Genomic DNA, 72089 nt, shown 5'->3' with positions numbered 1-72089 from the left:
AATTCAAAGTTTGTAAACCGGTTTTGGTAACTACCTTATCTGGTTCCTTCATCAATGTTTGGTTTCTAACTTGATCCTCCTCCCCTTTATCCTCTCCTAAAGACACGCCCTTTCCTTTTTTCAAAACAATTTTCTTATCTGCATTCCTCATCGGTAGGGTTGTAAATGAACCAGTCTGTTCGATGGCCCGCTCGATACTCGCTCGGTTAAACTAGAATCAAACTCGACTCATGAAAAAAAAGCTCGTTCGTGAAAGTAGATACCCGCTCGATTTGTAAATGACACATATCCGACAAAACTCGACTCGACTCGGCTAGGCTCGTCAAGGCCCGCTCGTTTATGCTCGACTCGACTCGTTAGCTCGACTTGATTAAAACTCATTCATATATCGATAAATATATACATATACCTATGCATATATACATATATATATATATATATATTAGCTAATAATATAAGCATACAACTTTTATAATTAAATATATAATATGTAATCTAATTACTTATGTCTATATAGTGAATATACTCAATAGGTATATTTTATAATTTATATAATAATTAGTCGATAAAATTTAATAATTTCATATACTAGTATGTTGGAACCATATATGAAATAGATATATGCTATCATATTAAGTGTATGCATTAATAATATATGTAGGTATATAATATATTATTATTTTGGATAAATATCAACTAGTTAGATATTAATTATTTATAAATTTTTTAAAATCTTATAATTCAATAGAAGTTTTACTTATTACTTGTATAAATTTAATATTAGATCTTTTATTTATTTATTTTATTTATTAATTATTAAATCTTATTCAAAAAATAAAAAAAATAAACAATTCGAACTCGAGCTTGAGCTCGACTCGACTCAGACTCGTTTGTGGGACGAGCTCGAGTTAAGAGTTTAGCTTATTGAGTCGAGCTCGAACAAAAAATTAAAAAAAAAATCTTGAGCCCAGGCTCGAGTATTTTGAGTCGAGTCGAGCTCGGCAAGCCAAAGACCGGCTCGACTTGGCTCGATTACAGCGCCACAGTCATCAGTTTCGACCCTTGCCTCTCACTACTTTCCCCATCCTATTGACTAAGATGAGCATCCCCTTGACTGATTGGACTGAAGTTTCTCCCTTCCTTCACCACCCTTCGACGTATGACAGATTTTGCCCTTAACCAAGGGCCAAATTGTGTTACTTCCAGACCATACAGAGGACAATTCATCCCTTGATGGACAATTCTCCTGCACTTATAACAGCATCTAGGTAGTTTCTCATATTGGATAGGAATCCAATATTTTGCACCATTAATAGCCACTGTTCTACCTCTAGACAGTGGTTTTTTCAAGTCCAGTAGAATTTTCATATCAAAGAAAGTTGCCCCACCCAACATCATCATCATCCACTTCAACCTCTTCCATTTCTCCTAGAGACCTACCAATCCTCTCCCCACACTCTCAGTTCATTTCCACTAGAGGCAAATTGTGGCATTGAATCCAAAGAGACGCCATATCAAACTTCATTTTACTTGGTTGTATAAAACTATCTAAAGAGTTAATCACAAACATGTTATTGCCGAAGAACCAAGGCCTCCCATCCTCAATTCTTTTCTAGTTTGCATGAGTAGCAAACGTAATTGTAAACATGTTTGATCCCACTTCTTGAAACACTGCATGCTTGCTCAGTCTCCAAACTTTTGCCATGGTAGCTTCAACCACGTTTTTGCTGATATCTTCCCTATCAAACATCTTTCACCCTTTTTTTGCACTTTTGCCATGGCCTTTCCTGCAAGATCAATGACTACATCTTCCTCTTCCGTCAAATTAAGATGGCCCCATGACGCTTCCAAACCTTCAATAGCTCTCGTAGACCAGTCCAGAGACCAAACTTCGCTAACCAAAGACTCGATCACCTTCCTTTCTCACCAAACTATTTCTATCATCCCTATTTTCTCTAGAGAGAAAAAGAGAGGAGACTTCTAAGTTTCATTATTTAATTTTTGAATCCACATTATTAGTGTATATGCACTCATATATATATATATTGATATTCATTTGAACTTTTCTATCTCTTTTTTCAAAACTTAATTGGAAACAAATTCTCAAAATATTTTAATATTTAACACACTCGATGAAAAATGTTTGGATAGATGGAAAATTAAAAGGAAAATAAAATAAATAAAAATTATTTAAATTTCTAACCATCAATAATGATTTCTAACCATGTCAATCAATTAAGATTTATTAAAATTTTATTAAAATATTTTATCTAATTTGAAAAGAGATAGAGATAACACATTATTTAATTTTTGAATCCACATTATTAATATATATACACTCATATATATATATATATTGATATTAATCATTTGAACTTTTCTCTCTCTTTTTTAAAAACTTAATTTGAAACAAATTCTCAAAATATTTTAATATTTAACACACCGATGAAAAGTGTTTGGACAGATGGAAAATAAAAAAAAAAAAAAAATCATTTAAATTCGAGAATAACCAGAACTCCAAAAAATGAGAGAGAGAAACTGATTAGTTTGCATTCTGACTTTTCAGATACCCTTTACAATGGCTTCCCTCCTACTTATATAAGAAAATGACTTGACTCTTAGCACAAATTGTATGCTGGATAGGCCGAGATAATAAGCTCGGCAGACCAATTAGAAAGCCCACAAACCCATCTTACAATTATCAGGCCATAGTCCAACTAAGCATCACATTGACATCAATATCAAGTTATTAGTAGACCTATGGCATTATCCACTCATTCAAAGCACCATTGGTGCAATAAAGTTGTATCTTACAAGAAGTAAATCTCAAAACTGTGAAGGAAGTGAACACTTCCCTCGTATCTTCCAATGGTCAAAAAAGCCAAAATTCATACATGATATACACGTTCTCATCCAAGAAATAAAATCTCGCATATGCATTTTATCGAACATGTTAGGTACAAAAACTCGGACATCTATAATCCTAGCTCTCTATGATCATACAAATCCAATGATAAATTAGCTCTCAAATCGACAATAAAATGTTCCAGAATCAAGATTGGGACAAAATTAGTCATTTCCAACGTTATTACTCTATAGTAAGTAATAGATTGTACACCTTCAAACTGACCTTGGTAATGAAAATGTCCTCGTTCATCCTCCCATACGCATAATTTGTTATTGTACTCCTCCCATGAAACCTCAATAGGTGACCACAATGTTAAATATTTTAATATAAAACATTAATATTTGGATGTTCGATTTTCTATGATCCACGATAATAAATAATAATAGTTAGAAAACGTATCTCCCTCCTTTACAATTTGATGAAAAATTTGACGTGACTATGAGAGAATGGTTATCCTAACAACTTGATCTCCGAATGTTTCCGGATGGTTAGAGACATAATTATGTTATAGGTGAAAACTCTTAACCCTCTCAGTGCTTAAATAGACTTTTGGTCATTATGAAATCTAGAGGTATTTGTGTCCCACTATAAATCTTTAATTTATAAGAGATATATTTGAACTACTATAAACCCATAGGGATATGGGTGCGTGGGACTTTTAATAAAACTCTTAACATTCTTTCACTTAGTCCATACGCCTATAAAACAACATTTTCCACTCATGGGTTTATTACAATAAATTAAATATACTTTGTATGTTCATTTTTAGAAAATTTTCCTAACTCAAAATACATTACACGAGTTCCGTAATATTAATGTCAAATTAGTTACCAATATGAGTCACAACGGTCCTCTGTTATATAATCAACAAAACTCATTTCGTGTACCATAACACCAGTAACTTAATTTAACACAATTTTTAATTGAGATAATTAAGGCTAATACAGTAATGCATTTAGGTTCCAATTCACGTTCATTTCAAACATTATCTTATATATCATCATTCATTTACACCATTCAATGCCACAGAGTGAAAAGACAAGACAACATAAACAACCATAATGGATCTCCCAATGTCCAATAACAAGGTCTCAAACAAGGTTTCATTCACCTTGGTCTCGATCAAGGTTTGCTCATCCTTCAAGAAAATACCATTGTATATGAACTCCTTGCTGCTCCAATGGGTAGATCTCTCTCCCATAAGCATATTCAATACTTAGCTCCACATCAAAAATTGTGTAAGAGGGCTGAATCAGATTTGTAACTCTTTCTCTCCTAGCAAGGACTTCAGAATAAGTACATTTTCTCCTTGGAAACCTAAGAAATTCATTCTTGATGGCAGCATGATAATTGTCAAAAACACAAGTTGCCTTTGGTTTCTTTAGTTGCATTTAACGAGATCTAGACTGTGAATTGATCTTGCAATTTCCTCAATGGGCCGTTGTGTGGGTTGATATTGGGCTTACAAATACTGACCCAGTACTCTAGTCGGCCTTTATCGAGAAATATGGATGATTCGATACTCCTATCCTAGAATTTTCAGCATCAAGAATGTTAGAAGGGTGGGTTGGCACAGATCAGTCTAGAGCCAATTTTTTAAGCCCAATATAGTTACATTTTAAGCCCACTAAGTATCTCATACTTTATATAATTACATTTTGCATATTAATTAAACTTTGACAATTCATATTTTAATTATTATTAAGTAGAGTAATTCTACATACAACTGTGAAGTGCATAAACATCGCGTAATCGCTTTGAAGAAAAAGAATAGGGTCCACTATTATAAAATTAATTTTTTTCATGTAGATCCTATGTTTTATGCATTTTTTTCAAAACGATTACGCAGCAGTTGAAAATATTTTTTCTCTATTAAGTATATTATTAATCTTAAATATAAATGCGGTCAGATTATTACATCATTATTGTTTTATAATATGTATAAAATATAAGCAAAGCATTGAAAAAAATATGTAAAATATATTATATAAAAAACTCACATTTATAAGTAGGACGTGGGACAACTTATTTTCATATATTAGCTGTTTGATAATGGGAGAACATCAAAGGCTACAAGTCGTCGAGGGTTCAAAAGTACTACTGCAGCGTGACACAACCAATCAGACATTTTAAAGGCAAAGAAAGATGCACATAGGCATAATATATAAAAAGAGCTGCCTGCACTCTGCAGTACTGCTCTTTTAAGCAAAGATCTCCTCAATAGGCTTGGCCTCCAACTTGGCTTTCTCTGAATCCTGCAATTGCTGCTGCTGCTCCTTGGCTAGCTTCTTTAGCCTGGCTAGCTCAAGGTCCTTGCTCATCTTCCTCCTGTACATTTCTGCAAAAGTCATGGGCTCCAGAACTGGCTTCTCTCCTTCTCTGATCTTCAGAGGGTAAACTGTTGCATCTGGTGCTGGGTTCTGGAATGTGGCTATGGACAATCGACTGTAGTTTGAGTTCACCACTGCTTGGTGATCAGCGTTCTTGAACCTCCCGTTACTCAGATACTGCTCATAAAAAATACAAGTGAAATTCAATCAATTTCTTATATGGAAAAATTTTAGGAGAAAATCTATATGCATGCACTTCCATAGCAGCCACAAGATCAAGTACTTCATATCCTTCCAGTTTTTTTTTTTTTTTTTCCCACATATATTAAGGGTGAATATAATATCACTGCAATGGAGAATGCATATGGACTTATTTCATCCATTGAAGGCAGGGCCAATCAATATATATCAAAGCTTTAACAAGGTTTACTGGTAGGTGGCTCATGAAAGGAGTTTACTGGTAGGTGCTTGGGACTATCTCCCAGTTTCTTCGTTTCTTGAATGTTGCATTAATGAACAAAAACAGTAAAATTCAATGGCATGATTGGTTTGAAACAATTCATTATTGCTGTTTATAATTATTTAATATAATACATTTTTTTCTCCTAATTATATTGCACACTAAATATCTCAATTAAGCATCATAAATTAGCAGCAACAATGCAGTTGCATAGTTTCTAAGCATAATCTCAACAAAATTTGTATTCCTCTATTATAATCAAGCAAGATTTTGTTCTTTTTCCTTTAATTTTCTTAAGATTTCTTCACATGGACTTTTAGTTTCTCGCACTAATCCTTTTGCAATCGACTTTTATCTAGTAATGATATATATATATATATATATATATATAATTCTTTCATCACTTACATGACCATGGTCTCCAAGATTGACGACGAAAGCTCCTTCAACGGGCTGAACAGTGATCCAGGTCTTGCCGCCATCCCTGGTGGCCTGAAGCCCACCCACCTGGTCCTGCAGCAACAGAGTGATGGTGCCCGGATCTGTGTGGCGCTTTAGCCCCAATGTGAGGTCTGGCTGTGGACATTTTGGATAGTAATTAACCACAACCTTTTGGTCCATATCCACGCAAGCCTTGGTCAATGCTTCCTTCTCTAATCCCATCGCCTCCGATAGAACTTCCAACAGCTTGCATGCCAGTCCCATCAATTTGTCACTGTACTCCTCCGTCACTTTTCTCCACCCTTCTGGCTTGTCCGGCCACCTCGAATAGTCTCTGGTCCTAATTGGGTATGAGAAATATGTCACAATTTCACGCCAATCTTGCACTGCTTCTCCCTGCAACAGAAGATCAAGTTTAGAGCGTCTCGAAGTTTTTGGTTGCACAGACATATAAATATATATTTACATTCAATTTAGAGGCCAAAGAAGGGTTTTAGAGCTTTACTTGCAGATGGCTGGAGACAATGAAACCGCCCTTCTTGCCGCCGGACATGTCGAAACGAAGCTTTTCCTCGGGAGGCATGGCGAAGAAGTCACGGGCAAGACGTGTCATGTCGGAGATGAGACTGGCATCGACGCCATGATCGACCACCTGGAAAATACCCCAGTCCTCACAGGCCTCGACGATTTTCTGGCAAATCTCAGTCCTCCGGCCATGGACTTCGTCTATCCCGGCAAGAGAGATGATGGGGATTTCAGTGCTGAATTGATTGTAAGCAACTTTCGGACGCTCATCTTCGTCACGAACAAAGCTTGCCTGAAGGGTCTTCTCCCCCGCTAGAGCCGTGAGAGTAGTTGGGGCCATTTTTGAGTATATGGCTATGCAGGAACTGAATTTGAGTTTGCGGTCTCTCTCTCTCTCACACACACACTATTTTTCTTGGTTAATTGCGTGGGGGGTGGGTTTTGGGTTGAATGAATGCGTTCTGAATATGTGTAGCTTTAGATCATATGAATGGCGGATGGTTGCATGCTTTCTTGGGGAATAGATAGGCTTTATATATATGTACTGAAAAATGGGGGCATAAAGAAGAAGAGTGGAGGGTGTCAACTCGTGCCAGGCAGCTCAACTACCACCATATGCTCGTGACTGACTACTCTTTCGCATGTACATACATATATAACTACCAAACCTAATTCTTTTGTGTTCTAGAAGTACCTCCTCGTCTACTTGTAATTCATGGCACCATATGTCTTCTCCTTTTATATATATATATATAGTGTTTTGCCCTTTTTTCAGAAACATGAAAAAAGGCTTTATATATATATATATATTATATATATATATATATAGTTGATTCTCACTTAAAAATATGATTTCCGCACTCAAATATTTTGAAAAAAATAAAAATAAAAATATGTTATTTTTTAAGAGAGTAACTTTATAATCTAATTTATCATATTAAATCATGTCACTTTATAAATTTATTTTTATAAAATTTATTTGTGATACTATCACCCATATAATTAGTTGAATTAATATAGATAATTAATGTTTGTCGTTTTAAAAAGTTTTAGGTGGTAGAGTATTCCAAAAACTAATATTAAAGAGATTTTTTTAATATTGCCGCAACTCAAGGCTGTTGTATTTTTAAGGGACGCCTCTACAGCCCCCGCTGGCTGTCCCGCTCCCGGTCTCTTTCAGTCTAAAATGTAGTATTTTTTTATTTTATTTTTTTAATATTATAAAATATTTTTTAAAAAAATAAAAAAATTATAATATTATTAAAAAATATTTACTTAATTATTAAATAAAAAAAATATATTAAAAAATATTAAAAACAATATAACGAGATCGGGGCGGGACCAAGAATGGTGAGATTAGCATTATTCATTTTGAAGAACTTGAAATTTATAAAATATGCAACGTGTCAACTTTCTCTCCACAAAACCTAACTAACTCCAAATATCACCATTTTGATTGCCAGGTAGCAATCCCCACTGTTAACATCGTCGAGGCTAATTTTCTCTTCAGAAAGAAAGTCCTAGATCTTTTTATCAGAATTATAGACATTTTCTCTATTAAGTCTTAACTCTTTTATCTATATTATTATTATAAAAAATATTATTCTTAAATTATTATACATAATAATAATAAGTGATGTTGATGGTACGTTCTACATACCGATTTGATAATAGAATAATTATATTATTATTATTCTTATTGTTGTTGTTGTTGTTGTTGTTATTGTTATAGCATCAACAAGATTAAAATTCTACTAATTTTGAAATGCTTATATTTTCTTGAACTCAAATATAGAGTTGGATATTTAAAAGAAGTAAGGTATTTATTTATCAAATTTCTGTAAAAAAAAAACCCAGACGGAAATGGGACATTATATTAGCTCTTGAGGTCCCATCAAAATGGGTAGATCAGCATGGACAAGGGTATATTTGATTATCTCCTTACAATATCCAATGACAGAACATCAAGATAGAGGGTTTTATTTTTATTTTTATTTTTAAATTTTCGATCTTGAGGGTTTTAATTTTCAAATTTCAAGATTCCTTACAATATAGAGGTCAAATGATTATTCTTTACAACATCACACATTCCAAATCAGAATATATAGATGCATTATTATTTTTTTCTTAAATATTTTGGGGCAAAACAATTATTAGAAATATATTATATATATATATATATATATATTTATTGGTAACTTGAAAAGAGAAATCCAGCCCTCCATTTTTTAAGGGAAATAGACAATTAACAAAGGAAAAATTTGCAGTGGCCATAACAAGGGTGACATGAAAGAGGGAAACCTAATCCTCCATGAGATCGAGAGTGTAAAATTTCAAACATATATAGTGAATTTTGCCCCAAATGATCCGTAGATGTAGGCTTTTATATTGGATTATGTAAATCTCTGTGTCGACAATAGTGTCGGGCTCCAATTATGCCGAAAAAATACATCAACAACCATGAATGATTGATAAGTGTTAGGTCACACACGAAGTTTACACAATGAAATTTACACATTCATGTGGCGTAATGTAATATATATTAGATCTGTTTTACAATTTAATAGATCAGATTAAACCACGTTAGTGTATAAACGTTTTGTATGAGATTTATATATATGTAGATCAAACATTGCTCTTAATAGATTAAACGCACTTTATAACTCTCTATTTTTGTTTCCAAGTAACCTGCAAGCAGTCTTCCCTCAAAATATCAAGCGGTAGACCATGCAGATATAGTACTACATTTAAGATGAGAAATTGATATTTCATCAATGGAGAGAGTTGTCCCTCATTATCGCTCTTAATTTATATTTCTTTACCAGATTAGTACTGTTATTGATTACTTTTGTTTTCCAGTTACTTAAAACTCAAATACGGCCGTAATTAGCCTGTGGGGCCACCTCTGTTTTAGCTTAAGGAAGTGCATTATATTAAGTAGAATAACTTTTTATTTCTTTACTCTTATCTATTTAAAAAAAAAACATAAACCCATAAATAATGTCAAATTCCAACATTTTAAATATAATAAAAATTAAATACTCCATCAATATATATATATATATACTTGTAAATAATGTAAATCCCAACATTTTAAATATAATAAAATTTACATACTGCATGCATCTATCTCTCTTTGTACTGTAAATAATAATTATTTGAGCACAAAGTTGTTCAAAAAATTGCTACGGATAAACATTTAATTCAATGATATTTAGGTTGATTAAACTTGCGTTTGTATGTTGAGCTGAGTTGAACTGAGTTGAGTTCTTTATGAATAGGAGTAAGTTGAGATGGTAGAATGAGTTCTGTGAGACCCACCTAAGATGAGTTTAGATGTATTTAGATGTTAAGATAAATTTAAATATTTTTATGAGAAGTTAAAAAATATTATGAATCTCATGTATAAATAGGTATTGAGTTGAAAATATTATAAGTCTTACGTATAAAAAAGATTTGAGTTGAAATGAATTTATAAGTAATTTAAGAGTTGAATATTTAGATATTATAAGAGATTTAAATCTGAACCGAATTTAACTGAGCTGAATACAGTCAAAGAACCAAATGAGTCAGATACATTTTTGGGGTAAAATATGATATAATTTATAGTTTTTTATTCTTTGTTTTGACTGTGCGATATAATCCAATGTAGCATATATGCATGCATCTGCACGTGGTATTCACCTAACTGTTATCAGCTGAGTTTAGATTAGAGAGATGCATGTGACCACCGACCCTTTTTTTACAAGCTGCTTTGAAGATGACTTTTGTAATCGGATAATTATTATTTTTTTAATTATATCTTTAATCAACTAAGTAATGAATCAAAGTAGTTGGGGTTCATATTTCAACTAATTAACAATTAAATATTTCTGACACGTTAATGACTATTACTCAAGTAGTTGAATATTATGTGTGGCTCGCTATTAAGATTAGTTTGGATTCTAAAAATATTTTAATATATTTATAAATAATAATAAAATAATTTGAGTTAGAATATTTTATTAAATTTAAAAAAAAATTATAAAGTTTAAAAAAGTAGGTTTGAAGATTATCCTCAAATATGACATATAATAAAAGAGTTTGACTTTTCGGCGTTTAGCCCTCTTTCTTGCCCATAAAAACACTTCAATGAGTTTGTATGAAATAATTTTATTTCTAAGTTTATTTATTGCACCGTCAAGATAAATTAATTCAGATGGCATAAAATAATATATGTTGAAATCTTTTATTAGTGTCATATAACGTCTGCTAATAAATATATTTTATCCACCATAGCCAAATATTTGTACCAATAGAAATGATATATACATGTTCTAAATGTACAAATTTCAGGTAAATTCTTTATAAAATAGTAGACTCTATTATAAAAAAGTGTAAAAAAAATTCAATTTTTCTTGATAGGGCTCATAGTTTTACAAAGAAAAATCCAACTCATCGGCGAATCACACACTATATATTATTTTTTATTTTTTCTTACCGAATGTGTGGTGTATGAATAATAAGTAGAAGAACTCAATTAGTTTAAAAAGAATAAAACAAAAACAAAATTAAAAAATATTTTGGTGTGTGGAAATTATGAGTTGTAAAGCTCTTTTTCATTGGAGTGTGTTACACATAGACTGTAGATTTATATATCGAGTTGTAAAATATAAAGATTTGGTATATACGAAAGAAAATTATGTATGAAACTATATATAATGTATATGGAATGTTTGTAAGGATGAAAGAGAATGTAGACGTCACTACAAGAAATCAGATATTTTCCAGCAATTTTTAGATCGCTGCAAAAAAAAATCACCGCAAATAGTCATTTTTTGCGGCGATTATTAATTCGCCGCTGAGTTTCAACTTAATTTATAAGACATTTCGAAGTGGAATTCACGGTTCATTTATTGCGGCAATTTTTTGAACTATTGCGACGACTTTTTTTGTTGCAAAATATTTTTACTGTAGCAGCGAATTAAAAATCGCTGTAAAATTCGTGAGTCTTGTACCGAATTTAATAGGATATTTGCGGCGAAGTTTAGTCGCTGCAAATAAGAATTTTGCATCCGGTTTTCTTAATCGCCGCATGAGCTTCACATCTTGGCGGCGAAAGTTTATTTTCTGTGGCGATAATAACTCGCCGCAATACAAACCCTAAAATTTAATTCGCCCGCCTTTTGCCATTGTTCATTTCCCTCCATCTGCTCCTCCCTCTCTCCCCAATCCGTCTTCGTCTCTTGCACGGTGCGCAAAAAATCTACAGGTATTTCTCTCCATCTCTCTCTCTCTCTTCATAGTAGACCCTGTCTCTCCCTCTTCTCTACAGATTTTTCGTGGGTTTGCTACTGCGCATTTGTGTTCATTGTTGGAGTTCTGAGTTGTCGATCGGTAGTAAGGCCCTTCTCCTTCACTGCTTCTCACGAATACACCCACATTCACTTCAAGTTAATTTCCACTCCCATGAAATTTCTGTGAAATGAATTTTAAACCGTGCGTGTCCGTAGGTTTTAGGGATTTTTCCTACATTTTGTATGGGGTATCCTTTATCTTGATTTCTTCCCATGTTAAATGGCTAGGTACATACGGAGGGGAAAACCAGAATTTGGTTTTGTTCTGTTTGAGTCCGAGTCTCTGAAATGGCCCGAGTTTGATGATGTTAATGGAAATGTGCTAACCTACTCTACACAAGACAGGTACTTTGTCGTTGTTTAATTAATTAACTTACGGTGCCAAATGCTGGTAATGATTTTGTGGATTCTAACAAGCCCTTAAAATGAATATTGTCAGTATATACAAGCTGAGAATTTGGGTTTTGAGAACTTTTGGTTGAAATTGATTTGAACTTTATAATTCTTTTTGTTATTTGTTTTGCTTGTTGTTTTTTATGCTATGTCTACCCATAAATTATGCTTATTACTTTGTTGTGTTGTTCAATGTTTTATTTTTAGCAAGCAGTAAATGAAATATGGTTCCAAGAAGTGGATGTGGAACATGGAAAATTGAGTCTTTTACCTGGAATAGGTGAAATAATGAGGATTAGATAAGTGGTAGTTCCAATCGTTTTTCACCTAATAAGTGCATCTGAAAATGGTGCCCCCACCCCCAACCCTCCCCTCTCTCCTTTCCCTTTGGCTGCATGTTTCTAATTGACTCAGATGAATTATTTGGGAAAGTAGAAATGAAAAATGTAACGTGATTTCTAGTTTGCAAGTGCCATTCCCTTTTTTAAATGCTAACTTTGTTACAAGTTTATATATGGTGTATTTAAAACTATATATTTTATATTTTGAAAGAGGGTGAGTTTGTTTTGTTATATGTATTTGCTATGATCATACAGGAAATTGGCTCAACCTTGAGTTTTTATTTGTTTGATATACAATGGAATTATCAGAGTTAATACCTGTGGTGCGTTTAAATTTTATATTTATGATTAAAGGGAGAAGATAATTTGTGTATCATTCTTATGCCTTTTTTTTTTTTCATTCTCTTACTTCTTTGTGATCTAAGGAAAGAAAGGGAGGGTTTTTTTTTTTATTTGGAAAGAGGCGGAACAGATATTGTGGCAGAGAGACATTGAGCTTTGACTCTTCAGCTATGTTTCTTCATGCATTTGGCAAGTCTACCTGCAATTCACGTGTGTTTTTCATGAAAGCTCTTTCCTCCGCCCTCTTCTGGGCTTATGCTACTGTGCATTAAGATAGGATTTAGGCGGGAGTATTGCTGGGAGAGGTTACCAAATAAAGACATCTATGGGTTCCATGATGCAGCTGTCTATTACATTTCTTCCCATATTAATGTAGCTCACGAAACTTTGATCTCATCTATAATTTTACACACGAAAGAACGTTTTATCCTTTGAAACCCTAGCAGCTAGCACCGATATTGAACTTGGTTGAGAAAAAAATCATCTGAGTTTGACTCTATCCCACTTAATGAGCCTTTTCCCTCTAGACTACTCCTGACACCTAATTCTTTGATATTTTCATGCAAACTTTCCAGTAGGCATAACTGTTACCATCAAAACAGGGTCTTGATGCGAGAGATTGAGTTTATCCATATGAAGTGATGATCTTAAGCCTAGCTAGGGTCACTTAGAAAATTAATCCAAAGTGAATGAATCCCACCTAGCTTGATACTAATTATTGAAAAGTACCATAACATCGCCTTTGATACCTATTGAAAACTCTAGGATAGACCAGGTATATAAACCTAGAAGGGTTCAATATATATTAATTTTATGCTAATTATGACCAATTTAATAAATTATCTCAATCACAATGTTGCCATTTTGACTTTTCAATCCAATTATCAAATAGATTATACAAAAAGCAAAACCAAAATCTATGTGAAAACTGTAAAATAATTAATAATATTTTTACAAACTCTATAGATAATGAAAAAATACAAAATTTTGTAGAGATGAAACTCTAAGAGTATAGACGAAAAATCTCAAGTTCATAAGCTACACATACAACATACCTTAAATTTGTTCATGGGATAAGTACGTGCGTAGTAGGTCTATACAGAAATTTTATACAAGAAACTCATATACAAATTAACATTAGTTTGTAAATAAGTCATTAACCATTTTTCTTCCTTTTTCCCGGCCCCTTTTTCTCTCTTATGGATGTATATAAAGGCTTCTTACATGCATGGTTATACGAATCAAGCATGCACATGATTTTCTCACTAGCTATTTGGTCATATATATATATCTCTAGGGAGATTTTGAAAAGGCTTTAAACTGCGAATGCTTGAAGCACGAGGAGATTTCTGATGCTCGACGTCCACTGTTCAAGGTAAGGAGCTCTGATCTTTTGCCTTCTTGACAACCAAAAATCATGCATGCATTTAAATCGCAACTAGGCAATTAGGATCAGTTGTTAGTTTCACTGAAGATCACCCGGCCAGCTTATTATGCATGAGATGATTTAATATCCATGCATGTAATTAATTACGGAGTTGCATGGGGAAAAGATTTATATATTGATCTATATCCAACTCATGAGTTGATCACATGCTCGCATATTAACACACCTGCATGGGGAAAAGGTGTTTGCTCTTTGTTTAAGTAATTACCCCATATAACTTGAAGATGACAAGTGTGTTATATTAACCTTAGGTTTTTTAACAGATCGATATGCTTTGTTCATTTCTTGTTTGTTGTTTTTGTAAGTTTGTCATTTATATTTATTTGTTTGTTGTTTCCTGTTTCAAGTTTGATGTGAGAAACAGAGTAAATTTGTGAGTCTGTGTTGAAGTTGAAGTTGGTGTCATGATTGGTATCAATGCATATGCTCAATTAAAGTTCATGAAAGGATTCAGTGTAGATGCAAAGGTCTGCTCTAAAACTAATCATCTCCTTTTTATCTCTTTTTGTTTTGGTGACTACAAAGATGAAAGGATTCAGTGCAGATGCAAAGCATTTCCCTTTCTTAAATCAATTTTTTGTATACAATTGAGATTTTAAATAAATAAATAAAACTCTTGAGTATATATATATATATATAATTATATATCTGATTTTTCATCACTCTTTAAGTATATTATTTGGAAAGTTGATCCCTCAAAATCTCAATTGTATGGTTGAAGATGATGTATGTGGAAGCAAGCCAAGTTGCCAATGATGCAGTTGGGAGTATAAGAACTGTTGCTTCTTTCTGTGCTGAAGAGAAGGTGATGAATCTATACAGAAGCAAATGTGAAGGCCCAAGGAAGGTAGGGATAAAGCAAGGCTTGATCACTGGAACAGGATATGGGACATCTTTTGGCTTGTTGTTTCTTGCCTATGCTACCTTTTTCTATGCAGGAGCTCAACTGGTTGAGGCAGGGAAAGCAACATCCTCAGATGTTTTCCAAGTATGAATTCCTTCTCTGCTTTTAACAGGCTTTCCAACGATTTGAACAGTAATACAAGAAATCAAACAAGGGCATGAACTCTTGAGACCTTGTTAAGTAAAATAATGGTGGATGCTTTGTTTTCAGGTTTTCTTTGCTTTGACCATGGCAGCCACGGGAGTTTCTCAAACAAGTTCCATGGGTTCGGATACTGGCAAAGCCAAGAATGCTGTTTCTTCCATATTTGCAATAATAGACCAGCAATCGAAGATAGATGCAAGTGATGAGTCTGGTATAACTTTAGACAATTTCAAAGGAGGAATTGAGTTTCGTCATGTAAGCTTTAAGTATCCATGCAGGCCAGATGTTCAGATTTTCCATGACCTCAGCTTGACTATCCATTCTAACAAGGTTCGTATGGCTCAGTACTTTTGGTGTTTTCAACAACTAGCACAAAAAACTCGAACAAGTTGTTCACATTGGTACTAATTTTTTTTTTTTTCTCAGACAGTTGCCTTGGTTGGAGAAAGTGGGAGTGGGAAATCCACAGTCATCTCATTGCTGCAAAGGTTTTATGAACCTGATTCTGGTCATATTAAACTTGATGGAATTGAAATTCAGAAGTTTCAAGTGAAGTGGCTGAGGCAGCAAATGGGTCTCGTGAGTCAAGAACCAGTTTTAAAACTGGGCTAGTTTCAATTAGTTTTTGCTCCTGTCATTTAATGAGTTCCTGTGTTCATTTAATTTGGGGATTTTTTTTTTTATTTTGTGAAATATCTTTTCCGGCGATTAAACTTCGCCAGAAATAATTTTTGACACTAAACTTATTATTTCCGGCGACTATATATCGCAGGAAATAACTTTTACCGGCCTTTTAGAGTACTTGCGGCGAATATTACAAGTTTTCCCACCGATTTTATTAAGCGGCAATTTATTTTATTTTTCGCGACGACTGCAATTTGCCGGTATAGATTAATACCAGCGATGTAATGATCGCTGCAACTGAGTTCACAAAATCAATAACTCAATTGCAACATTTTAAAAATCGCTGGTATTGATGTATACCGGCAAATTTTTATCGCCGCAATTGTTATTTCAAAACCATTTAGTCTATTGCAGCGATTTGAAAAATCGCTGGCAAATGGTATTGCCGGCGATTTTTCATCTTTTAGCGACAATATTAAATCGCTGGAATTGAACTTTCCCAACGATTAACAACTGAATTGAACCTTGCAAGTGCGACGATAAATTGTACTATTTGCAGCGAATTTTATTTGCCGGTAAAGAAAATATTTCCTGGCGATTCTTGGCTTCCGTTGGACTAGATCTAAAGTGGGGCGTTAATACCGGCGATCTTCCAGCGACTTAAAAATCGTTGGGCTAGATGTATGCCAGCGATTTTGTGGGTATAGCCAGCGATACATAATTGCTGGTAAAAGTGTTGAACCTTGTAGTTCGTGGTAAAAGCTTTTGTAATGTTTCTGTTGTCACAACACCCCCAATTTCAGATAAAAATTACAATTTATATATTTATTAAAATCTAATCATAAGATATATAAAATGCAAGAAATTTTGGCCCAACAGTCCTTATTTTCTGGGCTACTTAGATTTAGAACCTATGTGATGTTTCTTTATTACAAAATATAAATGATTTGGTATTGAATTAAATACAAATATAGTTTTTTTTTAAGATAAATGTTTTATTTATAAAAAAAAAAATTCATAAAAATAAACTCTCAAATTGATATAGTTTGATGTGGTACGTTAAATTAAAAAATTATTATTACTAACAAATTAAATATGATACATCTCATCAAATCACGTAAATTTATAAATTTATTTTCGAGATATCATCACTTATCGTATGTTAAATTTTTACTTCTATCAGTGTTAACAAAAAAAAACTTGACTGTTTCATATATGAGAGACCGTAAAAATAGATGTGGATATATTGATGATTACGTCCTCCTTAAGTACAGTGAACACTCTCTCTTATCAGTTTCTTTGCCCCTTTATCGTAAAAGAAAAATGATTTTCACAAATTTTAAATAGATAAATTGATAAATTTTGTGCACGTTTAAAAAATGAATTCTACTTTAAAAAGAATGTAAAAAAATATATATATCTTTTTTAATAAATGCTACCTTTTTAATTGCAATTTACGCGAAACTTGTAGCAGGTATCTGGAAAAGAAACACAGAGTATGGCAGATGGATTGACTAGCTTATGAGAAAATTTCAACCTAACAAATACAGAGAAGGAAGAGGTAGAATTTACAGAGGATGAAACAAAACGTGATGAACTGAGAGCACAAAGATGACTTTTGTTGTTTATCTTGATGGACAAAAATCTGAGCCAAGAAGCTTTTAAAGCTACTATGACCAAAATTTGAAATCCTGAATGTATTATTATTTTCAATGAAGTGGGGTGTCATAGATATTTAGTTGAATTTCAAAAAACTGTGGATATAGCACGGATTCAGCCACATGGTATGCCCTTGGCAACAATGACAGTAGAAGGTGGAGAAAGAATATGTTCTTCAATAGGGGAAGTATTAACAGTTTATGTGGATGAGGAAGGAGTTGGCTGGGGAAAATATCTCAAGAATAGGGTGAACATGGACATAACAAAGCCTCTTCCTTGAGGAAAGCTGATTCAGATAGAAGGAAAAAAAGTTGGATTGACTTCAAATACGAGAGACTACCTCTTTTCTGTTTTCAATGTGTAGTAATTCAACATGTAGATACGGTCTGTAATGTGGAAAAAGGCAATCTAATTACTAAAGGTGCTGCAACCTCACAATATGGACATTGGTTAAGGGTTACAGCCTTTAACTCAATGGGAAATGGAGATAAAAGAGTAGGAAGGAGGGGTAATAAACAACAATTTGTTCAAAAAGGTTATGAAGAAGGCTTTTTTAATATGGGCTTAATCACTCAACAAATTGATCAAATACCTCATAAAGAGGTGCCTCTTGATTCTTTTATCAAGCCCCAACTTGAGACAATTTTTCTAACAACAAATGTAGGAGAGAAGAGGAAACAAAGTCTGGAAAGGGAACCTACATCAAAAGCAGATAGCGAAAAAACTTAGAGGAAGAAAATACAAGAGGAGGGGCACAAATAAAAGAGTATTCAAGCAAATCAGTGTTCAAGTACCTCGTTAGCAAGCAACACAGGAGTTTCAAATAATACTCTTTTGGAGAAAGTGGATCCAACACCTAAACCAATGGGATGGATGGAAAAGCAGTTAACTTGGCAAGAGCAAATGAGATGGATTATGTTGATTACAACATAGGGGAATCTGGTGGGAAAAAGAGAGAGATTAGAATAGAAGGCAATGAAGACTATCAAAGGTTTATTAAAAAATTAAAGGAGGGACTCAATCCTGTAAGGAGTATAACTCGGGAAAATGAGGTGGAAGCTGTTGTGCAGCCCCACCAGCAAATATGAGATGCATTAGATGGAACTGTAGAGGACTTGGAAACCCTCGAATAGTTAGAGAGCTTCATTTTATGGTGAAACAAAAGTGCCCACAAATTCTCTTCCTAATTGAAACAAAAAGCTCGAGGGAGAGGATTGAGAGAGTAAGAAACAAATTAGGTTTTGATAGAAGTTTTACTGTAAATAGTAAAGGAAGCAGTGGGGGGTTGGCAATGATGTGGAACTCTAGGTTTGGTATAGAAGTTGAAACATATACTAGTTTTCACATCTCAGTCAACATTTTTGGTTCACAATTTGGGAAACCTTGGATTTTAACAGGATTTTATGGGAATCTAGTGATTGCAAAAAGAGAAGGAAGCTGGCAGTTTCTGAGGGCTTTACAACCTCAGGACAAAAAACCATGGTTGTGCATTTGAGACTTCAATTAAATAATCAATCAACATGAGAAATATGAGGGACAACATCGACCAAATGCTCAGATGGAGGGTTTTAGACAATCTTTACAAGATAGTAACTTAAATGATATGGGCTACATTGATAACAAATACACTTGGTCAAATAACAGAGAAAGAAATGAATTTACCAAGGAAATGTTAGATAGGGTGTTTGCAAATACCCAATGTACAAATCTGTTCCAAGCCATTTCAATCTCCAATTTAGCAGCATGTTCATCAGATCACAACCCTCTTTTTATTAATCTGAGTACTCAATTACAACCTGTAAGAAGGAGGCCAAGACTTTTCAGATATGAGTTTAGTTGGGGTCTAAATAATGATTGTAAAGCAATGACTAAAGAAGATTGGAATAGCAATGACAAAGCTGACAGAACTATGGAAACACTCACAAAATCTCAACAGCTGTAAAACTTATTTAGCTAACTGAAACGACAGACAAAAAAGGGAATTCAGAGAAGATATTGAGTATCAGTTAGGCAAAGTCAAACATCTTCAAGTGATGAATACATGGACAACTCAGGAAGAAATTAAACAAATTCAGAAGATTGTTAATCTCAGATTGGAACAAGATGAAATAAAATGGAAACAAAGATAAAAACAAAGATGTCTAAAGGGGTATGAGTACTAAATATTTGTACCAATAGAAATGATATATACAAGTTCTAAATGCACAAGTCTCACGTAAATCTTTTATAAAATAGTAGACTCTACTATGAAAAAGTGTAAAAAAAAACTTACTTTTTCTTGATAGGGCTCACATTTTTACAAAGAAAAATTCAACTCATCATTCCGGCAAATCACAAACATGTATTATTATTATTTTTTTTAACCAAATGTGTGGTGTATGAATGATAAGTAGAATAACTCAATTAGTTTAGGAAGAATAAAACAAAAAAAAAAATTAAAATTAAAAAATAAGTGTAGCTTTTGGTGTGTGAAAATATGAGTTGCAAAGCTCTTTTCCATTGGGGTGTGTTACACATAGACTGTGGATTTACACATCGAGTTGTAAAATATAAAAATTTTGGTATATACGAAAGAAAATTATGTGTGGAACTATATATAATGTATATGGGATGTTTGTAAGGATGAAAGAGAATGAAAGAGAAGGAAGGAAGATGTAGAATTTACAAAGGATGAAACAAAACGTGTTGAACTGAGAGCACATAGATGCCTTTTGTTGTTTATCTTGATGGACAAGAATTTGAACAAAGAAGCTTTTAAAGCTACTATGACCAAAATTTGGAATCCTGAAGGTAGTATTATTTTCAATGGAGTGGAGTATCATAGATATTTAGTTGAATTTCAAAAAATTGTGGATATAGAACAGGGGAAAAATGGAAAACCTTGATCTTTTGACAAGCACTTAATTTGTATACAAGTTGTCGAAAGCAGCATCCCTCCTAGTGAGGTAATCTTTACTCACAAACCCTTTTAGATTCAGCTTCATGGTATGCCCTTGGCAACAATGACAGTAGAAGGTGGAAAAAGAATAGGTTCTTCAATAGGGGAAGTATTAACAGTTTATGTGGATGGGGAATGAGTTGGCTAGAGAAAATATCTCAGGAATAGGGTGAACATGGACATAACAAAGCCTCTTCCTCGAGGAAAACTGATTCGGATAAAAGGAAAACAAAACTGGATTGACTTCAAATATGAGAGACTGCCTCTTTTCTGTTTTTAGTGTGGAGTAATTCAGCATGTAGATACGGTCTGTAATGTGGAAAAAAGGCAATCTAATTACTAGAGGTGCTGCAACCTCACAATATGGACATTGGTTAAGGGCTACAGCCTTTAACTCAATGGGAAATGGAGATAAAAGAGTAGGAGGGATGGGTAATAAACAACAATTTGTTCAAAAAGGTTATGAAGAAGGCTTTTTTAAATAGGGGCTTAATCACTCAACAAATTAATCAAATACCTCATAAGGATGTGCCTCTTGATTCTTTTATCAAGCCCCAACTTGAGACAATATTTCTAACAACAAATGTAGGAGAGAAGGGGAAACAAAGTCTAGAAAGGGAACCTACATCAAAAGCAGATAGCGAAAAAACTTAGAGGAAAAAAATACTAGAGGAGGGGAACAAATAAAGGAGTATTCAAGCAAATCAGTTATCAAGTACCTCTCGTTAGCAGGCAACACAAGAGTTTCAAATAATACTCTTATGGAGAAAGTGGATCCAAGACCTAAACCAATGGGATGGAAAAGCATTTAACTTGGCAAGAGCAAATGAGATGGATTATGTTGATTACAGTAGAGGGGAATCGAGATTAGAATAGAAGGCAATGAAGACTATCAAAGGTTTATTCAAAATTAAAGGAGGGACTCAATCCTATAAGAGCAACAATGAGATGCATTAGCTAGAACTGTAGAAGGCTTGGGAACCCTCGAACAGTTAGAGAGCTTCATTTTATGGTGAAACAAAAGTGCCCACAAATTCTCTTCCTAATTGAAACAAAAAGCTCGAGGGAGAGGATTGAGAGAGTAAGAAACAAATAAGTTTTGATAGAAGTTTTACTGTAAATAGTAGAGGAAGCAGTGGGGGGTTGGCAATAATGTGGACTCTAGTTTTGATATAGAAGTTGAAACATATACTAGTTTTCACATCTCAGTCAACATTTCTGGTTCACAATTTGGGAAGCCTTGGATTTTAACAGGATTTTATGGGAATCAAATGATTGCAAAAAGAGAAGGAAGCAAGCAACTTCTGAGGGCTTTACAACTTCAGGACAAAAAACCATGGTTGTGCATTTGAGACTTCAATGAAATAATCAATCAACATAAGAAATATGAGAAATAATCAATCAACATGAGAAATGCTCAGATGGAGGGTTTTAGACAAGCTTTACAAGATAGTGACTTAAGTGACACGGGCTACATTGGTAACAAATACACTTGTCAAATAACAGAGAAGGAAATGAATTTACCAATGAAAGGTTAGATAGGGTGTTTGCAAATACCCAATGTACAAATCTGTTTCAAGCCATTTCAATCTCCAATTTAGCAGCATGTTCATCAGATCACAACCCTCTTTTTATTAATCTGAGTACTCAATTACGACCTACAAAAAGGAGACCAAGACTTTTCAGATATGAGTTTAGTTGGGTTTTAAATATTGATTGTAAAGCAATGATTAAAGAAGACTGGAATATCATTGACTGAGCTGACAGAACTATGGAAACACTCACAAAATCTCAACAGCTATCAAACTTGTTTAGCTAACTGGAACAACAGACAAGAAAGGGATATCAAAGAAGACATTGAGTATCAGTTAGGCAAAGTCAAACATCTTCAAGAGATGAATACAAGGACAACTCAGGAAGAAATTAAACAGATTCAGAAGATTGTTAATCTCAGATTAGAACAAGAAGAAATAAAATGGAAACAAAGATGTCTAAAAGAGAGGGTAGGAATACTAAATACTTTCCCACCTATGCTTCTCAAAGGAGGAAGACCAATTTTATCAATAGAATAAATGATGGAGAGGGTCATATTCAAACTTTTGTGCAGGTCATAAATCAAACTTTTCATATTTTTTACTGGTTTATATGCTTCTTCAAATCCCTCGGGTCAACAACAATGTGTGGAACCAATGCCATCATTGATTTTAGAAGAGATGAACAACAGCTTGATAAAAGAATTTGTTTCTTCAGAAGTGAAAGAAGCGCAACTCTACAAATGAACCCTATGAGTTCTCCTAGACAAGATGGATTCTCAGCTGGTTTCTTCCAACAGCATTGGGAAACAGTTGGTAAGGATCTCTGCGAAGCAGTTACAAAAGCTTTAAACAAAAACTGTTAGGACGATGACATGAATAAGACTTCTGTAGTCTTAATACCAAAAATAAAAGAAACCAAAAATGTCACTGAATTTCGTTTCATTAGTTTGTGTAATGTTGTATACAAACTAATGGCCAAGGTGCTGGCCAACAGACTGAAAATTTTTTGCCTCTTATTGTATCCCCAACTCAAAGTGCTTTTGTTCCATGGAGACTCATAGCAGAAAATGTTATAGTTGCATTTGAAGGTTTACACACTATGCAGTGTAAAATGAAAGGGATTAATGGATACATGGCTCTTAAGTTGGATATGAGCAAGGCCTATGATAAATTAGAATGGAGTTTTATTGAAGTAGTGATGGAAAGGATGGGTTTTTATAGAAAATGGATTGATCTAATTCTCAAGTGCATAACTTCAATATCATACTCACTGTTAATCAATGGAAGTCCACAACCAAGTTTCATTCCAACTCGAGGCATTAGATAGGGTGACCCACTATCACCCTATCTATTTATTCTATATTTAGAAGCATTAAGTCAGATGCTCAATAAGGTTGAAAGGACAAGGCAGATAACTGGTCTTCCAATGGCACAAGGTCAAATCCATATAAACCACCTGTTTTTTACCTATGATAGCTTGCTATTTTGCAAAGCTTCATCTCTGGAATGGAGTAGGTTGCTCCACCTATTAGGCCAATATGAATTTGCTTCAAAGCAAAGGTTGAACAAAGAGAAATCTTCATTATTTTTTAGCAAGAATACAAAGAGTCAAACAAAGGATAGCATCACTTATGTAGCAGAGTCAAAACAACAAGCTCATGTGAGAAATATCTGGGACTTCCAGCTTTGATAGGCAAATCAAGAAACAAGGATGTTCAAAATATTCTAGACAAAGTTAGAGCCAAAATGAACAATTGGAAGCTGAAAATTTTATCTCAAGTAGGAAGAGAAATCTTGATAAAATCAGTTCTTCAAGTCATTCCAACTTACATTATGGGAATTTTTAAACTACCTAAAGGTTTGTTGGAACAACCGAACAAACTGATGAAAGGCTACTAATGGGGTCAGATAAATCAGAAGAGGAAATTAAATTGGTTGAGTTGGACTCAAATAGGAAAGTCAAAGGAGATAAGGGTTTAGGATTTAGAGATTTTGTGAACTTTAATCTTGCCTTGCTAGCAAAAACATCCAAACTCTCTAGCTTCTAAAGTTTTGCAATCCAAATATTATCCTCATTCAGACTTTTTCAAGGCAAAAATGTGCAACTGACCATCATATATTTGGAGAAGTATATTATCTGCAAGAAATCTACTACAACAAGGAATCATATGGAGAACAGGGAATGACAATTCTATTAGAATTTGGACAGATCCATGGCTACCTCAACCAATTCTGTACAAGCCTCGAAGTGGAACTGATCTATTGGGGAATGATGCAAAAGTAGAGATTCTTATACAAGCTGAAACAAAGGAATGAAACATCCCTCTAATAAAAGCAGTATTCAACAACCAAGAAGCAGATCTTATTCCTCAAATTCCAATTAGTCAAGGCAACCAACATGATCAACTGCTTTGGAGAGGTAATGCAAATGTAGAATTCACAGTGAAAAGTGCTTATCACTTATAAGTGGAGTTGTAGGATAGAAGAAGGCAGAAAAATCTTACAAAACCTATCATCAAGAGGACTGACAAAACTATGGAAACTAGCCATACCACCAACAGCAAATAATTTTTTGTGGAGAGCTTACATGAATATACTACCTATAAAGGTTTTTGTGCAAAAGGAAAATCCTGGAAGATCCAATATGTCCAATGTGCCTTAAAGAGCCAGAGACAACATAACATATCTTGTGGGATTGTGTATCAGCAATTGATGTGTTGGGTGATTGTTCAAGGAAAATTCAAAAGACTCAAGTGCTACAAACAAGTTTAAGCAACTACTGCAACATATGTTTATCAAGTTAGAAAAAAGAAGAAATGATAGAATTATATTTGACTCTGTGGAATTTATAATGGAGGAGGAATGAGTTAGTATTTAGGAACATTCTCATTAATCCTAAGATTGTGGCACACAGGGTGAGTCAAATGAAGAGCGATATAACAGTTTCCAATGTGAGAGAATAAAACCGGCTTTCAGTTACAAATGCAAGAAGGAATACCTAGGAATGTCTACCACAAGAGTTTTGCAAGATCAACTGGGATGTAGCAGTTGATAAAAACCAGTGTAAAATAGGAATAAGAGCTGCTGTTAGAGACATACAAGGTAATTTTTTGGCAACAATGAGGAAGCAACAACCATCACTTCCTAACCCTCTAATAACATAGGCAATGGCTGCACTGAAAGCAGTAATTTTTGGTCTTGAATTGGGCATGGCAAAGGTAATCATGGAAGGAGATTCTCTATTAGTAGTCAATGAGATCCAACAGCACAAGCAAAAGGATAACTATTTTGGGATGATCATATCAGACATTAAACTTCTAATGGCACAATTTCAATCTTGTATCTTTAGGCATGTGTATAGAGACGCCTCATAACTTAGCAAAGAATGATCTTCTTGTAACAAGATGTGCAGTAGATATGGAGGAGACTCCAAATTGTCTTCACTTCTTGTAGTAGAACTATTTTTTCAATGAATGGATATTGTTTATTCAAAAAAAAATTTCTCACAAAATTCTCCCAAAAAGTGCTCTCTCTTGGCAATAAAAATGGCGAAATGAATTAAAGGGATATTGTCAATCTTCTTATGTCCGATCAATGCGTCTCTCAACCTGAGATATTTTTTTTCCTTCTTTTAATATTAAAAAATATTAATTTTTTAATAAATAGTAAATATTTTTTTTAAAAAGAAAAAGAAAAGAAAATGGGACACCCATGAGTTGGCTAAAATCGGTCACAACCACTATGGGTTAGGGCAACGGGGGCCCGCCCCCCGCTACCCCACCCCGCCCCTGCATGGGTGAGCGGGCTACCCTGCACCGCATGAAGGACCCCTAGTGGGGGCGGGGGGTGGGCTGACCCCAGCGGGGCCCCACCCCGCACCCTGCTCTGCACTCTCTCATATTTATAAAAAAAAATATTATTTTTTATATTTATATAAATATATTGTATATAAATATATACAATTTGTTAAAAATTTGAATTCAAGTTAATAGATTGACTTATCCTCGTAGGCCAACCTTTATATAGGAGGCCAATTTAAAAAAAATATATAAATTATATTTTATTATACAAGTCTTATTTAATATTGTTTAAAAACCATTATTTAAAAAAAAAAAGGTTGCAATGTGAAAATCTTTGAAACTACAATGTGTTTTCAGTTAATGTTGACGACAATAAAAAAAAGTTAACAAATGATCATTTTTCTAATTAACTCATAACATAGGGGATTTTTTTAAAAGAACAAAACTGCACAACATCCTAAATAGGCCCCGTTTGGATAGTAAAATTGTTTCATCCCATCTCATTTCAACTCATTTTGTCATTACAAAATTTTTAAATTTTCTTATAAAATATAATAAACAATTCAACTTTTTAAAATTCTAAAACAATACTAATATTATAAAATAATATTATAAAAATATTTTATTTATTTTCAACTTTCATCTAAAATTATCTCATCTAATTTCACTGTCCAAACGTGTAAATATCATGTTGAAACCAAGGTTTCAAGTTTCATATAATTACATATCTACATATGAATTTTGATGATAATAAATGAATTCAAGCATAAAGGAATCTCAAGCTCAAGTTGTCCATACAATGAAGCTAAGCACATCAACAAATCAAGCATGAGCAAGAAAGGGAACAAGCTTACAAATAAAGCTCTTAAAATAATTTTGTAAATCTCTTGATAAAATTCGAGATTGGATTAAGGTTCACAATTAATATTTTCTCATAAAATATCGACTTGCATTTTTCACATGTGCATGACATATTTGACGATTAAAAGTTTGAATTTTGAAACTTTGAAAGATTATTAATTGTCATCTTTCACACGTGCATGTTTTGTTTGAAACTTTTGAAAAATGAATGATGTTGTTTTTGACAATTTCAAGAATGAGAAACTTTGATTTGAATATTATGTTATCTTTAACAATTGCAAAAAATAAAATTTTGATTTTAAAATTTTGAAAAACGAATGATGTCGTCTTTAATAATTTCAATAAAGTAAAACTTTGTTTTGAAAATTTTGAAAAGTGAATGATGTTGTCTTTGATATGTGAATCTTTTTAAATTTGAAAATGAAGTCTCATATGCCTATAAAATAGCTCATTTGAGATCTTCAAATTTAGAACATATTATTGCAAGTTTTACAATATTCATTCAAAGCTTTCAATCTCTCTTCTCTAAGCATTAAGCCTTAAGCCTTAAGCCTTATTCATTTTGAGAGATTTTGCGTTGTATTGTTCTTATTCTACTAATTGATGAGTATTTTCTGATAACCTACCTACTATCAGCTTTTGTATCAATAAAAGGGTATGTATAACCCTTATGTGTGTAGAATGTGTTGTACACAGGGAATAGACGTTGAATCACCACATGTAAGGTGATTGCAAGTGTAGAGGGTGTTCTACAAAAATTCGTTGTAATGGTACTACTCAAAAGGGTAATAAGTTTCTATCTCCACCTGAAGGAGATTGGATAGTGAATTTGAGAATTCTTAAGGAGTAGCTTGAGGCGAGGACGTAGGCAGTGGGGCTGAATTTTGTTAAAATACTGAGTTTGCTTCTCTCTTACCCTTACGCTTTATATTTACTGTTACTTCATATTTTGCTCATATTTTATATTGTACATTTGGTTTATAATTGTAAATTATTAAATACAATTCAATTTACCCCCTCTTATGTTAGTCATCTGGGCAACATATCACATAGGACAAGGAGTACTTAACCAAAACTTATGAGAAAATAAGCAATGTGGTAGGATATAAATAGCTTTGAATCTTAAAGAATGGGTAAACTACAAAATGAATTTTGAAAAAAATTAGACTTTAGGCACCCAATATTCTGCACTCATTGAGATTAATGTTTTATTAACCTTTGAATCTGGATGGACAAAAATAATTAGATTAGTCATTGATCACTTAGGCAGCACTCAACTTTTCAGATTAATGTTATTATCAAATGTTGTATGAGCAGATTCAAATTAAATAGAACTTTATATACGATATTAAAATATTAATAATGTTAGATATAGTTATAGGATGTACAAATTCCGGACAGGACAGTCTCTTTTAAAAAAGAGACTCACTATTAAAAAATGACATGTTAGGGTGCTCACCCAAATGTGCAATCCAAATATGCACACCATTGCAAATGAATTTTTGTGTTTCCTTTTTCTTTTAAACATTTCTTGAACATTTTTAACCATTACGAAAAAATTAAAAAAAAATACAAATTCACTAATAGTTAATTCCTTAACCATTAAGAAAAAAAAATTAAATTATATAAGTATGCATATTTGGGAGTCATACTATCATTTTCTACTCATACCCATACACCACACACCAAATTTTTTTTATTTTTTTTAAATTTTTATAAAGTTTTTTTTGGTTTTATTATTCTTAAAATAATTGAATTATTCTACTCATAATACATATACCACATATTTGGTAAGAGAATAAAATTAAAGAAATCATAAAAAGGATGGTGTGTGGTGTATGAGGCTTAGGAATAGAATTTTTCTTATACCATACTTGTTTTTATTTTTTAATTTTTAATTTTTTTTCTTATAACATGTGTATAGACTATAGTATAGAGATGATGAGTAGAGTTATTTTTAAAATAAGTATATGTTGCTTACACACTTTAATACTTTATGACTATACAAATAATTTTCCTTAAAAGATATAATATATATTGTTCATAAATATAGCATTACTATAATTGGTTCCTTGAGCATCTAAATATTGCTGATAAATCACATTATAGAATTCCTATAATTGGTCATTGAAGAACTAATTCCTGGATTAATTACTTTTAATATATTTTTTTCTCTCTCGATTAATTGTTAATATTCTTTTGCTTTTATCAAATGATATGATATTGCCTAAACGAGAGAACCGTAAAACTGGAAACCGGAGAGGCAATTTGACTACAGTTAAAAAAAAAAAAAAAAATCACAACGGCTAGTTTTTTCGTAATCGCAGATCGAGGCTTCCTTTTGCAGGCTCCAACGGTCATCTTAGCGTTTAAACCCCGTTGCCAAACCTCTTTATAAGCACCCAAATACCTTTTGCTTCAAAGACATCTATTTTTCATCGTTCTTTTGGAATCCAGTTTTCTTCCGTTCTTTCTCTATTCTGTTCCTTTTCCGATCGCTGACCTTTCCGGTCGAATCAGGGCAAAAAATTAGTCAGTTCTCCGGAGATTCTTTTCTTGATACAAATCCAATGGAGACCCCATCATCAACCAGAAGAGTCACAAGGTCCCAGGCTTTGGCTTCTCATGTAAACAACGACAACAATAGCAGCGGCATTCCCATCTCAAGTGAGTGATTCTCTGTTTCTTTTTCTTTTCTTCAAATCTACCGTAGACAGAAAAAGAATGGGTTTGTTCCATTTCTTGAATAGTTAAATGGGTGGTTCTTCAAAGAGAAGTATATTGTTTTTGTATGTTTGTGAATGACCATAGATTGATGCTAACGGGTTTGTAATCTTTCTTGTTTCGATGGTTTTTTCAGGGAAGATTGAAGATTCTGAAATGGGTCTCTCAAAATCGAGGCAAAGAAAAGTGAAACAACAAGAAGATCGGTCCGCGCTGATTGATATAACTAATGACTCTCCGATAGTTGGGCTTGCGATGGGGAGCTTGGAGACCCCATCATCAGCCATAGCCAAGCAAAGGAGAGCCAATAATAAAACGCCTGGGACGGGAGAGGCCTTACTTAGGGGTCAGGTCAAGACCCTCTTGCAGAGGGTGGAAGAAGAGGCTGAGCTTTCGAAGATCTCGCTGGAAAGCCGTCCCTTTCTTCATCTCAAAGGCTTTGTCAACTCACCGGCCGGACTTCTTGCCCCAACCCCGGCGAACACCCCCCAAATCTCAAGTCTCTCTAGCAACAACGGTGATTTGGCTTCTGCTGTGCCGTCTCCTGTCGTCGAAGAACAATTGATTTCTCAGGTTCGTTTGACCTGTGCCTATCAAAATGCACTTATAGATTTGGGAATTTCAAGTGGGTTCTTATTATATCTATATATTATGATTGCATTGGCTTTCGGTTTGTAAAAAGCGGTGATCTTTTTTCTCCACAAATTGAGAAATGTATCCAAACTTTCATCTATATGACCAAAAGTTTCCCGGCAGATCAATAATCTTGAAGATTTTGAAAATAAGAATCTGGAATATTATTTGGGTTCTTTTTGTTATCAGAAAACTCTATGGTTTTTTATTATGATGTTGTTTATATGAAAATCGATATGGCAGGTGATCAGTAATATATTCGACGGAAAGAAGCAAGAGAGTCTTGAAACCGAAAAGATTCTGATAACGAGGTCATTACTGCTGGATTTCTCTGAGAAGTCTGAAAACAACTCTGATTCATCAGAGTGTCCCTCGGGGCTTACTTACCAAGCGGGAGGAGGAGAGAGTTATGACAAAGAGAAGTCATGCGCTGAAGATGATGACGCTTCAGTCTGGTCTATCCAGGTCAATGCAAGTACCCATGATGAAGATGAGGAAGAAGGAGAAGAAGAAAACTACTATGATGAAGAAGAAGACGATGAAATTGATCAGGAAGAAGGAGAAGAAGATGATGGAGGACTGGTGGATGAACTGTGTGAGGGAATTAACAAAATTTTCGTGAATGGTAGTAATGAGAAGAGAATTGCTCCCAAGTTTGAAGGAAAACACACGAGGTTTGTATACGACAGTGAAGATGAGCTTGTTGGAGCAGAAGAGGAGTGTGCGAAAAAGAGTAGTGAGGATTCGCCAAGTAAACTGCGGTTGAAGGGCTTGCCCACACCCAAAGGGAAGCACCTGCGTTTTCCAGTGCAGGAGGAGGAGGGAGGAGAAGATAACTGAAGTGCTTTTTTTTTTTTACGACTATGGCTGGCTGTCTTTCTTGGACCCCTTTTGCCTTTCAACTTTACTTTTTGGTTATAACTTTTTCTTATTGTTTTGGGATTTTGGGGATGTTTTTAAGAAAGTTCACTTCACCAAAGTGAATGACACAACTTCATCGAATGTCACATTAGATTTATGAATTTTAGTTCAACGTCAGACATAGCACTGTAAGTGTGACATACAGTGTGACAATTAATAAAACAAAGGACTTCCCTACACGTAGTATATACGCGTTTTCCCTTTTTTTTTTTTTTTCATTGGATCAACAAAAAATAAAAAAAACTTTTTGATGCGTTAAATTTAATATATTAAATCTATTTTTAACAACATCAAATAGATTTCGGAAAATATCTGCTTTTTCTCTCATTCCATAAAAAAGTAAAAGCTTTGAAAAATAAATTCGCAAAAAAGAAATTAATTTTTTAATGGAGAGAGAGTAATTCTGACGAGGAGAATTGTCCAAGTTGTGTTGCTCTGTGTGCACGGGACCTAAACCTCCAAATCACAACTTAATAATATCCTCCTGCTGCATTAGGGTTTAAACATCTAAATTACCAAAATGATTTGTCATTTTTGTCCTTTTCGATAGGAAAGGCTTTGGAGGAAAGCAACTACTGTGCGCACGTTTGCGTGTGTGGGTGTGGGTGAGAGAGAGAGAGTGAGAAGAATAATAATGCCAAGGATTTTTTAAACATATGATGATGAATTATGAATATGGTGTGCCAAGAGAGATAGAAGATACCAATAGAAAGAGCATAATAATAAGAAAAAGATAAATATTTTTTACAATGTAAAAGATGCCTATATATATATATACACCATCTCCAGTAATCAATAATCACAGGCCATTTAATCAAAACCAGGGATGCCATGTAGGATCCATCATGCACAAGTTCCTTGGGGTCAACGCAGCGTCAACCAGCTCAGTGACACCCCTCTGCACCGACTGGGGTGGGTCCACAGTATTCTCCTCCTGTGTTTGTAGGATGATGATAGTAACAAGTTAACAACACAAAGAGGCTCTAATGAAAGATGAAGAAGCCATGTGTACATTTTTTTTTTTTCCTGGTAATATTCTAAAGTCCCTCACTAATATTAGCATATATCATATATTTCCTCATTTTATCAGGCTAGCAATAATAAAAATAAGGAGTAAAGTGCACAAACCCCCTCAAACTACAACCTAACTCGCAATCACTTTCCTAAACTTATTATTTTTGACAATAATGACAAGAAAATAAAAGCAGTGGACATCATTTTTTTTTTTTTTTGAAACATTTTTTGAGAAGTCAAAAAAGAAAAAAACTGAAAACCAAATTTCAAAATTTTGAAATAACCACATCAAAACATTTTTTTTTTACAAGTCAAAAAAAAAAATGAAAACATATTACAATATGATAACAATAGACATAATTTTTCTACATTAATTATATTGTTTAAAATATTAAAATTTTAAGAGCTATTTTTATTTTTTCAAAAAATAATTTTTAACAAAATATATATATTCTTTTTAATTTAAGAGGGCATTTTGTCTTTTTTGAGAAATTCTAGTGTTAAATTGATCTTTTTCTAATGAGGAAAGGAGTGGACATCAATTTCTTGATAATTTGGGAGATGGATTGTCGAAATTGATAATCTTGGGGTGGTTTTAAATTGGGTAGTAGTTTGAGGGAGATATGTGTATTTTCACTTTAAAAACATAACAAAAAAAAAAAAAAAAAAGGAATATCCCCCCCATCTTTTCTTTTCTTGTCCTTTCCATTCCCTCTTGATTCTCGCTCCCCTCCCTAACAAAATCCAAAACACCGTGAAATTGGAGCCAGGGGCTTACCTCTTCACAGAAATACTGTGGGGATATTCCATTAATCCGGCTAATTACATGCTCGACATTGATTGTGACCTTCTGTTTAAATTCGACGGGGTTAGTACTGCTCCCTCCAGCAATAGGGGCCAAGGGAATGCCAAGTGGTCTTCTCCAAGACCAAGACAGCAGCTCATCCCTGAAAAACATAGCTAATTGATGCCATAGATGCTGACTTTGCTGCAATATGGCAAATATGAGATCAAGTCAATCAAAATGGTTATTAATGATTTAAATTAACTATATCATACTGACAGTTCTGAGTAGAACTCACTTTGGGTGAAACCACAGCCTGCGCCGCACCACACATAGCAGATACTATTAGGCCTTCCACTCCAAAATGGGAGAAGAATGCTTGCATGTTCCTTGTCAGACGGAAAGGCACGGGTTCATTGAACTCGATCATTCCATTTGCATCATATGCAGGATGAAAATCGTTCTGGAATATTTTCCCCGTGTTCTTGGCAAATAATATCTTGTTTGGGGATCTTCCCCCAATTTGTAGCATGAAAGACATGAAACTTGAAAGGGCCAATTGGATGGCAAATTGCTTTTTGAAAGCCCACATATGGTTGCCACTCAGCAGAGTCTTGTACATATATTGGGAGAAAATGTTGTCAGTTACAAGAGTTCTTGTTATGTCAGTATAAGCTTGGAGACGAAGATCTACTACAGCTTCTGGGGAGATTTGGCCAGATATTGCTTGGTTCAATTGCTCCTTGAAATAGGTGATGGGCAGATCTGCCTCTCTGTCATTCCTTGCACAGTGGTTCTCATACACCTCAAGGAAGGTGCTGTACATCAAATCATCTTCTACCATGCGGACCTATTCATGCAGTAATCAGTTAAAACATTAGCTTTAGAAAGCAGCAACTGAATCAAGAAGGGACATGATTCTTGTTGGGACCCTCTGTTGGCAGGTCCCAGTCTGGAGACACAGTAAATTTATTAGTAACTCTTTCGCTACCTTGTCAAAGTTGATCATATTCATGGATTAAAATATATAAAAAAGTAAACAAAACAGATTTTTATACAAGGAAAGCTTATAACCTGTGACCAAACAGGAATAATAATCGGTGTGTGAATGCATATGTGACGGCGTCTTGATTCCTTGTGCTTATCAAACATTTGGTTCATCACCCTGAAAAGCTGCAATATGCGTTCATCACTTCTAGCATTAGGGGTCAGTGATGTCTGGACAATGAAATGACGTTGAGAGCCATCCGAGCCAATTAGAGTCAGACGCCGGAAACTACTTCCATGTCTTCGCACAATCGGTATATCAGCTCCGATCCTGTCTAACTTCACTGTATGATCAGGTGCAATTTCCTGTACAATGCTTTTTTTATAAGAATGGCAGAGAAAGCACTAAAGAACAGTACGAAATAATAGCAGACTTCAGCTTTAATAAAACTTTTTTTTTTTTTTTTTTTGTGAAGGGAAAAATAATATAATATACTCAAAAGATGGCCAGGGAAAAAAGATATATTATTTGCAGCTCCATATATCCAACTACAAACAAATAGTAAAATCCCTCAAATAAACAGGGATCCCTCTGAGAGAACTAAAACATGCATACACCCGTTACATTTACCTGATCGCTAAAATACTGTCCGGGAACCTCAACATCAACAACGTGGAAGTCACGCAGCACCCTGCTTTCCTCTTCCAGCTTCAAGACAGCTGGAAACCTGTCCTCAACATTGCTCTGGAGAACATTTTTCCAATGTTTCAATCGTTCGGTCAGTTCAGAAAGGGTGGCTGGGAAAGTTGTCGTGCTTTCTGGATCAAGATCACGTTCAAATTCCTGCTTGTATTCTCTCACAAAATCGACATGCTTACTCACAGCATCTGCCGAGAAGCAAGCCCTACAAACACCAGACAGCTCTTTCTTGAGAGATTGGGGGACCTCTGCAGTAGTGGCAGTTGGGTACTTGTAACAGCGGTGGAGAAGCGCGTTAACCACTGCCAGAAGTCTCTCCTCTGGCAGAGTTACAAATCTTGAACCAATTTCAGTGAGCAGAATCTGCAAAAGTTGTTTGGTTTGGACCATTTAAGTTTTTATGGTCAAAGCAGTATATTTTCTTTTTTGTAAGTATACTCAAAACTATTTCCACAATGTCTTTCATCAATAACAATGAATAAGCATATGATAAACCGTGGGAAGTAATCAAAATATCCATTTCACTTCTGTCAAAATCTACTTCTCTAAATGAGGGTGGTATTAACATAATGTTTTTTGAAGAAAAATGCATTAGTATTTTGACTAAAAAATTATGAGCCACAAAATAAATAGAAATCAATTGATCAACTGAATAAATCTACAATGGGAATCATCACCTCAAGTTCACTGGCTAAATTTGTGTGCTTGCTTCTAAGAGCCTCCATTATATCCTTTGCAGCATCAAAAGCACTAGCAGCAGAAGCTACCAAAGCACCACTACGTCTTAATGCATTCTGACTACCTTCGTTGATGGTTGAAGTACTTTGTTGCAAAGCTTGGTCATTTCCTGCATGTACACTGCTCTCCACACCTGACTGTTCTGGTTCCTGCCCATGAGAGTTTCCACCATCATGGGATCCAATTCCACCACTAGATTGAGAGCCTTGGTGAACTTGACTGGCTGAGGACACACCATGACCTTGTCCTCTCGCATTTCCATCATTCAAGCCAAGAGAAGCAGCACCAGTGCTCGATACACCTTGCTGCATTCTTTGTTGGGCCAATGCCCTATTTAATTCAGACTTATTTGCAACATCACGCCGTTCAAGCAAATATGTTCTCAGCCAGTAATACAGAGCCTGAGATTTGTGATGAGAGAATCTTAAGATCATTGTCAGAATTGTCAGAATGAAGTAGAGTACAATAACAAATTAAAACATTACCTGTGGATAGACACTGGCAATTTTAAGCAGAACAAGTTTGCAATGAGGAGCCTCTGTCCTCTGCAGGGATAGTAAGAGTTGTGGAATCCAAGAAAGCCAAACCCAGTGGGGTATTTGGTCATAATACTTATCAAATGACTTCCCCACAGGCTCATTGGGAGTATCAAAGCTGAGAAGATACAGAACACGAGCTAGATGACTTCTTGAGTTAGACACGCCAAATTTAATACCTTGAAGAAAGCAGCTGACAGCATATTCTAACCAAATTTCATCATTGGTTTCTTTATAAGCCTACCCACATCAAATATCAGTTCAGTATATAGAAAAAAGTTATTAAATAACACCAATGGCTTTGGAAAAAAAAAAGATGAAGTGTGTACCATGTCACAGTAATTTCCCCAACTTATCCATCCTTTTGGCAAATTCTTGAAAAGGGTGATAGCATTAGAATACTCAAGATTGGCATTTTCAGAGTCATTTAACTTTAGCAAGAAATCCCCCTTTAGGCGGAAAATTTCTGCCTTGTTTTTCACAGGAAAATATTCTAAATTAGTGCTATTGATCAGATTAAGCCCATTGGTAAGCTCCCCCTTCATTTCCAAAAGAGCCTTTGCCTGCTCTCTTATCTTAACAAAGGCCTCCTGCAAACATACAACAGAAAACTGATGAGACAGCTATCTCTACAAGCCCTCCCCAAGAGCAAAAGATGGAAGAGGCGACGGAGAGGCGGTAATGTAAAGTAGAAAACTATCAACAATCTGCTTTATAGTTGCCAAACAGAAATGTAAGCTCAATATAACCACTAGACATATCTAGATATGGTTAAAAGATACCAGAAAATCCACCCAAACGATGAAAAAGAAACAACCCTCTTAATAACTACATTTAGTCGGCATAATAAAAATTCATTATCCCTAGAGAATAGAATCAATTGCAAGTTTTATCTTGAATCCCAAAATTCTACAAACTGGGCCTATTGAAGGACAAATACTTGCACTAGTAGAAAAGATCCCAAGAACGTGACACAGGATACAGTTCTTTGTTTCCCTTTCTTGATCTAAAACTGGTTTTAGTTATTATTACCTGCACTTCCATGGTGGAATGGCCATACATCTTTTCGAGTATTGTCACACAAACATCATAAAGGCCTTGCTTACGAGCAATGTGAGCAAGCCTATTGACGTTCCATGCTTTGTCACGATAACCAAGGTGATGAAGTTGTGAATTTGTGGTGCTAAAGTCTTTGAACGCATCTATGACAGCATTATACATTTCATTTCTCCATTGGAGCAAATCGTACCAAACACACATATTATCCCATTCATTCGGAGTTCTCAGTCTCCAAGTCTCAAGGATGTCTTTGAGATCAGCATAAAGATTTCCATGCACGCCAACAGAACTACCAGAAAGTTTGTTACCATTTGCAATGTCCACAAGGACTTTAGCTGATTCTTGAACTTCAACTAGCTGCTGGAATTGCTGCAAAAGAGGAATCCTCGCATGAACAGACATTTCTGGCAACTGCCACCATTGTTCTAAAGCCAAATCGACACCTTTCCCCACCATGTTTTCAGCATCCACCACACCATTTGTGTTTCTATCATGAAGAGCAAAAAATGCTTGAATCAACCGAAGTTTTGGAGTTTCTTCTACTTGAGCCTTCGGAATTACATGATCCTTCATATATGCCCAATCAGGCAACTTCCAGAGACTGTCAAGTAGTATTTCATAATTCTCAATACTCTTGCCAAAGTCCACCAGTGCATCCCATTGACTAAGTTGACTAGCACAATAAAGCCATTGCTCTTCCCAAAGACACATCTCAGCCTTAGGTACCGTGTTGTTATATGTGCCTTGAGTGGCCTTAACCATGGCTTGGTAGAAGAGACTTTGAGCACGCTGCCAGTAACCATGTTGAACTAAAGAAAGCCCAGCCCTGGTTTCTGCAGTGATTGATCTTTTCTTCCACAACCCACACCTCATATCTTCTTCATTAAGCAAGCGATAAAGCTCAGCCAGAGACTCAGAGCACTTTGTGTCATTCATGAACAACATGACATGACTTTCCAGCAAAGCCAATGCGATGTGCCAGGCATTGTAAGTCTTTCCAATATATTTGATCAGCTCACTGGGCATCCGAGGTTGAGGGTGGCTCAACTGAAGCCCCTCCAGGAGTGCTTGCACAACATTTGGCCTGCTGGCTTGTTGCTTCTTATGATAGTCTTTTGATAGGAGAGTTATCATTGGTTTTGCTAGTGCTACCTGCTCCTCCTTATTTAATGTCACCCAGACAATGGGAAATACCAACACCCACAAATGGTATGCAACATTAGCATCTGTATGAGCAAGCTCTCTCAACGGAATAACAAGATCAGCCACCTTGAGTTTGCTCATCTCGTTCAGAAACTTCGCATGCTTGAAAACAAGAGCTTCAAATGTTAAAGGAGCTTCCTCAGAGCCTTCTGGAATATTAGGGACCTGGTCCTGCATCCCAGAACAATCTGTAAGAGGACCTGCAACCACAAGTGGTGGCACCCTAGCTGAGTTCGGAGCCAGTGTAATAGGTTTATCTTCAACTAAGATTGCAAGAAGCAGATCAAGGCCTTGTTTTAGCCAGAAGACATCACTCAAAGCTTCCCAATCCTGAAGTTGGATGATGTATTGCAGCCTTGTGAACAGTGTCTTTTGAAGAGATTCGTGATAAAGTGAGAAGAATTTCATCCTAATTTCTGGATCTCTTGCCCGTAAACCAAGCATGAATTGCCTTTCCACTTTCAGAAACACATCTTGACGCAGGGACAGGGGTAATCTGGAAGCCAATCAAAATAATTTACTAAAACCAGGATTCAACCATAATGTAAGTTAATTTAGAATATACTTACTTATTTGAATCAGCACATATTCCGTAAAGAAGCTGTAGATATTTCCTATCCCACTCTTCCAAAGCACTTGGGGAGAAGTTTTGCTTATCAACTTGTGAAAGCTTCTGAAGAAACGAAACTATTTCCTTCGGAGTGAGAAATGAACTTGACATGACTGATGTGCCTGGCTTGCTGAAGTCATCTTCAATCCACCCTTTTATCACATCAAGTATGCAAAGAAGCACACTAGAATCAGTGCCTTTCTCCGAGAGCAAGGCATTCAATATCTGAGTTATGGATCGTTTGCACTCTGGAACAAGCATGACCCTCTCACTTATAAGTTTCAAAACAGAGTTTAGATTAGAGATGACTACTCCAATATCGGCACCTTGACGAGAAGAAGTGACTGCAGAATCAGGATCGGTTCGCTGGCCCTGTATATGGATGATAGTTTGCTAAATGTAATTCAACATGCAAGTAAAGTGAATCATACCGAGTAAAAATCACAATGCATGTGATGATATCCAATCAAAAGGTTCTGGTGAATAAGACAATGCATTTAATTTTGAACTTGCACATAAGAAGCCTAATGAACTCACCTATTATGATCTTCACAATGAAAGTCAACTGGTAGACACCATGATTCATGAGAAAATCTACCGGTATTCCCAAATCCCTTTTATCATTATAAAAAATGACAGACAAATGAAACTTTGGAACAAGGAAGATTACACTTTATCCAAGCATGCAACACTGTCTACCATACAAACACGATGAACTACACAGATGATGGAAAAATTGCAGAAAGAGAATCATGGAGAATGGCAGATGGACAGAAATTTAATATTCTGATAAACATTAGTAGTAGCACTGGCAACGTAGGAAATAAAATCATATAAAACAGAACATACGCTAAATACATACTAAAAAGATCCAAGACCTTTCCAATCAGTGGTCATGTCTGATTAACTCAAATGAGCAGTCATGCAAAACAAAAAGAAACTATAAAAATTTATGTCGAGAAAAAGATGCTAACATGAAGAAAAGGAAAAGGGGGGGGTTACAACTAATTTAAATCAGACCTCTCCATTTAAGACGGTTTACAAACAAGAAAACAGGGATGGCATCAGAGAATAAGGGGCATACTTGTCTCAGATGAGAGCCTGCTGATGATCCCATATCTCGTGCCAGGCGTTGAAGGATACGAACAAGGATGTTAGGATCAACAATGTTCTTCTGTACCTCTGTCAAGGTTTTAACGACAAGCAGCACAAAGCTAATTGAATTGGCAGTGTTATCTTCATTCGATGCTTGAGGAGCTGTGACAGAATTAATCTGCTTCTGTATCAGCTCGTCAACCTTCTGGTACAATAGTTTAACATCTGGTGGAGTAGTGGCTGCTTCTAGGGGAAAAGCAACAAAGACCATCTTCAACAAGGAGCACAATGACTTTCCAGCATCTAACATTTTATGCTTGAAACAGGGTTCAAGAATCTGACAAAACATGCACAGAATAGCACCAACCATGAATACAAAAATTTTGGTCGCGAGACCTATAAGGTAAAACACAGAGTGGGGTACATACTTGAGAAATCTGATTGATGTTATTTCTAATGAACAAATGTGGCTGCTTCTCCAAAACCTTGTTCATTACATCTAAGCCCTGTGCAAGAGCTGTGGAAGGGTCCTTTGACTGAGATGGTTGAATACTGCTCAGCAGCTTTTCTAAATAATTGAATTTGACATTGGCATTTGGCCACACTTCTAATGCTTGTGAAAGTAGCTCCAAAGCTTGTTTGTACATTATATTTGCTTCCTTATCCTTAGGCTCAATGACCAAGGCAACCTGTTCTCAAAAAGACAACTAAAACATTAGAAAATAAACATCATGATGACTAAAACATCACAAAACTTAAAGACAGATTAATGGTGGAAATGTGTCAAAATCATGTTAGGCTCTTATTTTTTTTTTAAGATGGAAGACATGGCACTGAAGCACCAAAAGAAAGGTAGCCCCACCACAAGATGGTAAGAAGTCTTTCTATGAACTGCTCTCAACATGGGCAAGCTTTCAGGAATAATACTTCACATACAGTCAGAAGACATGGACCACATGTCTGTCAACATGAATATCATGAGATAGGCGAGGGTTTGTAAAAGATTTTTGTTAGTGGGAGAAGATGGATTTTTTAATTTTCAAACCATAGATTTTAGCATCAAATGAAAAAACTAATCAACTGGAGTTACCTGCAAAGCAATAACTCACACTAAAAGAAACTGAAGAACTCGATGAAGAACAATTATAGGCAAAAACTTAAAATGAGAAAACAGTGCAAAGAAAGTACAACAGTAATGTATATAACTTTTACTTTCATAGAGAAGTTGCAAATAAGCAACACATCAACAGGTATACAGCCTTAAAAATCAAAATCTACTAGTCATTGCAACCAAAAAGCAGAAACTTCAATGAAACTAAAATCATGCATACCAGAACCAGAAGAAAACCTCACCCTGATGAGAAAATTAATAATCAATTCTTCCATGGCAGCATTTGGCTTGAATTCTTCATCAGGTTGGCTAGCTGATCCAGGGGTTTCTATGTTCGTTATTGATGTTGCACCACCTGGGGACATGACACAGAGGGATTGAAGACTAGGCTCAACTTTTACTCGCTTTGTTGAATCTTCGGGGAAAGTAGACCCATCCACTGATCGCTTAGGATCAGCAACAGCAGAACCAGGATTAAATCCATCAATGTGCTGGCTGGCTACATCGCTATCAGTTACTACTTTCATTTCATTTTGCCTTTGCCTTTCCCAACCAACCACCAATCCAGCAAGTTCAATGGCAAGACGCCTGTTTTCGGCTGTGGTGTTATATGGCAATCCAAGGCGACTGAGTGAATTAACCATCTGCGGTACAAATTGTGCTCTGCAGCTGTAGAAGAGATCTGAATGGCGAACAATGAGCTGGAAAATGTGAATCAAATTAGGAATTGAGTGACCTTCCTCAACCAGAATCTTTTTCGTGTACCGTATCCAAATTGGCATACGAGACTCTCCAAGAGGCAGCCTTCTAGGTAGTGCTGGCATTAGTATATCAAGGGCCTGCTTGACTAGCATTTTGTTTTCTGGTTGGCAAGTTCTAAGAAGTGCTACAAAAACCTGAAATATGGGTCAAAATACCATTTAAGTACATCCTTATAAAATATAGAAACATTTGCTTTCTACATTCATTTTGTGTGCATAAGTGTTGATGCATGTAGGCTGCACGTGTTTCATATTACCATAGGAAAAGACAAGAAGGCAGGAAAAACCACAAGCACCGAAAAGGGTAAGTTCTAAATACTCCCGATTCAGGCATCATATAGCATCAGAGACCATAGATTAAGAGTAGAAACCTGGTTCACTATACTTGTTGATGTTGACTTGGGTAATTTAGAAAATGAGAAGAAAATGACTTAGGTAATTCATTATAGTCATTATGATATAATAATCATACGAGCCATCAAAGGAGATATAAAGTCTACACTGCCATACCTGGAGAATAATTTTTTCTGGGGCCTGATAGGCCTCCAGGAAGTGGCAAACATTCACAAATGCCCACTGCTTACTGGCACTATCTTCACGTTTGAGATGATTCCAGCCAAATTTTATCAGCTCTTTCCTATGATGAACAAGGTCATTTTGGAGGTACTTAAGAAGCAAAGTGGCGAGCTGCAAAAGTTCTATTCTCAAAGGCTCATCATACTCAGCAGAAACCTTCAAAAGCAATGCAGAATATTTGGAATACATTAAATATATAAGGAACAATCATTAAATTGTAGGAAATATATCATGAAATAGGTCAACTTTAATTAGTTCTCGATAAAGTCAAGAGAGCACCTCTTCTGGAGGATCAAGAAGTTTGTCGACAATTGTTTTTATTATAGAAGGGTCAACAACCTCCCAACTTTGGTCATTTTGGAAGGCGTGAGCAAGCATTGGGAGAATAAGCATTTGCATTACAACCACCAAATGATCATGAGCAAGTTGCTTTGATTGGAAAAGGTTCAAAAAGTGCAAGAGAAGATCTCTTTTCATGTTAGGCGCATAACCTTCTGCAACCTGAAAGAAAGCATGACAATTGGTGACACTAGTAACAGATCACATGAACAATTAAAATAGGAGATAAATCATAAAATCCTCCCAAAAGAATCTCAGATCCAATGAGTAAAATACCTCAATGATATAGAACTCCTTGAGAAAAGTATAGTCGATGCGACTATGAAACAGGAAGATGGACAGTATATCAAAAAGAACATTCACTTCAGTTTTATCATGCCTTAAATAATTCAGGAAGCATTTGACAAGCCATTTGCTTTCTTTCACCTGCATTACAATGATCATGATAAAAACAAATAAACTAAATGGCAACAAAAAACTTAATGTGGAATATTAAATACGAAAAAAAGGAAAAAGGAAAAAGGAAAAAGGAAAATGAAAATACTTAATCAGGAGCCAAGTTAAGATGAATTGGATATTATTTCAAAGTGGCAAAAGGATAGGGTTCCACATAATACATAGAAGAGGTATCTGAAAACTCAACCACTAACAAAACAACAAAAGAGCAGAAATCCCATCACTCTGTAAAATGAAATAAACTTACTTGCACTAAGTTAAGCTCCTGTTCATTATGCAAACGAGATATTCTTGCAGGTGACTTCCAAACAAGTACCAAGGTATCAAAGACAATACGGTTACTCTGTAACCAGCCAGGTATTAATTTGACCAACGTTTTGATAAGTGCAAGTCCCTGAAAATAAGCATCTGAAGTTGCACCAGATGGGGCAGATACCGGAGTAGAAGTATCAGGTAGTGGAGTAACAAGGCCTTCCTCACCTAATACAGCAGCAGGTGTACTTGAAGTTCCTGGAGTCATAGCAAGATCAGATCTTGGTACAAATTCAGGGAAGGCACTTGCCAGTATCTTCTGTGGTGACTTTGCAAGTTCATCTCTCAAGGGCTGGCCTGCATCTGATTGGATTATATACATACACCTGGATTTAACCATAAATGAAAGAATAAGAACGATGAAGAACAAGTCAATATCTGATTCTACAATGCAATCAGAAGATTAACTTATCCATCACAGTAAACCTTACCGCCTGAAGTATTTTGGTTCACTTAATCGGGCGAGAAAATAATCTACAGCAAGTGTTGCATATCGATTTAAAAATTTAGTGAGTGGAAGACGATATGGACTGTTAATCTCACTGTATACTTGTCCAGGTGGTAGTGCTCCTTCCAATTCAATTGTCAAGGTTACAAGTTCATCAAGAAACTTCGATGCAGCCACAGGAAGCAGGTGAAAAAGCTCAATAATAGCTGACAGAGCAGAAAAATCAACATGATATCATCAGTACAACTGAATGTGAGTTTCTGTAGGTATAAAAGTAGCTCTTCACCATACGTAGATGAAATCTAGATGCATTACCTGCTGCAATTTTTGGTTCTTCACCAGCCTTCCATGACTTCTGACTTTGTGCAAGCTTTTCTGGCTCCAACCATTTCTTAAGGTGTTCTAACAACTTGCCACCCAAGGTAACATTAAACCAATTGGATAAAAGCTCAAGCAGGCGAGCTAGGCCTTGCAGAAGAGGCATGCTGAGATTCTTGGTATGAGCCAAGTTAACTAAAATAGGCCTGAGGCTACTCTGCAACAGATCTTTTGGTATCCTTTGATTAATAACCTAGATGGACATGAATAACAGCATGAGCAAATTCCAAAACATCCCAACAGAAGCATACCCAATATTGAAGAGGAAATGAATGTTTGTTGGCGACGATGACATATGACAGGTCATCTTAATCTTTTGGATTCCAAATCAAGCAACCAAGCACACAAATAAGTCTTAAGGAATTACTGACCAGAATCAAAAGATAGAGGCAATACTCACTCAAATGCATTATGCTGGTCAATAGTTAAAACTATGCATATATCATCAAGCTAATATGGAAAATAAATAAACACCACGCCGGCCCATTAGCTTCTTTTTAATGGAAGGCTAAACGACTCGGGTCAGGTGCTTTGACACCAGGCATGAAAATGGATCACCTCGTAGGCCGGGGGGACTAGAAACCATGGATTTCTGGCACGGAGCACAGGAAGAACTGCTGAAGCACAGAGAAGCTCCAGCTCTAGTGTCTACAGGTGTAGGATGGAGACTCAGGCTAGCCAGTATGGGATGCTTGAAAAAAGGCTGGTGACCTCAGCACCTCGCTCTCCTCCTGCTGAAGCCATTGAATTGCCACAGCAAGGGGATATGGAGGCAGCTGGTCATTTGCACCAGAAGGAGGGACGATGATTTCCTTAGGGCCTGAGCTTCTGCCTTCTAATAAACAGATGAGTGACTCTGGTAAGGAGCGAACTCACAGTGGTGTCAGTATCCAATTCTGATGTAGAGGAACATCCTCGTGAGGAACCCCTAAGTTGCAAGCCATTGGCTTTCTGACCCTAGATAATTTGAATAGACTTATGGTGGTATAATGGTGAAATTGCAAGTCGAATGGGAAGTCTGTGGACCATCTCTTACTTTACCATAAGGTAAGTCTATTTTGGCTCATACGGGTGACGTTTAGATGGGTGGTGGATCTGTTACGCATGCTGGAAGGAGCCATTTGAGAGTCATCACAACAAGACCATATGGAAAATAATCCTGATTTGCTTGATGTGATGCATATGGAAGGAAATAAATTATCCTGTTTTTTTTTTTTTTTTGATAAGTTTGATTTACTTTTTATTCTCTCTAACCATTGGATGGAAGCCCATCTATGTCTTCCCAGTTTTAGCTTTTAGGATTTTCTCAATCTCCTCTCTGATTAGGCTTGTTTGAAGTGTACTCCCTATGGAAGCCATCTATGTCTTCCCAGTTTTAGCTTTTAGGATTTTCTCAATCTCCTCTCTGATTAGGCTTGTTTGAAGTGTACTCCCTATGTACCTCGATAATGTTTTTCTTCTTGTTTTCTTAGATCATTAACAAAACTTATCTTACTTAAAAAAATATGCAAACAGAAATCAAACAATGTGATAGAGCCAAAGAAAACCTGTCGCAAGCCCTCCTTTGCAACAGCAACAATTTCTGGTGTTCGACATGTCAATAACTTAAAAAACATGGAAATAATCTTTGCACGCAATTCAGAATGATTTGGAGTTTTAAAATCTGCCCAAGCCATTGTTGTACAGAGTAGCTCGATGCAGGCTGTTCGAAGTTTATTTAATGATGTGGCCACTTTTGGATTCATGAACTTCACAACCCACACAGTTTCGTCAGCCTCAGCTATTTGCAATGCTTCTTGCAGAAAATTCACTAATTCCTGAGTCAACTTGAGTAGAGGTGGCCTCAAGGCCAGGCAGAAATTCAAAGCTGTAACTGTCCCAACCTGATCACCATCCAATCAGTAAGAGAGGCAAATTTGATAAATTTCTAAATGTAACCATTAGAAACAGAGTGTACCTGCTGATCGATAGTTCTTGTTCGTAGAGGCCGCATTATAAGAGGCTGAAGCAAAGGTTGATATAAAGGTTCAAGCAACTCGGATACCTCACTACCAGTCCTACTAGCCAAAAGCGCCAAACATGACTGCACATTCTTTCGCACAATAACAGAAGCATTGGGGTTGAACAACTCTGAAGCAAGAAATTCAACCACTCCCTGAAAGCTTTGCTTGCGCGGTTCACTGTTTGCTTCATCAACATTATTCACCACACGAAGAACCTGTGTAAGCACTTGACTTGTCTCTTCTTGCTCTTTGCTGGCATAAATAGGAAGCCTTTTAAGAACATATACCAGCCCACGCACAATTTTCACTTGGAAAAGGCATAAAATTTCAACAGTGACCTTTCCAACCAAAGCACCAAGTCCCATAACCCCTCCCATTTGTGCTTGCCATGTACTCCCATAGCAACAGTGCAAAAGACGGGGTAAGAGTTGCTCAAAGACAGGAATTCGAACGCTTGGGGGTGGTGAATATACAGGATTCATAGAGGGACTAGAGACAATCATAGGCGTCCCTGGGCCTCTTGACATCAGTAGATCAGCATGCTTTGAGCGAGCAAGGAACAATAGTGTTTCAGCAAACACATTCAAAGCATTAAGAGCAGCTCTGGCATGGAGCCTGTTTTCATCCGCTAGTACATCAACTAAAGCATCTAAAAATATTAAAGGGTCCAACTCTTTCAGGTTCAAACAAGTGCCATTCTTTGACCTAGAATTAAAATTAACATTTGAGGAAAGTACAGAACCCCCAAGTGCAGAAGTCACAATCGAAGCATTTTCAGAGGAGGTATCTATATGAAATATCATCGCAAAATGGCGGCAAACATTGAAAACAAAATCATCTTTAGGGTCATTAACATCTGGTTCCGCATCAGCCGCAATGATGGTCATTAACAGAATCTTGAAAACAGACTTCTCAGCCAAAAGTTGGGTCTTTGTCTTTACACCTAAGTCAGCCTGCAATAATGCATCATTTACCCACAAGGCCAGTAGATTTTAAAATTTTAAAATAATATAGTGCTACCAATATTTTAGTTGGTAATTTAGAATAATAGATGAAAGAGAAGAACAATATGAACGTATCCTCTATTAGAGCAAAAACAACTAAAAATTGCTTTAAGACAGAATAACGATCAACTAAAAGCAAACAAATCATGCAGACATCATAATCTATTAAATATTGCGAAACTATTTTTTAGCAAGAAAATCTGAACTATGCAGACAACAGATTATTTACTATATAATACTTGCAAACATAAGCAACTAAATGACACGACCATCGCGAAATTTCTCTCTCTTTGCTGTTAGGAAACTTAATGAAATGGGTACTTTTTGAGTAGGAATGTAAGACTTATCAGAAAAGTAGCCCTTCAGTTCCAAAACTAAAACAAAATTTACATTTTCTAAAACCATACTAGCACTTTTCAAGTCAATACACGGAGCATTACAGGGGCCTCAAACAGGTAACAAGTCCACAATCACATCATTACAATACAACTTCCTCAAATTTGAACATCTTTATCACAGCACTAGACTATTAAGATGACTACCATAATTGTACCCAATAACAGGACAGCAAAATGGTATAAAACATTTAAGACCAATTGACACACAAATACCCACAAAGAGACTCCTACAAGTAAAATTACATTGAAAAGAATATGAATCAAACAAAAAACCAATAGCTCAATAAAAATTTGATACTAAAGCATTATAGAGAACTATGAGCATCAGATCGATATCCAATTAACCTTTATGTCTGATGCCTCAGACCTCCGCGAAGATGTATCAACAGCAGAAACTAACAAAGTGGACAATTGCTTGGCTGTATATTCTTCAGCAGTAACATTTCCTGGCAAATTAAGCTGAGATGCTAAGCAAACACGAAGGAACTTTAGAGCCCGATTTCGGTAGAAAGAGTCCATGGAAGCATTTTTATGCACAGCAGCTGCTACAGCAAGATTTATGCATCGATCCAATGGCACCAAAAAAGGTGTTGAAGGCTCAAATGTTAGAATTAAGCGAAGCACATGCTCTGGATTCTCCTTGCACTCAAGGGCGAGGGGCTCTTTAAGAAAGCGTCTGTTACGACCACCTAACTTGCCAAGGAGTTGCAATGCTTTTGCACCCCAAGGATAGGGAGCAGGCCTCAAGTGAGACCATAAAGCCAAAATCACCTCAGACATAACATTGGCCATACTAGGTTCTAGGAAGTCAGGATTTAAACTATCTACCCAAAATTCAAGTGTTCTTAAACCTAAACTCACAAGGTCATCGCTTCCTTTAAGACACAAAACAAGAGGCTTCATAAGACGGGGAAGGTACGGTAACAATGAGCTTAAGCGTGCAGGCAAGGTTAAGCAGAGCTCTAACAAAAGGTCCCTCATATCTTCTCCAGTTGGGCCCTCAAGCATAGTCAATAGCATATTTAGGCAGGGTTGCAACATGGGAATCAAGTCTCGCAGTAGAAGTTCAAATTTGCATCCTGTCAGTGCACGAAACATTGTGCGAAGAAGTTGCATATAACCAAGCGGCCTCTCAACTTCAGTAGCATTTTTCATGCAAACTTCCATTATAACAGGCACATGAGGCTGCAATATACGTTCGAAATCTGAAGGTGCTTTGGCAACAGCACCAAATATAAATCGAAACAGATGCAAAACCAGTTTTGCTGCAGGTGAATCTGGATGCTTCAACACATCAAGTTTGCTGCTTACGAGGAAATTGACCAAAACATCAGCAAATGGTCGGTATACTTTAGGGGCTTGCAAAAGCGTAGAAAATATATGGACAAGTTGAGTGTTGCAAATCATGCACTCAAAAAGCTCTGGCATGCACAATGAGAACATGTCCATAAGATCTCGAGGTTCCATGATAGCTAAAATCTGAGAAAAGAGATGAAGCATTTCCCTCTCCTCATCCTTCTCTTTGAAGAGAGCTAGGCAATGCACACCACTCTTTAAAACACCAGAAGCTTTCCACACCTAGTAGAAAAATTTAAAACAGACCAAGTTAGTCATGCCCAGGAGCCTGTGAAGAAACTCCGCATATCATGTATCGTACCTCATCTTCTCTCAACCCTTTAAATGCTTGAGGTACAGATAAATTGGATGCTGGTGAAACAAGCACCTGTGGATGATTTCCATGTGTGGAAGGAGAAACCTTAATCATCAGAAACATCACATGAGATAACAAATGTCAACCCTACACATGAGGAACTACTAAATTAGAGAATAGAAGTACTTGTGATCGTGGCAAATGTGCATGCGTGATGCTCCATATGATAGTCTTCATTCCTGATAATATATACATCCATGCATAATAGTCTTTAGAAACTTGCATAATCAACAAAGATCCTCAAATGGCATTTTCCCCGTAATACAAGAAAATCAAGAATTCAAAATAGGGAAAAGAATCAACCAGGAGAAAACTAAGAATCAAGGTCCCTGATCCAGAAAGGTTCCTGATTTTCTCGAAATGTTAATTATTAATTACTGCAGCACAAAAGGAAGAAGGAAACTAATGGAAGAGGATCAATTACCCATGACCAACGTCTTTATCAGATTCTTACAATCACTAACTTCCTTTGAATGTTCCACAGGGACCTGCACACTCAAAACTGCCTGCAACCATCTGATATGTCAAATTAAAGGGAGGAATGCAACAAGAGGAATAAGTGGTTAAGATAATAAAGGAGAGTCAACAAAGACATGCATGATGGCTCAATAAAGAAAATGAGAATGAAGGATATCAGTTTCATTCCCATTAAGACAACAGATAAGTCCATTTTCTGCCAAATTAAACAAATACATACATATATAGGTTTGACCCTGCATGGTAACTGATGAAACTTGACGTAATTCATACTTATTAAGCATAAATTCTCAAGATACTATACACCAGTTTCTTGAAGGTTTTAAATATAGCAGAAGATCAAAGTTGAAATAAAGCCTTTTCTTTTTACAAGTAATAAGAAACTTTCTTCCGGAGAATAGGCAAAGCCCAAGTACACGGGACGTACACAAAGGAAAAACCTACATCTTTCTAATAACAAAAGAAACTCTAAAAAAAGTTCTGAAAGTTATCATCTTCCATTACAAGAGTTTTAGCCCACAAACACAAAGTACTCAAGAAAAAGTCCCTAAGTTCTACTGTCAAACGTTCTTTGTCTTCAAAACATCTCTCATTCCTTTCAAGCCATAGACACCACATGAGACATGAAGGGATCATCTTCCAATTATCAGCAGCATACTTTCTTCCCTTTAATCCATACGGTGCTGCCAATAGATCCACCACTTCCTTAGGCATCAACCACAGTAAACCTGTCTGATTAAAAACCTCATTCCACAAAAACATGGCCACTTCACGTTGAAGAAATAGATGATTAACAGATTCTCCAACCTTCTTGCACATGACACACCAATCAGCTATGTACATACCTCTCCTCCTAAGATTATCAGTTGTCAAAACTTTGCCAAAGAAAAAAGCCACCTTGGAAGGAACCTTCACTCTCCAAATATTTTTCCAAGGGAACTCAAAGCTCCTGTGACAGGTTAATATGCTGTAATAAGAAGAAACCGAGAACTTAGAATCTCCAGCATGAACCCACAGCATGCTGTCCTCCCTTCCTAGCATCACCTTTGAACAATAAAGTCTTTACAAAAAAGCAATAACATCATCCACTTCCCAATCATTAACATCACTAAAATAAAGTTAACATTCCACTGAATATTATAATCAATGCATGAGAAAGAATGTTCCACAGCTGCAGTTTGATCCCTTGCAATCCTAAAAAGAGAGGGAAAATCCTACTTAAGCTTAGAATCCCCCAACCAAATGTCATGCCAAAAAAGAATTTTCTTTCCATCTCCCACCTTCAATTTAATATGATTAGAGAAATCCCCCCAACCTTTTCTAATGAACTTCCACAAACTCACCCCATACACACCTCTAATATCTTTTGAGCACCAAGCTCCCCACAAACTTCCATATTTTACATCAATAACATTTTTCCAAAGGCATTTCTTTCCCAGTGTATCTCCAAAGCCATTTCCCAAGTAGTGCTCTATTGAACAATCTCAAGTTTTTTATCCCCAACCCACAAGTAATCGGTTGACAAACCTTTTTCCAACTAGCCAAATGGAACTTTTTTTCTTCTCCTTTACCACCCCACACAAAAATTCCGATATAAACTCTCAATTCTTCTTTCTACCCTTGCCGGCAACGGGAAAAGAGATCAAATAACTAAAATAAATAAGTAGGAAGATTAGACAAAATACTTTTTATCAATTTAATCTTCCCCCTTTAGACAAGTAAATCAATTTCCAACCAGCTAACCTCTTTTCAATTTTCTCAATCACCCCATCCCAAATAGTAACTGATTTATGTGAAGCCCCCAATGGAAGACCGAGATATCGCATAGGAAGTGAAGAAATTCTGCAACCCAATATATTGGCCAAGTATGAAATATTCTGAATGGTACCAACAGGAACAATTTCAGATTTGGATTAATTAACTCTTAGCCCCAGGACAACTTCAAAACACAGCAGCAGTGCCCTTAAAGACGAAGATGATCAGAATTGGCCTGACTAAATATCAATGTATCATCAGCAAATAATAAGTGAGAAACTTTTAAACTATTCCGGGCCTCATCACCCACCACAAAGCTCAACAAAATATTACCATCCACCGCCTTCTCAATCATTCTACTCAAAGCATCCATAATCATAACAAAAAGGAAGGAGAAATGGGATTGCCTCAAACCACACGAGCTATTAAAGAATCCAACCGGAGAACCATTCACCAAAATAGAAAATCTCGGCATCGAAACACAATAGAAATTAAGCCCTTTTGCTAATGAATTTCTCTATCTTCTTTTATTTGATGAGTAATAATGAATTTTATTAAATAGAAATAGAAAGAAACTTCATGTACATAGGGAACATACAAAAGGTTACTAAATAATTACAACCTGAAGTTCATATCATGTCAAAGGAAAAAGAAAAATGGAATATGCCCCATATCCACTCTATCACAAACGGATATAAAAAAACGAACTGAAGGTCCTTTATACAGCACTCCACACCATTAAACATCTGATTATTCTTTTTCCTTTTCCTTCAATGATCAGGTGATCAACTAAACAATGACTTATATTTAATCGGTCGACAATAGTCTTTAAACAGTAAACACAAAAAGTTGTTTTTCTCTTTTTGATTCTACTCTCCCTTTTATTACATCATAAAACATGTCAAATTGATAATCCCCCAAATTATTGTTGAAGAGGATTAACGCATACTTTGAAAGACACGTAGACATTGAAGAAAAAGACTCTCAAGTTGTTTGCCAAACTCAATTTATCATATAGTAAAAGGGATGCAAAGGGGAACTGCTCTAGTGAGGGTAGTCCATCTCTCCCTCATGTTGTTGAATAGGAGGGAAGACAAGTGAAAGGAAGGTGAAAATGAAAATACAACTGTAATGATCCAAGGAATGTGCCAGTCACAACTAATTGGGAAACAACATGAGACTTGACACTCAATGCACATTTATCATATCATTTTTTTATAAGTCACATTTATCATATCATTCAAGATAAACACCATTACACCAAGCATCTAGTTACTGCCATTATAGCATGGAAGCACCATGCATAGACAGGTCAATTACCATTAACAATAAAACTACAAACCAACAAACGTTTGCAATAAGTTTGATAAAGATTAGGTGTAACACTCTTGAAACTTTTACCATATGAAAGGATGTACAGAATACATATAAATTTTGTTTTTCTTGTACATAAGAATACAAAGAAAATTCAACATAAACAATAAAATTTATAAAATCAGTTCCTTGAATGCAGAGGATGAAGTGAAAGTGAGAAATTAGGCAACTAACTTAAGCAACTCCAAACATTAAAACAAACTAGTCTTAAAACCGAAAAATTCTAAATGAAAGTTGTTAAACAACCTGCACGGGGAGTTCAAGCTTTGACCTCAAGGTAGCCCGATCCTTTCCCTCCTCACCCTCCTCCAACAGCTTTCAAGAAAAAAGGAAGCATAACAGCATTCACAAGTAAGCAAAAAACATCAAGTGAGAAACCAGAAGAAATAGACATTTGAACAGGACAGGGTTGAAAAATATGATCATTCATGGAATTTTTTTGTTTTTTTTATAAGTAAGAGATCAATATTATATATATGAGATCATTCATGGAATATAACCTGGTACAGCTTTAAAGTAGCCTACCAACATCAAGGCACGGTAATGGTTGAAGAATTTGTGGTTGACTTTTACAGACTCATGTAAAAGCTGACAATCTGACAAGTTTTCCCCTCCCCACTCAAAAAAATCAAAAGAAAACAATATACAAAAAGAAAACAACAACACAAAAACACATAATTATGCATAGGGAATTGATTGGCGCACAGGCCAAAACAAAGACAAACACGGAATAGGCATTTTCCACTGTTAATATGAATGCCTATTCGGTGTTTTGTCTTTGTTTTCTGGCCCATGCAATTAGCACCACTCTTGTGCGTATATTTGCAAAAAGTTCCATTGCATTGCTGTAACATAGAAAAATTATGAGGGGAATGGTAGATAAGGCAACAGAAGAACAGGATGAATCCAACCACTAATAAAGACATTTCACTCCAATGACTGAAAATTTTAAAAAAAAAAAAATTAATTAGCACAAAAGGAATCCTTTAAAGCCTTTTCCACTAGTCGCCAGTTTAATTAACACAAATCCCCCAGCCCCCAAAAACACACTGAAATTCTCTTACTCGCCCTAATTCCATGGTAACACAGCAATAAATCAAGATATTTTACAAATATCAAATGGGAAATGGTTCGGATTTCACAAAGTACCTGTGGAATGGTACGCTTGAAAGTACTGAATTTCCCAACAAAAGCATCTAAAATACGCCCCTATTGAAAATAAATAAATAACAACAGTCAGTGCCCAAAAGGAAGACATATATCCACAAAATCTACCACTGCAAGGTAATCTAGCATGAAGGTTACATCATAACTCATACCAATAGAATCCGTGCTTCATCCATAGATGGTTGGTCAACACCTTTTTCAAATATTGGCTCCACCTAATTCCCACAAATTTAAAACAGACTCACTTATCACACATCAATATCAATATCAAATATATAAGCTAGATAAAGCACCATATAGAGAGAAAAAAAAAAAAAACTGTTAAAAATCAAAAGATCGGAGTTAAGAGTTATGCACCAGATTCAACATCAACCTAGCACAGGTAGTATGAATGCTGAGCGACAATGAGGCATCATGCATGTTACTTGAGAACAAATAAATGATCCGTGAGAGCTGCATAAGCATAAAAATTTATCAGCGAATAGAACGAGAATTTTAAATGACAGAATATGATAGTAACCCATTTGGGTAAATATTATAGTGGCAATAGCAGCTATATGCTAAGGTTAATAGTGCAGCATATGCAGAACATCAAGCATTGGGAGAGGGGAAAGAAATAAAATGGTCAGAACTCCAGCAAAAGAGATGCAAATTGAAGACAGGGAATCCTGAAGACAGTGCAAATGCAACATGCCTTTTTACCCGGTTAAACCTCAGACCCGTGTTACGTGTCCCATCACACGGATCAGGTAAGTCATCAGCTCTTTCATGAACGAGACGTGGCCTCTAGAAATTGCTTGCACACAAAGGTTCAAATCATAAACCTGAAAGGAGCATACCACCAAGACCGAGGTCCTTACCACTTGAGCCAACCCCAAATCCTACTTGAACTTCAAGTGCTTGGCGCACAATAGATCAATTTCTACGAGTAAACATCTCTTTTCTACTTTTCTTTCTCTAACTTAGTGCAACAAAGCCACAAAATAAGTAGAATTGATTGAGGGTTGTTAAAGATTCTAAAATACCAACTCACTATTAAAATTACTAGATTTTTTGGATAAGCCGTGAAATTGGTTGAAGTTTCAAAACAATTCAGACACTAATAGCTTTCATTTTTTGATAAGTAATAAAAACTTCATGAAATAACGTGAAAGGTACAGAAGTAAGCCCATGTCTCCAAAGGCTGTCCAAAGGATAGAATATTAAAAAAATCGAGTTTAAGCTCCTCCAACATTCATTCACAATCCTCAAAATTCTTGTCATTCATTTCTCTCCAAATACACCATATCAGGCAAGTAAGAACCGTATTCCACACTCATGCAATTTGTGAACTGATACAAATAGTGAGCTATCAAACCATTCTAGAATGATTGTTCATAACAAAAACAAAAAACAAAATAAGTTTTGGTCAAACACCCCTATGCTATGGGCTACTTAGATTTAGGACCTTGTGCATTGTTTTTAAGAAATAACCCTTGTGGTATTAGCTAATTAGAAAGTGGTCCTTATGCTAGTTTTTCCATTCAATGTTAACCTTACATGTGAAAACTTCATAGACTATAAAGTGAAATTTTTTTTCCCCCAATACAAACACAAATTATTTTTTTTTAAACAATAGTAAATAAAAGTTTATGATAAAAAAGATTTTTGTACTTTATGATGAACCTATTTTGAAAGAGAGAGCCACCCCAAGGCATCTTACCACCACATGTGACTAGATCTTGGTGATCGAGTTCTAGCCACCCCAAGGTAGCAACCACAATGGGGTGGGCCCTTTCCTTTTTTAATAATTTTAATATTTTTCAAATACAAAATATTAAAATACAAAATAAAATTATAGTTGTGATTGCTCCTTCTTACAACTTTCTCTCCATACAATTTTCTTGTTTTCATGCATATTCGTAACCTCACCTCCAGCGCTTCTCACCAGAGTTGACTCCCTTGGTCCACGACGCTTCTTGTCATGAACCCTCTCTCTCTCTCTCTCTCTCTCTCTCTCTTCTAGTCATTTTTGCTTTCACTAAATGGAGGGTGAAAGGCGTTTTACGGTGGAAGCAAAATCTTTTGTATTCTCGATGGTGGGTGGCAGTAGTGTTCACATCACTGAAAGAAGCAGAAGAATGTATCGATCTTTCGTCTCAAGTAGGGCATCGGCTACATGGGTGGTCAGATGGTGGAGGAAGGGCTAGCCTCTCATCGGCGTGAAAGCTTCTTCACGCAAACGAGGATGGGGAATGGAGTCCTCACCATTCAACGACACGTTAACTCTAGGGCTTGTTTCTTAGGCAAAGCTCTTGAATGTTAAGAGGAGAGGCTCAGTGATTGTCCCTGAAGGTTCAAAGGGCAATGGCTGGGAAGAATTTGCTTACCACCTCGGAAAAGTTGTCAGATTCCAAAAGGGAAGGGAGGCAGCCAGGGACATGGAGGCAAAGAGGTTTCTACCCTCCAAAGGTGCCACCTATGCCTCGATTCTAAGGTTGTCGGCAAGGAATGACTTGGCCGCGGTGGCCGACAGTGCTCAAGTGAAGGGTACACGACTTGGCAATGAAGGAATGGTATCTTCAAAACATCTCTCATTCCTTTCCAGCCAAAGACACCACATTAAACACAAAGGAATCATATTCCATCCGGCAGCTACACATTTCCTTCCCTCAAAACGTCTCCAACATGCAAGAAGATCCACAACTTCCTTTGGCATCACCTAATGTATACCTGTCCGACCCAAAACCTCATTCCATAAAGACTTTGCCACCTCACAATGAAGAAAGAGATGATTTACAAATTCATCATCCTTCTTGCACATGACACACCTCATAAAAGTCTAAGATCCTCTATTGTCCGCTCATTACGCTTCCGCCATACACACCACATAATACAAATAGGAACCATTTTCCACACAGCTTTGATTTGTGGAGCACCACCCGGCAATACCCAGCTAACCAATAACTCTACCACTGTAGCAGGCATCACCCAATTTAACCCTAATCGAACGAACACATCGCTCCACAGTGCTCTAGTTGTCTCACAATGAAGCAAAAAATGATCCACTGTCTCGCCAGTTTTTTTGCACATACAACACCATTCTGGAATAATTACCTGGCGCTTCCGCAAATTATCAGTGGTCAGAATCTTACCCAGAGCCACTGTCCAAGTGAAAAATAGTGCTTTTGGAGGTGCCTTATTCCTCCACAATCTTCTCCAAGGAAAATGCATGTTTGGAAGCAAAGTACGGGACTTATAGAAGGAGCGAACCAAAAAAACACCCTTACCTACCAGATTCCACCACAGTTTATCTTCTCTCAATCCAGACATTCTCGTAGAGTACACAAAACTGAAAAACGCCTCAAAACTGTTTAGTTCCCAATCTTGAGCTATTCTACTAAAGGTGACATTCCAATGGAGTTGATCCCCTGAACGAACCATGAGATCTGCCACTGAAGCCTCTTGATCACAAGCCAAACAAAAAATGGAATGAAAGGTGTCCGCTAGAGCCTCCTCCCCACACCAAATGTTCCCCCAAAATTTTATACGAGTGCCCTCCCCCACCAAAAATTTAGTATGACGAGAAAACACCCCCCAACCACGTCGTATGTGTTTCCAAACCCCCACCCCATAGGACCCATTCCCCTCTCTAGTACAATCCCCAAAATCTTACCATATTTGCAATCAACCACTAATTTCCATAGAGCTTCTGGTTCCAAGTTGTATCTCCAAAGCCATTTCCCAAGTAATGCCCAATTAAAAGTTCTCAAATTCTTTATCCCCAACCCACCTGAAGGAATTGGTCTACACACCTTATCCCAACTGACTAGGTGAAACTTGAATTCATCTCCCATCCCACTCCATAAGAAATCCCGATAAAGTTTTTCGATTCGCGCCGCCACACTAGCTGGAATTGGAAATAAAGATGGAAAGTAAGTTGGCAAGTTAGAGAGAGTACTCTTGATAAGAGTCACCCGTCCTCCTTTCAAAAAATACAGTCTCTTCAACCCAGCCAATCTTCGTTCTATTTTCTCAATAACTGTGTTCCAAATAGACAAAGCCCGTGAAGCAGCCCCCAATGATAACCCCAAATATGTCATAGGGAGAGAAGCGACCTTACGCCCAAGAGTGTTAGCCAACTGCTGAGAGATACTGACGTTCCCAACAGGCACTAACTCTGATTTATCGAAGTTAACTCTCAAACCTGATACTGCTTCGAAACAAAAAGAAGCGCCTTCAGTGTCTTAAATTGGTCTTGCTCTGCATAACAGAAAATTAAAGTGTCATCTGCAAATAATAAGTGGGAGATCGAGGGGAGACCCCTCTGTGGATCACCCACTGAAAAACCAGCCATAAAACTATGATTCACCACAGCCGATAACATCCTACTCAATGCCTCCATGGCGATAACGAAAAGCAAAGGGGACAAGGGATCACCCTGTCTTAAGCCTCGAGAGCTATTGAAAAACCCTCTGGGTTACTATTGATCAAGACTGAAAATTTTGCCGTTGAGATGCACCATCTGATCCGCATACACCACCTCTCCCCAAAGCCACATCTCTTCAGTAAGTACAAGAGGAATTCCCAGTTTACATGATCATATGCTTTTTCCATATCTAATTTACAAATAATACCTAGAGTGCCAGACTTTAATCTACTATCCAGACATTTATTTGCAATTAAGACCGAGTCTAGACTCTAACGACCCCTTACAAAAGCATTTTGTGGCTTTGAGATTACTTTATCAATTGCCACCCCTAACCTATTAGCTAGCACCTTTGAGATGATTTTGTATATCCCATTAATGAGACTAATGGCCTAAAATCCTTCAACTCCACCGCTCCGAATTTCTTCGGAATCAAAGCAATAAAAGTAGCATTCAGGCTTTTCTTGAATTTCCCAGCCAAGAAAAGCTCCTGAAACACATTCATAATGTCATCCTTTACCACCTCCCAACATGTTTGGAAAAACCCCATTGAAAGCCATCCTGACTTGGTGCTTTATCCTTAACCATATTTCGAACCACATCCAATACCTCCACCTCTTCAAAAGATCTTTCCAACCAGGATGTTGTCTGTGGTTCTATGGACTCAAAACCAAGTCCATCTAGCTTGGGCCTCCAGCCCTCATTTTCTGTAAATAGATGTTCATAGAAATTCACCACATGTTCCCGGATCACAGGGGCCTCTGTGCAATCACTCCCATTGATATTCAGCATCTCAATAGAGTTAGTTCTCCGATGAGAGTTAGCCACTTTGTGGAAGAATTTTGCGATTCGATCCCCTTCCTTCAACCAAAGAGCTCTTGACTTCTGTCTACAAGAGATCTCTTCTAAAGTTAAAACCCTTTCCAACTCTGATGCCAGCGCTGTCTTACGTGAAACTTCCTCTGGGGTAAGAGCCCTGACATCAATAATCTTTTCTAGATTCTGTAAATCCTCCATTAGAGTTTTCTTTTGCTCCCTAATATTTCCAAACGATTGGAAATTCCAAAACTTTAAATCTTCTTTTAACGCTTTCAGTTTGCCTGCAAGTATATAAGAGGGGGTACCATAAAGTTGATAAGAAGACCACCAATTCCTTACCATATCCACGAAGCCATCACTTTTAAGCCACGTTTTCGAACTTAAAATAACGACGACCTCCTTGAATACCACCTCCATCTAATAATATGGAAAAATGATCCAAGCATATGCGCAGCAGTCGCTTCTGACATACCTCCAAATAATGGCTTTCTCATTCCGACGATATTAAAAATCTATCCAGCCGGGACCAAGTTTGACTGTTAGACCATGTGAAAAGACTGTCAACTAGAGGGAGTTCAACAAGATTCAGGTCAAAAATGCATTCTGAGAATTCAGCCATGGTTGGATGTAACCGATTGCTTCCAGATCTTTCACTGGGGAACCTTACTACATTAAAATCTCCCCCTATGCAACAAGGAAGTTCCCACCCACTATAAATAATAGCCAATTCATCCCACAAACGATTTCTAATATTGTTAGCATTCGGTCCATAAACACCTGCAAAAGCCCATAAAAAATTATCCTCTACCATCTTAAAAGAGCGAGTCACTGTAAATTCCCCTACAAACTCCTCCATCTTCTCCATGACCCTTTATTCCACATCACCAAAATACTGCCCGATGCCCCCTCTGAAGCTAGATAAGCCCAATCTGCATACGGGCAACCCCACACATTTCTCACAAGTTTTCTGTTTACCAAATTCAGTTTAGTTTCTTGTAAACATACGATATCCGCCTTCCAATCTTGAAGAAGATTTTTTATGCGTAGACGTTTTGTAGCCTCGTTCAACCCGTGAACATTCCAAGACACGATTTTTGGCTTCATAAAGACACAACGGACCCCTTCCCTTTGGACCTAACACGACTTGAGCTACCCTCATTCAGCGACCAATTAAGCCTATTAAGTTCCCTTTGCTTCTTAGAATCAGCTTTCTTGGACTGAGCATGACTCGCCTCAATGGACGTGAGGAGGGCCATAAACTGTTTTTCATATCCCACACATTTCAAACCCACAATCTGTTGGATGTCCTTTTCCGTTTGGAATACCCACTCAGAGAACTCAAAGTCATTCGGTAACGAACAATATAATGGAAAAGGCTCCCTTACTTCTGCGTCTCCCTCCCCCCCCCCAAACAGATTGTTACATTTCCATTCTACTATAGTGCCCACTTTATCCACTACAACAGAATCCGAGAAGTCCACATTAACCTCCAAGAGTCCCTGCGATAACCCCCCAACTGTGTCTTCGAAGAAAACCCCCCTCCTTATTTCCCCTTCTTCCGATAATACCTCCAGATGATCATCATAAGTAGAACAAAGACCCAACTGAAGAAATGAGGGTTCTAAGAAATGAATTGGCGATTTCTGGGAAACAACTTCTGGAAAACTACAGAACGTGGACAGAATCTGCATTAACTCCACCTCGCACAACGATAATATTTGATCTACCACCCTCGCCGGCGTTGCCTGGGTCGCAACCGTGTCGGCGACCACCTGAAGTCCCGTCGGGCTTGTCTGTACAGATCCTGTAGCCAAAGGAGGAAGAACTCCCTTGGTATGGCTTCGTGTAAGACCCTCGCAATCTGGAAGAGGTCCCTTCGACGAAATTGCTGTCGCCGATGGAACAATGGCCTGCGGCGAGACCACCAGCACGATTGCCTACGGCGAGCCCACTTGAGGTCCCGTCGAGCTTGTCTGTAAAGGTCCCTCAGCCAAAGGAGGAAGATCTCCCTCGATATGGCTTCGTGGTAGACCCTGACGATCTGGAATAGGTCCCGTTGGCGTAAATGCTATCACCGATGGAATGACGGCCTGTGGCAAGACCATCGACACGATCGCCTGCAGCGAGACGACCTGAGGCCTCATCAGCGATATTGGTTTGGGCCCATGGCCCAAAGAGTCAACAACGGCCTTTGGTAGCTTCCTCCCGACGAAATCCACTGCTGGGTCAAGTATGTCCTTGGACTGAGGCCCATCAACTGGGCCCATGGCCTGCCCCTTTCCTAAGCCCTTGTGAAATTCCACATCATGCCCCAAAACACTACGTTTCAACCAACCAACTATATCATTTAGTTCTCCCAAGCGAATTTCGATAACAGCTAAGGCCTCTACAACTGTTCCCTTATTCGGACCAACACCAACCCTGCCATTACCGTCACTACACTGACCCATCTCCAAAGATGGAACTTCACCAGGCCTGGGCAAACCTATCGTCTCTATCCTCTTCACAGCACCAGGCCCCTCATGCCGACCTACTAGCGCATCCCTGAATGACAGCGGGCCAGCTCCATAAGACAGTTTCGTAGGTGCAGTCAAAACAGAGCCATCTCCTATAACAACTTCCTGCAACACCACCATTAAGTTCCTCCATCCCATACCACCTCTGCCTTCAGGTATAAAAATGAAACTCCTTCTCCCACCACCTCCATACTCTGCCAAAACCATGTAGGTCCCTCGAGCATTGGAGCAGCTTTGTGCAATATAGCCTCTATCCCCATCCATATGAGCAGAGTAGAAGCCCCTATCTGCAGCCTTTAGACCACCCTCTAGAGCTCTACAAAACCACTTAGCAGTCCCCACCACCACTCTCATATTTTTCACCCCTTTCCGCCCTTTCTCGCTCAAAAATACATAACGCCCATCCCTACTCACCTCAAAAAGCTTAGACTCAATCACAACACGTTTCAAGAAAGGCATTAACTAGTGTAACAGAATGCTATCAAACACCCAACGACAACCAAACCATCAACCACAGTATTCTTACTCCATTAATAGAACACTATCGACGAAGAAAGGCCAACAGCATGATATTTCGCATGTGTACGGAGAGAAAATTCTCTCTCCAGCGCATGTAATCTTTCCTAATGAACTTCCATAAACTCACCCCATACGCTCCTCTAACTTCATTAGAACACCAATCCCCCCACCCACTCCCATATTTAACAGCACAACATTCTTCCATAAAGCATCTCTCTCTACATGATATCTCCAAAGCTTCCCAAGTAATGCTTTGTTATACATCTTCAAATTTCTCACCTCCAATCCTCCACAAAAAATTGGTTGACAAACCTTGTTCCAATTAACCAATTGAAACTTTTTCTCCTCCCATACCTCCCCATAAAAAATTGGGGTAAATTTTCTCAATTATTTTTGCAACACCTGCTGGCAAAGGGAAAAGTGAAAGAAAATACCTGAGAAGATTAGACGACGTACTCTTTATCAAAGTAATTTGTCCCCCTTTAGACAAATATAGCTTTTTCCATCAAAGTAATTCGTCCCCCTTTAGACAAGGAAGATAAAATTGAAATGTACCAAACCTATTTTATTTTTTTTATAGTAACTATTAAAATAAAATAAAATGCACCCAACCACAAGTTTCAAACCTTGTATTAATTATTAACAGAAAAAAATCAGAATAAAACCCCATCTAAGCAGAAACAAGGATAGAAACAATATATTTTGCATCAAACTTCTCACAAAAAGCAGTACCTGAGACAAGGAAAGGTCCCCCCGAACATGATGGACAATCTCTGCCAGCAAACTATAAGCCAATGGTCTCAATGTCTCAAAGCATGCCCGACCAGCACCAACTAGAACCCTAAAAGGTTCAAAGTAAAAAGGCCAATGAGATAGTTCAACTCCAACACAAGAGTCCGAAAAATTACTACTTCCGTCCCATATAAAACCCAACTTCTTAAGTGGTCATCATTCAGCATACTGTTTTCCACCGAAAAAGAGGTATCCACTTTTCAACTAAGTAAAGCATATATTTTTAAAGAATATTCTGTCCATTTGACTTTTTGAAGTGGACAATATTTCTGGAATTCAAAAATGGGCCAAGCTTCCCTCTAATATTTTCTGCAATCGGTCAAATAAACTCAGAGAGGCTGCACATTGCAAAATTTCTTATGCAGGTTTGGTTTCTTGGAAAATCGGGAAAACAAAAATGGTTTGAGAAATTCTGTTATAAGATTTAAGTCCTCATTCACTAATGACGTATAACATAATTCCTAGTCATTGTCAAGAGAATTTTTGCATGTATCTAAGATTTCCCCAATCAAAAGTATATCCATATCAGTTATGACAGTTTGAAGTCACCAACAAAAGGTCATAATATTACCTCTCTTCCAATAGCGTGTCAATCAAAGGAAATAAACCCCTCTTGAAATCGGTTCCAAGAACATGTTTTAAGGCTACCAACAATTCCTGCATCCAACATGTATAACTTTTCATGATTAATGAAATAAAAAGATCCAGGAAAAAAATAGAAAGTTAGAAAGGAATAAATATTCACCTTTCTAATGGATACGGAATCTGAACAAGTAACAAGCAAATTGACAATGCTTTTGCATATGCTTTCTTCATGTGGCCTGATATAGTCAGCGGAGCTCTTCAACAGATATGTTAAAAAAGAAACTGTCTGCAGCAACGAAGAGTTCAGATTAGCAACCAGTTGTTGTAGGACTTGGTAAAAACAAATAGATAAAAATACAGCTTGAGTCATACTCTTTGCAAATTTGAAAACAAACGCAACTAAGGATGAAATTGTAGACCATATCTCCACCCATCTAGATTTGGTTCTTGCAATTCCCAATGAAAAGCACTAGGAATTTTCTTGTATACATCCAGTGTACTTGGTTACTCCTATTGATTTATATATAATACTTTTACTTATAAAAAAAAAAAAAACATTTCTATTGTGTCTATCGCGGAAGCTACAGTGGAAAAGAGGTAAGATTCATCAGAGACTGACTTCAATAGAAACAGACTTCAATAGAAACATTGGATGCATTTGGGAGCAGAATTTAAAAAGGAAGTTTGAGACTGTTTCAGCTTTTATGCTATTAGGGTGAAGTTGTTACCTCATCTTGGACCCCCCCACCAAGATTCAATTTTCTAGGGGATTGGCAAAGAATAGAAACCCATGTCTTTTTCAAGCCTTAACTAAGAGAAAACTTATTGAAAGACAAGGCCAGTTGCCTTGTCCAAGGATAGAACAAGAGAAGGTTTATTCCAAAATATTGCCATCTTAGTGTGGAAAGGTAATAGTGCTAGTGTGACCTGTTAAGTGTTAAGTTAAGAATTTTATAGAATTCCACAAAAAACTACTTTTAAACCGTTAAGGATCCTCTCTCAATGAAGGATTCTCCCAAAAATGCATAAAAGAGACGCAAATCCCAGGACAAAAACAACATAATGCTAGCACTTGAGTTTCACACGCAGTAAATGTAACACTCCAAGGGAGGCACAAGCTACAAATTGGCCTATACTTCAAGAGGACTAGTCAATTATACAATAGGAGTACCATTGGAACCATTATAAAAAACAAGAACTCCTCCTACCCAATCGACGCGACCCGTTACCCCTATCCTTAGTATGGGGTATCACAGAAAATTAGCAGGCTAAAAAGAAATACATGCCTCATAACAAGCAACTCGGACCACAATCGGTATATACGTGTTAACAAAGCTCTACTCAGCCTTCCAGGAAATCTCTAGCTAAACATCAATCCGTGAACATTTTTAACGCGAAGAACTACCAACGACAACAACATACCTTAACCTGTGCTCCCTTCAGCTCAATGAAGTGGGTCTTCAGATGGGCAGGAACCTTTTCCGGACCGGGAACTGATATAGCAGCAACCATCAATGGCAACAAGTGCGGAATATTTGTCTGAACAAGCCGACCATATAATTGGAACAGAAACATGACCACCAACGGACTTTCTGTAACTATTTTGAACGAGCGCGTACTCGGGTTAAGCTGCGCCGTCCCAGCAGAGCCCCCCATAGTACTCAAAGCCTGATCCGAAGACGAAGACGTATCCATTGGCTTAACATCTTCCCCACCCGCCACCCCACTTTCGAAGAAATGGCTAACAGTCAGCTTAAAGTTCTGGTAAATTTTGCAGACGAAGTCCAGAAACGGCTGGACCTCATGCTCCAAAGTCGGTCTGAAGTTCCTGAGGAGGTCGAAGATTATACGGATACAAATCAAGCCGTTCTCTTCGTTGTCGGTGGTGAGCACCTGCATGGCGACCTTCAAGAGCTCCTGCACGAAGGGGCGGAGGACCTCGCTGTGAGGAAGGCGATTGAGGATCTCCACCACGATGTTCCGGAGCTTGTGCTCGGGATTGTCGATGAACTGTGGCTTCGTAATCTGTAAAAGTATAATCGAGAACGCCCGGAAGTAGCATTTCAGAAAGTTCAAGTACTCGGCCGTGTGAGCAATTTCGAGACTGTCCCGAACATCCATTGCCATCTGAAGCCTTTGCTGAATTGCTGTATCAAAAAGAAACGCAAATAAATATCATACGCAAATACAACTTTGTAACACACAGAGGGAATGTGAGAGTGAGAGTGAGAGAAAGAGAGAGAGAGAGTACAAATATCGGGCTCGACGAGATTCTGGGAGTGCAGCTCGAAATTCTGAATAGGACTCATTGTGGCGGAACATATACAACGAAAACCCTAGCTTCGCTGTATCGAGAAATTCAACGACTAGGAATCAATTTCGTATTGCCAGAGCCTCTAGGGTTTCGGCGCAAACGCTTCCTCAATTCTTCTCTTAGAAACCGGTGCTTCGCAAAGTCTGAGATTGGAATTGAAGGGAGGGGGAGTTTGATATTGATCGTAAAAGCTGACGGAGAGACTATAAAACGGCGTGAATTTGGTTGAAGGACTGAGAAACAGCAAAGGGTTTAAGAGATTATCGTCGCGAAATTCTTCTATCAAGAGCTCTAACTACACACTACTTTTTGAGTTCCCTCGCTGTCGCTTTTTCATTTCCTCAGCCGTGAAAAGGCGAGAGCATTGGGGAGGGAATGAATTCCTACTGCTCTGCAATGGGAGTGTCTTTTATGCGCCTTTTCCTCTTTCCCAGTGATTCGAGTCTGGCAGCATACAAATTACGTTTTGCTTTTAACCAAAAATAAATAAAATAAAATAATATATATATATATATTAATAATTAATAAAGTTCTACAAATTCGTTTTTTAAAAAGTGATGCTACAGCCCGCTAGGCTCTCGCGGGGATGTAATGTTATTTTATATGTATTTTATTTAAGTAATTTTTTATATAGATTTTTTATTATTTTAAAATAATAAAATAAATTTAAAATATTATTAAGAAAATATTTTTTTAATCAGAAAGTAAAAAATACTTTAAAATAAAAAATTATAAAAAATATTTTTAAAAAAATAAAATAAATTTATAACATTCTTAAAAACACTTCCTTAATTAGAAAGTAAAAAAAAAATATCATTAAAAAATAATTTCTTAATCACGAAGTAAAATAAAAAATTATATTTTTACTTCATGATTAAGAAAATATTTTTTAATAATATTTTGAATATTTTTTATTTTTTAAAAATATTAAAATTTATTAAAAAAATCTATATAAAAAATAACTTAAAAAAAACACATAAAAAATACATTATTAATCTCCAGCAGGAGCTCCCAGCAGGAGCCCTAGTGGGAGATATAGCATTTCCCTTTTTTAAAACAACACCAAATTGAATTTTTGTTAAAAAATACTCTTGTAAATAACTTCATATTTTTTAAAAAATTACCATAACTAACTCTAAAATCTATTTAAGTACATGTTCACTAATGTCTCGTTTGGATAGAGAAATAATTTCATCTCATTTCATTTTATCTCATCTCATTATTACAATTTTTTTAAATTTTTACAAAAAAATATAATAAACAATTCAAATTTTTCAAATCTTAAAACAGTAATAATATTTTATTTAAATTTTATCTTACTATTCAAACGAGGCCTAACTAATTAGGATTAATAAGTTTGGATTCGGAATTGATCTCATTTCATCTCATCTCATTTAATCATTACAATTTTCTCAAATTCTCATATAAAATATAATAAATAATTTATTTTTTCCAATCTTTAAATAATAATAATATTTTTACAATAATTTATTTAACTTTTATCTCAACTCACTATCCAAACATCACCTAAAACTTTATAATTAAAAACTCTATACTAAAAAGTCCTATTTCCGACTGCAATTTTAAACCGACGCTTTAGTATAATAGTTTTGAGATCTAAATTCTTAGAATACGAGTAAACTCAAATTTAAAAATAATTGTGAATACGAAGGATTTCTATGAAATTCTAACGTCAATCTTGAAATAACTATTTAGTTTTTTTTTTAAATATCATTATAAATATTATTTGAACTATATAAAGTTTTTTTTAAATATTTTTCTATCTTTTATTCAGATATGAAAAATATATAAAAAAAAAATATTAATCCTCGTTGGGATTCATAAATAAAATGAGTTTAGATAGTTTGTGAATAATAGTAAAATTTGTGAATAATAATAAATAATAGTGAAATAACCTCTCAATCCAAACCAGATCTAGATATTAAAAAAAGACTTCTTGATCAGATAGTAATATAAAAGTTCATTAGGCTTTGTTTATTTTCAAAGATGAGATGAGATGAAATAAGATTTTTTTAAATATATATGAATATTATTGATATATGTTGTGTATAAATGAGATAAGATGAGATGGGATAAAATTATATTTGTTTATAGAGATGAGATGAAATTAGTTTGACTTTTTTGTGATGTATTTATGGTTGTGGGACCCACAACCATTTTGCAGCTTTTACATTTTTATTTTTATTTTTTGCATTTTTCCTGGGCTGCATTTTTTGGGTTTTTGTTTTTTTGCATTTTTTTATATTTCCTAACATTTTAGCGTTACTCAACATATTTCGGACGTTTTGCTTTTTTTTTCAACAGATTTTGGCGAAACGGCCACTGGGACCCACTAATATGTATCGCTGGGACCCACAGCTATTTACTGCCGAAAGAAAGAAAGGATGGGCCCACTGCTAACTTTTTTTATGTATAATACAATTGATGAATAGTGATAAAATAATGAGAGATAAAATAAAATGAGATAAGATAAGATAAAAAATTAGTGTTTGTTTTTAGAAAGTGTCTGACCGTACAAAATTTAGAGAAGTTTTCAGAGTTTTGTGTTTCATCTCTCAAAACAAACGAGGCCTAAATCAAATTTTGTCCATTCAAAACAATATTTTAAATAAAATGGCAAACAAGTTCATGAAAAAGTTAAAAAGGCTAGGAATTAAACATCAGCAAATCTTGATTAGATTTGGAACTCGAAGAGTTTTGCATTGAACTATGCTAGTTTGGGCAGTAGAGTATTATAAGAATATTTTATTATTATTTCTTATTTTATTATTATTATTCATTTATTATTCACTATTATTCAATATTCTATCATTATTTTTTCATTATTATTCACAAAATATATAAGATCACCTCACTACCCAAACTCAACCTTATAAGCGTCACACAATATTAGCTATCTAAATAAAATTTTTGAATACTGTTAAATGTACTTATAATTTTACTTACTATTTTACTTATAATATTCATTTCGTTAGTTTTTTTTTTAAATTCAAATTTTAAATTTTAAATATCATGATTTTTAGCATATTAATAAGTGATATATGAAAAAATAAATTTTTTAAAACTTTTTCTTAAATACATTAAACATTTTCCAAATTTTTAGGCAACGTTCAATAAATATTATAGGATCACATGTGACATATATAATATAGGCGCAGGGCAAGGTAAAAAAAGAATCCGACTTATGTGTATCAACTATTAGTAAGTCTTACGTTTTTATTCTTTTTGAGTTTGTAAAGTCCTAGTTTTACATAAAAATAAAATTACAAGTGTCATTTAAAAAAATTAAAAAGACGAAGGACTTTAATACCAAGTCTCATCACACAATATGTAATGAGATTTCGCGAGTTAATTGGAAGGGTTTTAACACCACCATAAAGGCTCGCGAGGTGTCACTTAGGCTTGAGCCGTGAAGGCCCAACAAGCCGCTTAAGTCCTAAACACCCCCTTGATTGAATAGGGCTCAAGTCAGTTTGTTAAAAAGAACATCCGCCCACTTATTCCGAGACCGTTGAGATATTCACTCATTTAAAATAAGTAGATAGCCCAAAGTAATCGGGATTCAAATTTTAAATAGTGGGCAAAGTCGTTAATCTGGGTGATCTTAAGAAGGCAAACTCTCTATTTAAAGGAGCCAAGTACGCTAACAAAACTCTAAAAAAATAATTGGCTCTAAGAATACTTATATCCTTAATGACTTAAGCATCGGAGGGGTCCTTTTCAACCACCAAGACCCTCTTACTCTTTGATTGCAGGAGATAGTGAGTGCGTAGCAGTGAAACACATCCTCAACACTTGTACGTGTATTTTAAATAAAAATGCATTCTCATGCGATTTTTTTTCTCAGATACAATATTATTTTTCAATCCAACATCGGTATTAAAAATAATTTTTTTTTAATATGTGCATTTTTTAACATCATGATGTTTTTTAATATGATTTTGTTTGCATATACTTGAGTAATATATTTGATTTGCATTTATCTAACTGTAATACTTTTTTTCAGTTTTATATAATGGTAATATTTTTTTCAGTTTCTCTAACGATAATACCTATTCGCGTATTAAAGATAAAAAAAAATTTTGTCATTTCTTCAATGGTAACATTTTAAATTAGTAGAATTAGATTGATTCAATCAGTTTAGTACAAAGGCTATGTATAGGTTAACATAGGTCGAAAAAAACAAATCTTATGGAGATCAGAACAATATGCATAAATGATACTATAAAATGCTTATGAACATCTAATCAAGAAGTCCAAACTCAGTACAACAGTCTGCAAGCACAGCTTACAACAGCTTGGAAAGCTCTATATATTAGCACAGATCCATGCCCAAACAACAAATAATTTTTCGAAATTGCTCACAGGAGCTCATATCTAAAACAATTTTCTCAAACATCACCTAAAAGAAAAATGTTTCAAACTAGCAAATCAAATATGGGATTCCTTTACTCAATATGGAAACAACAAAGCAGTGAATAATTAAATACCCAAAAATCCATTAATTTATCGAAATTGCTCACAGCAGCTCAATAACAAACAATTTCCTCAAACATCACCTAGAAGAAAAATGTGTTAGATCACCAAATCAAATATGAGATTCCTCAAGCCAACATAGAAACTCCTAGGACAGTGAATAATAAAATGCCCAAACAACAAACAATTTCTCAAAATGCCAACCACTCAAATTGAAAAAGAAAAACAGATCAAGATGGATAACTCCAAGAAGTCGAAAAGGTAACATAGAGCATAAATCATGGCAGATTTTGAGGACAAATCCAATCGAAATGTCACACCCTAGAGCATTGTCGGGATCACAAACATATTTCAATGGTCAAAGTTAGACCCAAAGGTAAGGAAAAATTATAAAAAACAGTATGCATTAGATTCAGCCATGGGATGGGGCTTTAGTGAGTAAAAATCATGCGAGAGATAAGTACAACTTACATATATTTAGGCCGATGAAGAGAAACCATCGTCAACGGTGGCAAACGGTGCGACAGAGGGCAGCGTCGAAGAGGGCAACCGAGAGTGGAGAGAGAGAGGAACACGCGGGATCAACAACCCGAAAGGGATGAGAGAAAGAGATTGAGAATGTACAATGGGGAACCACTGTAGCTCCCCTAAATCAAAATCGTAAAACAGGGAATGAGATAAGAGGGGTTTTTCATGTTCTCCCTAAAGTTTGGGGGAAACTTTAGGGATAACAGTGGTTTAGGGCATCGAATAGGAATACTCTAATTTAGCTAAAAAACACATTTTCTAAGATTTTTTCCTAAATTTTACTCATTTTCCAAAAACCTCCTACATCTCATTCCATATAATTTATCTATTCTATTAAAATAATATCTCTCTATTTTTCTTTATTACTTTTTTCTCTCTTACTTCCATTTACAAACTTAACTACTTAATATTTTTTTCTTATGTTTTGAACTATTACTCTAGTGAATATTTAAAAAAATTTTAAATTATTTTTTTGCGAGTATGATAATATTTTTAAAATTAATTTTGTATATTTTAGTAATTATTTAAATTATTTTTAAAATTATTATTTAGAACTATAATAAATATGAGTATGAGAGAAAGTGTAGATGGTTAGAAGAATAATTTCTTTTATTTATTATAATAAAATATTGATAAAAGATGATTTAGGAGATGAATAGTGATTCCCTATATTTGGGCAACCATTATTCATCCCCTAAATATTTTTTCTAAAATAGAGATTCAGATATATGAGAGATTTTAACCAAAATCGTAAAATGAGCCTCAAATTATAGTGCTATGGGGTTCCGCCTGCGAATGCTTTTTAGAACACACATGTGAAAAGGATTTATTATCCTCTTAAATAAGTTA

At 36.0% G+C, this 72089-nt stretch overlaps 3 protein-coding genes across 4 annotated transcripts; 1 reads left to right on the top strand and 2 right to left on the bottom strand.

Annotated features, from left to right (window-relative positions):
* Positions 1-4880: 4880 nt before the first annotated feature.
* Positions 4881-7283, bottom strand: LOC108997708 (naringenin,2-oxoglutarate 3-dioxygenase). The gene is made up of 3 exons (XM_018974079.2): positions 6645-7283; positions 6107-6535; positions 4881-5415 (listed from the first exon to the last, which is right to left on the bottom strand). Exons 1-3 carry the CDS (start codon positions 7002-7004, stop codon positions 5110-5112), a joined length of 1095 nt encoding a protein of 364 aa, XP_018829624.1. The 5' UTR covers positions 7005-7283; the 3' UTR covers positions 4881-5109.
* Positions 7284-29414: 22131 nt separating this feature from the next.
* Positions 29415-31449, top strand: LOC108997646. The gene is made up of 3 exons (XM_018974005.2): positions 29415-29655; positions 29849-30285; positions 30589-31449. Exons 1-3 carry the CDS (start codon positions 29559-29561, stop codon positions 31183-31185), a joined length of 1131 nt encoding a protein of 376 aa, XP_018829550.1. The 5' UTR covers positions 29415-29558; the 3' UTR covers positions 31186-31449.
* A 510-nt stretch (positions 31450-31959) lies between these two features.
* On the bottom strand, positions 31960-66607 carry LOC108997673 (transformation/transcription domain-associated protein-like). 2 transcript variants are annotated; one of them, XM_018974030.2, is made up of 34 exons: positions 66153-66607; positions 65324-66048; positions 64062-64187; positions 63888-63973; positions 63257-63365; positions 54620-54715; positions 54415-54477; positions 54245-54304; positions 53342-53410; positions 49914-49995; positions 49616-49668; positions 49436-49534; positions 48124-49356; positions 46331-47329; positions 45921-46256; positions 44311-44566; positions 43979-44201; positions 43483-43873; positions 43056-43205; positions 42720-42941; positions 42375-42596; positions 41346-41999; positions 40421-40681; positions 39982-40329; positions 38857-39269; positions 37058-38783; positions 36355-36615; positions 35975-36265; positions 35429-35890; positions 34683-35114; positions 34139-34417; positions 33363-33914; positions 33059-33268; positions 31960-32200 (listed from the first exon to the last, which is right to left on the bottom strand). In XM_018974030.2, exons 1-34 carry the CDS (start codon positions 66208-66210, stop codon positions 32081-32083), a joined length of 11667 nt encoding a protein of 3888 aa, XP_018829575.1. In that variant the 5' UTR covers positions 66211-66607; the 3' UTR covers positions 31960-32080. The 2 variants fall into 2 exon arrangements, with proteins under 2 accessions (XP_018829575.1, XP_018829576.1); XM_018974031.2 differs by having other exon boundaries at positions 49436-49501.
* Positions 66608-72089: the final 5482 nt, after the last annotated feature.

This window comes from Juglans regia, chromosome 11 (genome assembly GCF_001411555.2).
Source record: "Juglans regia cultivar Chandler chromosome 11, Walnut 2.0, whole genome shotgun sequence".
Classification (NCBI taxonomy): Eukaryota; Viridiplantae; Streptophyta; class Magnoliopsida; order Fagales; family Juglandaceae; genus Juglans; species Juglans regia.
The sequence above is the reverse complement of the archived record's forward strand: the minus strand, read 5'-3'. Positions and strand labels throughout refer to the sequence as shown.

Excerpts from the sequence above, each read along its gene's own strand:
- LOC108997673 (XM_018974030.2), bottom strand. The coding sequence starts at position 66,210 with ATGAGTCCTATTCAGAATTTCGAGCTGCACTCCCAGAATCTCGTCGAG. Across the intron at positions 54,716-63,256 it reads GGGACCTTTCCTTGTCTCAG|CTCTCACGGATCATTTATTT; the intron begins GTACTGCTTTTT and ends ATGCTTATGCAG. Across the intron at positions 54,305-54,414 it reads ATGAAGCACGGATTCTATTG|GGGCGTATTTTAGATGCTTT; the intron begins GTATGAGTTATG and ends TATTTTCAATAG.
- LOC108997708 (XM_018974079.2), bottom strand. The coding sequence starts at position 7,004 with ATGGCCCCAACTACTCTCACGGCTCTAGCGGGGGAGAAGACCCTTCAG. Across the intron at positions 6,536-6,644 it reads TTGTCTCCAGCCATCTGCAA|GGAGAAGCAGTGCAAGATTG; the intron begins GTAAAGCTCTAA and ends CTTCTGTTGCAG. Across the intron at positions 5,416-6,106 it reads ATCTTGGAGACCATGGTCAT|TATCTGAGTAACGGGAGGTT; the intron begins GTAAGTGATGAA and ends TTTTATGAGCAG.
- LOC108997646 (XM_018974005.2), top strand. The coding sequence starts at position 29,559 with ATGGAGACCCCATCATCAACCAGAAGAGTCACAAGGTCCCAGGCTTTG. Across the intron at positions 29,656-29,848 it reads CAGCGGCATTCCCATCTCAA|GGAAGATTGAAGATTCTGAA; the intron begins GTGAGTGATTCT and ends TGGTTTTTTCAG. Across the intron at positions 30,286-30,588 it reads AAGAACAATTGATTTCTCAG|GTGATCAGTAATATATTCGA; the intron begins GTTCGTTTGACC and ends TCGATATGGCAG.